This window comes from Haemaphysalis longicornis, unplaced genomic scaffold (genome assembly GCF_048455015.1).
Source record: "Haemaphysalis longicornis isolate Haplotype H1 unplaced genomic scaffold, Haemaphysalis longicornis Haplotype H1 scaffold_3, whole genome shotgun sequence".
Classification (NCBI taxonomy): domain Eukaryota; kingdom Metazoa; phylum Arthropoda; class Arachnida; order Ixodida; family Ixodidae; genus Haemaphysalis; species Haemaphysalis longicornis.
Window position 1 is genome coordinate 172,682,772 of NW_027526335.1, and position 72,089 is coordinate 172,754,860.

The window sequence follows — 72,089 nt, forward strand, 5'->3', positions numbered from 1 at the left end:
GACATGAGAAATTGAGTAAATTTTGGGGACGCTTACTGCATGAGCGCTATACAAGAAATAGTCACCTAAGCTGCTTGAAATTTTAAAACTAAATAAAAGTGTAGACTGGTTATACATTATATATCTTATATTTCCACCTCCAGCAACGCTGGTCTGTGAACGAAAGCTTCCTTGTGGGCCCTATGCCGTCCTGCCGAAAAAATAAAGCGTTTCCGAAGCGCTCCGATGAGACCTCTGGACACAGGGCGCGTGCTTGAAAGCGGAATTCCAATCTGTAAAAAGGATTAGCCTTCAATATTGTGAAAAAAGAACGGTTCTAGATGAGAGAAGACACGCATCGCATCGATTATGAAGAAGGAGTACAATAGCATACCTTTATCTCATGAGCCACGTATCGGTATACGTTTAGAACGTTCGTAGATGCATTTACTTAGTGCCCGAAAAATCGTCGCGTGGGTTCGTTCTTAGTTCGCGATTTGGGTCTTTGAAAATTGGACAATCGATTGGACGCACTTTCAGCCAAATTTGAACGCACTTTCAGCGAGGGTTTTGAAGCACTTTTGACGCAGTTTTGATGTGTGAAAGCTTTCGCGCTTCCTTAACTTTTATTTAGGAAGATAGGTAAAGTTTTTCCCGGTACGAACAAGCCTCTCAAAGCAGTGGTCTGTGGTTTATGGACCAGGTTTTAAACTAACTGCTGCACATCTAAATCTGAGGCAAAGTAATGGGTTGTTGCTTGGAGTGTGGGCTGTGACACTGTCAGTTTTGTAGAATTAAATGGTACTCCTAAGCTGAAATGTCTTTTGGTCTCTCAGAAGAAATCCTGAACACTTAACGTATCGGAATTCAAGTGCGGCCTCCCTGTCATGCGGCTTCTCTACGACAACAGCACAAATTGTGATATACGCTAGTGATGTTTCTGTAAAATACTTGGAATTTGTACGTTACTGTGCATTCTTTAGGTTTTTCACTCTCGCCGCGCTTGGATTCAATGAAAATTAATTTTTTGCATGCTTTTGATGGCGATCTCCCTGGGAAGTTGTACGAAAGGCCAAATAATTTTTGCCTCTGCAAAGAGGAGGGCTGGGCTTTGTTCAATTGCTTAACGATAAGTGTCGCGCGTTTCCCCTTCAAAGATTTTCAATACCCATGTTCAGTGACACTGTTACAACGGCGCCGTGAGACTGATTTGGCCTTTCTGTTGGTTTTAGTTGTCCTCACAACGACGGACCTTCGCGAGGTTTTATGAAAGGCGCTGCGGGGACGATGAATAATTTAAAAACATGGTTTTCCCTCAAATACCTTTTTCCGGCATCATAATGTAATTTAAGTAAACAGAACCGAGATATATGTTTCTACATCACACATATCAGCGTGCATGTAGTAGTAGAACTTACTGCGCCAAGACGTTCTTATGCTAAAGCTGTTTCGTCGTGCTGGTTTGAAAGGATTCAAAGAAAATACAGCACACCAGAGGCAGGAACGAGACTAGGGGCAGACAGAGCTCGTGTGTGCCAAGTCTTACTTCTGTTCCTGTCATTCTGGGCAACACTGCGAAAAAGACGTGGACGAAAGAAACGGACAGGTCAGCGCTCGTCCTGTCCGCTTCTTTCGTCCACGTCTTTTCCGCGCTGTTGCCCAGAATGACGCCATACCAACTTGCCCAGCTCACTACTCTGTTCTGTTCCTGTACTTGTTGCGCTGTACTCTGCAACGTTTTGTACCGTGGCGTTCCCAAACATAGTTATTCAAGCTGCATACCCGTAAACATGTGCTTCAGCAAAAACTGTACTATGCACTGCGGTCTGTGACGGAGATCGTACTCCACCAGAAATAATGCAGCATCATTTTTACCCTTGTCACAACTCTATACAGTTCTACATGGAATGCATTGCAGCAAACTGCCAATAGGCTCACACAACATTCGTTTACCCGGTGCTCAATATCTGCAAATCTATTATTTGTTTCCACTCCCATTTAAAAAAAAACCGGGTGTCAAATCGTAATGCGGAACTTCAGTGGTGTCACGTGAATTCTTTTTTCGCGAGGAGGGTGAAAGGTTCGTAGGGACACGGGTTTCCAAACGCTTCGCTGCACTGAGCACCCACGTGACATGCGTGATGTCGCTGCGCGTGCTATTATTTGGAGCTCCTGCTAAAACTCACTCACCCTTCTGGCTCTGTGCCCTCGACGTACAGCTCTGAGTACTGGCTCTGACGGCCTGCGTTTCGAGCCCGAGCAGTTCTATGGCAGATTTTTTTCATTGCATGTTTTTTTTGTACATTTCTTTCTGTTTTAAACCCAAATGTACGCGTCGGTTTTGTTAATAATGGTGATTTGGTATGTTTTAGGTCGCTTAAGTTTTGTGGCGCAGCCAATGATCACGTTGAATTACCGTTCTACATGGAGCGGAAGACGTGTCCCGTTTGTGCTCTGTGCAGCGAAGCTTTTGGTAATACGCCGCAGGCGCGGTGCCACGTGTGTGCACTTGTGTACTCGGTAGTTGCGCTACCGCGTCGGAGTTTTATTTTCATGCTCGCAATCACTATTCGTAATGTGATTTGTGAGGTGCTTTATTTTTGTTCCAACCACGAGACAATGCTTTTAGAGAAAAACGAATTCTTGACCGAGAGATTATGTCTCCTTTACAAAGACATGGGCTAGACCCAGTCTGCTAAACTTGAGAAGACGCGAAAAACGTTCCTTGGAGGTCTGCACGGAGCAGCGCATAGGCCGTGATACTGGTGGCACACAGATGGCCGCGCAAACTGGCAAATGCCACAAGTAAAAAAAACAGGAGTCGGAGACCGAACTGTCGCGTTGCGAAGTACGGCTGAGGCGACGTCGGCTGCCCTGCGTGGGAAAGGCGGAACCGGTTGCAGAAGTAGGCCAGCGGGCGAGCGCTCGCTGGCCATTCTAAATTCCGAAACCTCGCTCACAGCGGTGCTTGTGGTGTAGTGGTTATCACATCCGCCTAACACGCGGAAGGTCCCAGGTTCGATCCCTGGCAGGCACACATGTTTTGCTTTTGCTTTCAAGGGACGTGGAACGGCTTAATTATTTTAACTGCCCTGTGTTACCTGAAGTGTTAAGCCCCAACGGCCGTGTTCAGTTACCAGTTCCCCCTACCTCCTTACCATACTCCACACCCTGTTGAGGTGGCAGGGGCGATTTATATAACCTACCTTAACATTGTCCAAAAGCCACGAAATTTAGGTCGGACCACCCCCTTTTCCCAGCCGTACTTTTTTCTTCAGCTCCAAATGATAAATTAAATATAGCACACTCATAGCGTTTAGCTCAACAAGATGCCGGGTGTTTTTGACAGCGGGGGCACCCAGCCGCCATCCACTTTCTTAGTCCTTGGGATGTCCAATAACGAAACCTTAAGGAGTAAGCTCTTTTCGTGGAAGGCTCACAATACCGAGGACAAGTGTGGCGACATGTGCTACGCTGACTGTTAACGCTGGAACCGCTGCGGAACTAGGTCAGTGAGATTGTGCGTATTCCGCGAAGGCGGTTTCTCAAGCCGCAGCAGCTGCGTATATACGCCAAATAAGGAAGTGGATCGCCGCCTCTTTTATGAAAGTTTGAAAGTGTGTTTAAACTGCGAAAGGCACGTAATATTTCTTGGCGATTTAAACTGCGTCTGTTCGAGCGCTGATAGAGCAAAAAAACCGCCGACACATAATTTGAGTGCGATGATTTTAAATAGCCTAGTGCATGAGTTTGACCTGGAGGACGTCGCGTGTGTTCTGTCGAAGATGAATGCACCACAGTACACACATTTTCAACGTGAAAGTCACGCAAGATTGGACAGCGTTTACGTATCACTGGGTCTTGTGCCTCTGTGCGAGGCCTACAATGTGAAACCGCTGTCCTTCAGCGACCACAGCATGGTGACGTTTATAATAGGTCAGAAGCAAAGAAAAACTCGCTTTAGCTGGGATACCTGGAAATTCAATGTGAAACTACTGAATGATGAACCATTCACAACTGGTGTAAAGAAAAGATTAGAGCAGGCAATCGGAACAGAAAGTGGGTCACTTATCACTGTCAGGGAACAGCTAAAAAGTGACGTTAAGAGAAGTGCAATAGAAAGATCGTCCGTCATACGTCATAAAGAAAAGGAGGAGGAAACACAACTACACAGCCAGTTGCACTTCTTGCTAGGCATTGAGGCTTACCAGCCGGGAACTTTTACAAAAGAAATAAGACAAGTTAAAAATAAGTTGGAGGTCATTGACATCGAGAAGTACAAGGGTGCCATAGTGCGCGCACGCGCAGAGCGACTCTGGTTGGGCGAACCGCCAACCAAACGTTCCCTGAGTGACGAAAAGCGTTATGCGCAAAAGAATGAGATTAAAGCTATTCGATACAATAATGTGGTTTCTAGGGACTCTGAATGGAGATCGCGTTTTTTTTTAACATTATAAGGAACTGCTGGGAACTGAAAAGCAAGGCAGGAAAGATTACGAGCTAACTTTCTTGCCGTCAATGCCAAAGTTAGGGGATGATGACAGAGCAAGCACGGAGGCGCCGATCAGTTTGCAGGAGATAAATAACGCCATTAACGAATTATCCATAGGGAAGTCACCGGGGCCAGATGGATTGGGAACCGAGTTTGACAAGTTCTTCAAAGAAGATATAGCAGTAATTTGGTACAGGGTCATAACGGAAGCGTATCAATCCAAGAGAACACCGCCTTCGTTCCGGAATAGTCATATTGTGGTAATTCCTAAAACTGATGATCCTGAAAAGCTGTTGGCGGTAGAGTCGTATCGGCCAATCAGCTTAACGAATGTTGATTACAAAATATTCTTGAAGGTTTTGGCTAGAAGATTGCAAGGAGTCATAAAAACAATTGTTGGAACCCATGAAACATGTGGAATTCAGGTGCGATCTATTTTTACCAATATTCATGTCGCAAGAAGTGTATTAGAGTGTTGCGACGCTCTAGGGGGCCACGTGGCGATGATCCAAATTGATTTGCAGAAGGCCTTTGACTGTGTTGCGCATAACATTCTTTTCTCAGTGTTCGAACACGTTAACGTAGGATCCGTCATCCTCGAAGGTGTAAAGATGTCGTACACTCAGTGATCAGCTCGTGTTATTGTAAACAAAAAAGTGGGACGAAGTTTTGATATACTGTCGTCGGTGAAGCAGGGGTGCCCCTTGAGTCTCTTGTTGTTTGCGATTTATCTTGAACCCTCTTGTTTAAAGATTCTTCAAAATGAAAATATACACGGATTCCGTTTGCACTGCAGTGAAGTTAAAATTTTGTCATATGCCAATGACATCGCTGTTTTTTGTAGTGATAGGAAAAGTGTGAGGGAGATGGTGAACGATGTAAAGCGATTTTGCGAGTTGTCTGCCAGTGCAGTTAACTGGAACAAGTGCATAGGATTTTGGCACGGTGACTGGCAAAGTAGGCCAGTGATTTTCGAGAACATGCCTTGGACGATAACTCCGGCCAGCTATCTGGGCATCCCCCTTGAAAACTACCAGGATGCTAGAGAGTACTGGGACGGAGAAACTGATAGAGTTAGAGAGAAATTAACACAATTGGTGGGAAGGGATCTGTCAATGTTTGCCCGTGCATCAGTCTGTAATGTGTTTGCTGTTGCCAAGGTATGGTACGTCCTACAGGCGATTTGTATGTCAAGAAGGAACATACAAAAGCTGCACAGAGTGTTTGCGGTGTTTTTGTGGGGCTCAAGTTGGGAGCGCATGAGTCGAACTAATTTGTTTCGCTCGGTGAAAAGTGGTGGATTGGGACTGGCACATTTGTTTATCCGACAAATGTTTTCTAGGTTTATGTTTCTGAGAGATCAGAGAGATTGCTTTCTACGTACTGTGGTACAAGTCCGACTACGTGATGTCATTCCAGACTATGTAGTTTCAACTTCTGAAATGCGATGTGTAAGTGTGCGTGGGTTCTTGCGTGAAGTGGTGGATGCTTTTAGGATTTTAAGGGTTAGGTTTTCCTCGGAGTATTTGAGTAGTGTACCGCGGAAACGTTTGTACAAAGATATGATTGATGTATGTCTCCCTGTTCCGGTTTATCGTCAGTTATATGCAGTGGGTTCAGGAAAAGATGTTCTAAAAGGAGTGAAACGAATGCCAGTACGTTCATCTGTTAAATCTTTTTTCTTTAAACTTCATAGCGGCACGCTTCCCGTAAAACCCTGGCTGCAGGATAAAGGACTATATGTACACCCATGGACACTTAACTGTAGACTACGCCAAAAGCTGGAAACAATTGAGCACATCGTTCTGGAGTTGGGATGCGGTGTTTCACTGGTGATCCTCCAACGAACCCTAAAAAAAACTTACCATTAACGCCTTATGGCATTCGCTTTTTTCCCGTAAACAATGATGGAGGCGTGCCCTATGATATGTTCATGGCACTTAGTCTGCATTCTATGTCGAAAACTCGCATGGCGGTTGAAAATTCCGAAGAGGATGCTCGCACAGTGCGAGAGTACTTCATTGAAAGCGTTGCTTATATAAGAGAACTTTATCGAGTCATGCCGGAAGAGCCTGAGTGGTTACCCATTCTCATGTTCTAGCGCAATTTAAGATATTTTAAGCCACTCCCTTCAGCCGATTGGCGGCTGGAGCTAGTAATGTGTGTACTGAACAGTGCGTGTTGTGTTGTCGCCAAGCAAGCAGTCCAGAAAAAAGTGCTTGTGGTGTAGTGGTTATCAGGTCCGCCTAACACGCGGAAGGTCCCAGGTTCGATCCCTGGCAGGCACACTATTCGTTTTTTTCCGGTACTGATCCCAGTTGTCACTCATCTTGAAACAGTTCACGGGCGTGCCGCAAAAAGTTCAACTTTATGTACTCCGCTTTGAGGGACCCCTCTTGAAACGTGCTGTTTATCGTCTACCTTTGTAATGCGGCAGTTAAAACACGTTCAACGCGCTTGTTTTGTACGTGCCGAAAATTTTTTTACTTCTTTTCGAGGGCGGGGGAAGGTTTTTGTCGGCTCACACGACCTCTTCTTTTGTATATTTTTATTACGTGCAGGCAAATTGCGATGTGATATACTGTGTGGTCCCAAGCAAAGTAGAAATTTATATTGTAAGCGTCGTGCTTTGAGTCTGAACACGAACAGATATGATTTATTAATATCCGCATCGCTACGCTGAATGTGCGAGGACTTGCTGATAGAAGACGACAAATTTAAGCCTGTTATCTAATCCTCGAAAAAGAACTGAACATTGTAGCCGTACAGGAAGCGAAAGTTGAGTAAGAGGAGCAAACGCAGACTATGGTGCGGCAGTTTACTGCACACCACAACGTTTGTATCTGTCATGCAGTGGGCTTATCCGGTGGCTGCATGCTATTGATAAGGCAGAGTTTAGCTGCAGTCATTCAGAATGTGGGGGTTTGCTTTTAGAAACGGTTGATTGTGTGCGATGTTGCTATTATGTCGCGCTAATGGCGAGCAGTAGTCGTATATGCCCCAACAAGGGCTGAAGAAAGAAAAGCGTTTTTTGAAGGTCTACGCGTCTGGTTAGACACGGAGCGTCTTGTTCTTCTTCATATTTTAATTGTGTATGCTCGGCCCGGGATGAACAAAACAAAACACCTTTTCGTGATGCGCGTTTCCAGTTCTCCAAGAGACAGTCGAATATTTTTGTTTGGAAGATGTTGCCGATGTAATGGTAGTTTCGCAAGCGGTGAAGTTTATTCATTTTCAGGGCGGAAGTCATGCCCTGTTTAGATCGAGCGTAATTGTCGCTCGAGCTTTTCTCTAAGTGTCACGATTACTGTGTAGCGCCCGTGTCATTTAGCGACCAGTGCCTTGTTTCGTTCTACATTGGTGGATGGAAACAGGAAGTTAACAGATTTATTTGGGATTTGTTGAAAATGAATTGAAAATTACGGCAGGTTGAGGAATTTAGGAGTGCAGTAAATGAAAAAAATTAAAATAACTAGAATCGGACAGCACCAGCTGCTCCTTCAACTGGGAAATATTTCAGCGAGAAATAACAATGACTGCGTTAGAAAGCTCGAGCGAACCGAAGAGTATTGAATGGGAAAGAAAAATACTCATTTGAACCAACCTTGCTCTACTTATTAGCGAAGAATTTCAGTCACCAGGGGCGTGTAAAGAACAGAATAGAATCTAGGAAGTCCCAGCTCGAAGTGATCAATGAAGAAAAATATCACGGTGCTTTAGTAAGAGCGCGAGCTGAAAAGATGCTCTTCGACGAATCGCCTACCAAGCGAGCGCTTCGATTGGAAAAACGACAAGCTCTAAAGAAACAGATAGTTGAGGTTAAAAATTATAGAGGGATGTTGACTGAGCAGGCAAATATTGAGCACGCGTTTAAGGAATTTTACGAAACTCTATTTTCTGTTCATCCCATAGACATAAAAATATTTAAGGAAGAATTTTTTAATGCGATGCCTCGTTTGAGAGATGACGTAAGAGCCAACCGTGAAGCACCTATAACCATAAGCATGGTAAAGAAAGCTATTGATCACCTCAGGCCCCCAAAAAACACCAGGTACAGATAGTCTTGGAGAAGCTTTCTATCAGGTTTTTAGCACCAACTTTGTCCAGTGCTGTGTAATTTGTACGCCGAAGCATACGAGAATAATCTACTGCCGCCCTCCTTCCAACAATCACAAACTGTTCTTATACCAAAAACAAAAGATGTAGTAAAACTCAGGAGCATGGGAGCCTATCGTCCAATAAGCCTTTCAAAGATTCATTATAAAATACTAATACACATACACACACACACACACACACACACACACACACTAACGCTAAGGCACATGATTCATTTTTTTTTTCCGAAAGAGATCCGAGCTGTCGTTCAGACAGAAAACGTTTGTATGTTAAGTGTCTTGTCTTTTGAAGTTTTCTAAAATTTCCATGCATTAAAAAAAAAGTGGTGCTTGTGGTGTAGTGGTTATTAAATCCGCCTAACACGCGGAAGGTCCCAGGTTCGATCCCTGGCAGGCCCAAATTTTTTGCTTTTGCTTTCGAGGAATGTAGGACGGCTTAAATAAAGTTAACCGGCCTTGGATACCTGAAATGTTAAGCCCGCATGGTCGTGTTCCTTTACCACTTTCCTCTACCTCCTTATCATACTCCACTTCCCTATTGAGGTGGCGGGGGGATGGGTGGGTTACGATAACTGACCTTAACATTGTGCAACGCCACATAATATAGGTCGACCCACCCCCTGTTCCCAGGCGTACTTTGGTATTCACCGCCAAATGTTCTATTGAAATCTTGTACGGTCATAGCTTCTGCTCACACAAGGTGCCGGATGTTACTGACGACGAGGGCGCAGAGCCGCCTTCCACTTCCCTTAGTCCTTCGGACGTCCAATACAGAAATGTTAAGGGGTAAAGGCTTTCCGTCGAAGGTACACAATGCCGAGCACAAGTGTGGCTACATGTGCCACGCGGACTATTAATGCAGAACCGGTACGGAACTAGGTGAATGCGAGTGTGTGCATTGTGCAAAAGTGGTCTCTGAAGCCTACCAGCGGTGCTTGTGTAGTAGTGGTTATCACATCCGCCTAACACGCGGAAGGTCCCAGGTTCGATCCCTGGCAGGACCAAATTTTTTGCTTTTGCTTTCGAGGAATGTAGGACGGCTTAAATAAAGTTAACCGGCCTTGGATACCTGAAATGTTAAGCCCGCATGGTCGTGTTCCTTTACCACTTTCCTCTACCTCCTTATCATACTCCACTTCCCTATTGAGGTGGCGGGGGGATGGGTGGGTTACGATAACTGACCTTAACATTGTGCAACGCCACATAATATAGGTCGACCCACCCCCTGTTCCCAGGCGTACTTTGGTATTCACCGCCAAATGTTCTATTGAAATCTTGTACGGTCATAGCTTCTGCTCACACAAGGTGCCGGATGTTACTGACGGCGAGGGCGCATAGCCGCCTTCCACTTCCCTTAGTCCTTCGGACGTCCAATACAGAAATGTTAAGGGGTAAAGGCTTTCCGTCGAAGGTACACAATGCCGAGCACAAGTGTTGCTACATGTGCCACGCGGACTATTAATGCAGAACCAGTACGGAACTAGGTGAATGCGAGTGTGTGCATTGTGCAAAAGTGGTCTCTGAAGCCTACCAGCGGTGCTTGTGTAGTAGTGGTTATCACATCCGCCTAACACGCGGAAGGTCCCAGGTTCGATCCCTGGCAGGACCAAATTTTTTGCTTTTGCTTTCGAGGAATGTAGGACGGCTTAAATAAAGTTAACCGGCCTTGGATACCTGAAATGTTAAGCCCGCATGGTCGTGTTCCTTTACCACTTTCCTCTACCTCCTTATCATACTCCACTTCCCTATTGAGGTGGCGGGGGGATGGGTGGGTTACGATAACTGACTTTAACATTGTGCAACGCCACATAATATAGGTCGACCCACCCCCTGTTCCCAGGCGTACTTTGGTATTCACCGCCAAATGTTCTATTGAAATCTTGTACGGTCATAGCTTCTGCTCACACAAGGTGCCGGATGTTACTGACGGCGAGGGCGCATAGCCGCCTTCCACTTCCCTTAGTCCTTCGGACGTCCAATACAGAAATGTTAAGGGGTAAAGGCTTTCTGTCGAAGGTACACAATGCCGAGCACAAGTGTGGCTACATGTGCCACGCGGACTATTAATGCAGAACCGGAACGGAACTAGGTGAATGCGAGTGTGTGCATTGTGCAAAAGTGGTCTCTGAAGCCTACCAGCGGTGCTTGTGTAGTAGTGGTTATCACATCCGCCTAACACGCGGAAGGTCCCAGGTTCGATCCCTGGCAGGACCAAATTTTTTGCTTTTGCTTTCGAGGAATGTAGGACGGCTTAAATAAAGTTAACCGGCCTTGGATACCTGAAATGTTAAGCCCGCATGGTCGTGTTCCTTTACCACTTTCCTCTACCTCCTTATCATACTCCACTTCCCTATTGAGGTGGCGGGGGGATGGGTGGGTTACGATAACTGACTTTAACATTGTGCAACGCCACATAATATAGGTCGACCCACCCCCTGTTCCCAGGCGTACTTTGGTATTCACCGCCAAATGTTCTATTGAAATCTTGTACGGTCATAGCTTCTGCTCACACAAGGTGCCGGATGTTACTGACGACGAGGGCGAATAGCCGCCTTCCACTTCCCTTAGTCCTTCGGACGTCCAATACAGAAATGCTAAGGGGTAAAGGCTTTCCGTCGAAGGTACACAATGCCGAGCACAAGTGTGGCTACATGTGCCACGCGGACTATTGCAGAACCGGTACGGAACTAGGTGAATGCGAGTGTGTGCATTGTGCAAAAGTGGTCTCTGAAGCCTACCAGCGGTGCTTGTGTAGTAGTGGTTATCACATCCGCCTAACACGCGGAAGGTCCCAGGTTCGATCCCTGGCAGGACCAAATTTTTTGCTTTTGCTTTCGAGGAATGTAGGACGGCTTAAATAAAGTTAACCGGCCTTGGATACCTGAAATGTTAAGCCCGCATGGTCGTGTTCCTTTACCACTTTCCTCTACCTCCTTATCATACTCCACTTCCCTATTGAGGTGGCGTGGGGATGGGTGGGTTACGATAACTGACCTTAACATTGTGCAACGCCACATAATATATGTCGACCCACCCCCTGTTCCCAGGCGTACTTTGGTATTCACCGCCAAATGTTCTATTGAAATCTTGTACGGTCATAGCTTCTGCTCACACAAAGTGCCGGATGTTACTGACGGCGAGGGCGCATAGCCGCCTTCCACTTCCCTTAGTCCTTCGGACGTCCAATACAGAAATGTTAAGGGGTAAAGGCTTTCCGTCGAAGGTACACAATGCCGAGCACAAGTGTGGCTACATGTGCCACGCGGACTATTGCAGAACCGGTACGGAACTAGGTGAATGCGAGTGTGTGCATTGTGCAAAAGTGGTCTCTGAAGCCTACCAGCGGTGCTTGTGCAGTAGTGGTTATCACATCCGCCTAACACGCGGAAGGTCCCAGGTTCGATCCCTGGCAGGACCAAATTTTTTGCTTTTGCTTTCGAGGAATGTAGGACGGCTTAAATAAAGTTAACCGGCCTTGGATACCTGAAATGTTAAGCCCGCATGGTCGTGTTCCTTTACCACTTTCCTCTACCTCCTTATCATACTCCACTTCCCTATTGAGGTGGCGGGGGGATGGGTGGGTTACGATAACTGACCTTAACATTGTGCAACGCCACATAATATAGGTCGACCCACCCCCTGTTCCCAGGCGTACTTTGGTATTCACCGCCAAATGTTCTATTGAAATCTTGTACGGTCATAGCTTCTGCTCACACAAGGTGCCGGATGTTACTGACGACGAGGGCGCATAGCCGCCTTCCCCTTCCCTTAGTCCTTCGGACGTCCCATACAGAAATGTTAAGGGGTAAAGGCTTTCCGTCGAAGGTACACAATGCCGAGCACAAGTGTGGCTACATGTGCCACGCGGACTATTAATGCAGAACCGGTACGGAACTAGGTGAATGCGAGTGTGTGCATTGTGCAAAAGTGGTCTCTGAAGCCTACCAGCGGTGCTTGTGTAGTAGTGGTTATCACATCCGCCTAACACGCGGAAGGTCCCAGGTTCGATCCCTGGCAGGACCAAATTTTTTGCTTTTGCTTTCGAGGAATGTAGGACGGCTTAAATAAAGTAAACCGGCCTTGGATACCTGAAATGTTAAGCCCGCATGGTCGTGTTCCTTTACCACTTTCCTCTACCTCCTTATCATACTCCACTTCCCTATTGAGGTGGCGGGGGGATGGGTGGGTTACGATAACTGACCTTAGCATTGTGCAACACCACATAATATAGGTCGACCCACCCCCTGTTCCCAGGCGTACTTTCGTACTCACCGCCAAATGTTCTATTGAAATCTTGTACGGTCATAGCTTCTGCTCACACAAGGTGCCGGATGTTACTGACGGCGAGGGCGCATAGCCGCCTTCCACTTCCCTTAGTCCTTCGGACGTCCAATACAGAAATGTTAAGGGGTAAAGGCTTTCCGTCGAAGGTACACAATGCCGAGCACAAGTGTGGCTACATGTGCCACGCGGACTATTAATGCAGAACCGGTACGGAACTAGGTGAATGCGAGTGTGTGCATTGTGCAAAAGTGGTCTCTGAAGCCTACCAGCGGTGCTTGTGTAGTAGTGGTTATCACATCCGCCTAACACGCGGAAGGTCCCAGGTTCAATCCCTGGCTGGCCCAAATTTTTTGCTTTTGCTTTCGAGGAATGTACGACGGCTTAAATAAAGTTAACCGGCCTTGGATACCTGATATGTTAAGCCCGCATGGTCGTGTTCCTTTACCACTTTCCTCTACCTCCTTATCATACTCCACTTCCCTATTGAGGTGACGGGGGGATGGGTGGGTTACGATAACTGACCTTAACATTGTGCAACACCACATAATATAGGTCGACCCACCCCCTGTTCTCAGGCGTACTTTGGTACTCACCGCCAAATGTTCTATTGAAATCTTGTACGGTCATAGCTTCTGCTCACACAAGGTGCCGGATGTTACTGACGGCGAGGGCGCATAGCCGCCTTCCACTTCCCTTAGTCCTTCGGACGTCCAATACAGAAATGTTAAGGGGTAAAGGCTTTCCGTCGAAGGTACACAATGCCGAGCACAAGTGTGGCTACATGTGCCACGCGGACTATTAATGCAGAACCGGTACGGAACTAGGTGAATGCGAGTGTGTGCATTGTGCGAAAGTGGTCTCTGAAGCCTACCAGCGGTGCTTGTGTAGTAGTGGTTATCACATCCGCCTAACACGCGGAAGGTCCCAGGTTCAATCCCTGGCAGGCCCAAATTTTTTGCTTTTGCTTTCGAGGAATGTAGGACGGCTTAAATAAAGTTAACCGGCCTTGGATACCTGATATGTTAAGCCCGCATGGTCGTGTTCCTTTACCACTTTCCTCTACCTCCTTATCATACTCCACTTCCCTATTGAGGTGGCGGGGGGATGGGTGGGTTACGATAACTGACCTTAACATTGTGCAACACCACATAATATAGGTCGACCCACCCCCTGTTCCCAGGCGTACTTTGGTACTCACCGCCAAATGTTCTATTGAAATCTTGTACGGTCATAGCTTCTGCTCACACAAGGTGCCGGATGTTACTGACGGCGAGGGCGCATAGCCGCCTTCCACTTCTCTTAGTCCTTCGGACGTCCAATACAGAAATGTTAAGGGGTAAAGGCTTTCCGTCGAAGGTACACAATGCCGAGCACAAGTGTGGCTACATGTGCCACGCGGACTATTAATGCAGAACCGGTACGGAACTAGGTGAATGCGAGTGTGTGCATTGTGCAAAAGTGGTCTCTGAAGCCTACCAGCGGTGCTTGTGTAGTAGTGGTTATCACATCCGCCTAACACGTGGAAGGTCCCAGGTTCAATCCCTGGCAGGCCCAAATTTTTTGCTTTTGCTTTCGAGGAATGTACGACGGCTTAAATAAAGTTAACCGGCCTTGGATACCTGATATGTTAAGCCCGCATGGTCGTGTTCCTTTACCACTTTCCTCTACCTCCTTATCATACTCCACTTCCCTATTGAGGTGGCGGGGGGATGGGTGGGTTACGATAACTGACCTTAACATTGTGCAACACCACATAATATAGGTCGACCCACCCCTTTGGTACTCACCGCCAAATGTTCTATTGAAATCTTGTACGGTCATAGCTTCTGCTCACACAAGGTGCCGGATGTTACTGACGGCGAGGGCGCATAGCCGCCTTCCACTTCCCTTAGTCCTTCGGACGTCCAATACAGAAATGTTAAGGGGTAAAGGCTTTCCGTCGAAGGTACACAATGCCGAGCACAAGTGTGGCTACATGTGCCACGCGGACTATTAATGCAGAACCGGTACGGAACTAGGTGAATGCGAGTGTGTGCATTGTGCAAAAGTGGTCTCTGAAGTCTACCAGCGGTGCTTGTGTAGTAGTGGTTATCACATCCGCCTAACACGTGGAAGGTCCCAGGTTCAATCCCTGGCAGGCCCAAATTTTTTGCTTTTGCTTTCGAGGAATGTACGACGGCTTAAATAAAGTTAACCGGCCTTGGATACCTGATATGTTAAGCCCGCATGGTCGTGTTCCTTTACCACTTTCCTCTACCTCCTTATCATACTCCACTTCCCCATTGAGGTGGCGGGGGGATGGGTGGGTTACGATAACTGACCTTAACATTGTGCAACACCACATAATATAGGTCGACCCACCCCTTTGGTACTCACCGCCAAATGTTCTATTGAAATCTTGTACGGTCATAGCTTCTGCTCACACAAGGTGCCGGATGTTACTGACGGCGAGGGCGCATAGCCGCCTTCCACTTCCCTTAGTCCTTCGGACGTCCAATACAGAAATGTTAAGGGGTAAAGGCTTTCCGTCGAAGGTACACAATGCCGAGCACAAGTGTGGCTACATGTGCCACGCGGACTATTAATGCAGAACCGGTACGGAACTAGGTGAATGCGAGTGTGTGCATTGTGCAAAAGTGGTCTCTGAAGCCTACCAGCGGTGCTTGTGTAGTAGTGGTTATCACATCCGCCTAACACGTGGAAGGTCCCAGGTTCAATCCCTGGCAGGCCCAAATTTTTTGCTTTTGCTTTCGAGGAATGTACGACGGCTTAAATAAAGTTAACCGGCCTTGGATACCTGATATGTTAAGCCCGCATGGTCGTGTTCCTTTACCACTTTCCTCTACCTCCTTATCATACTCCACTTCCCTATTGAGGTGGCGGGGGGATGGGTGGGTTACGATAACTGACCTTAACATTGTGCAACACCACATAATATAGGTCGACCCACCCCTTTGGTACTCACCGCCAAATGTTCTATTGAAATCTTGTACGGTCATAGCTTCTGCTCACACAAGGTGCCGGATGTTACTGACGGCGAGGGCGCATAGCCGCCTTCCACTTCCCTTAGTCCTTCGGACGTCCAATACAGAAATGTTAAGGGGTAAAGGCTTTCCGTCGAAGGTACACAATGCCGAGCACAAGTGTGGCTACATGTGCCACGCGGACTATTAATGCAGAACCGGTACGGAACTAGGTGAATGCGAGTGTGTGCATTGTGCAAAAGTGGTCTCTGAAGCCTACCAGCGGTGCTTGTGTAGTAGTGGTTATCACATCCGCCTAACACGCGGAAGGTCCCAGGTTCATTTCCTGGCAAGCACACGGTTCATTTCTTTCAGCAATAGATCGGAGCTGTCATTCATCCAGAAAATGTTTATGGACATGCCGCAAAAACTTCGACATTACCACGGGTATTTTCAAAAATGTATTTTTGGCGCCCTTTACAACCCCGTTCCCTCAACAAATACTTCTGGTTCTGTGCCCTTGATTCTAAATTCCGAAACCGCGCTCCCAGCAGTGCTTGTACAATACCCTTTTTTGCGCACCGCGTGTCAAGTGCGCCTGGGTAGAGTTTTGCCCAAATTTTTGTTACTTCCTGTGTTCGTGACGGTGGCATGCATGGTTATCTACGTGAGGTTGTACTTGCTGCAAGATTTTTATTGTCACGGCTTTCTTTCAAGTATCTGGCTAGCATGCACAGAAAAAAGCTGTATAGAGACCTTCTTGACACGGCTTTGACAACTCCTTTGTTCACCTATACAGTACAGGGCCAGGACAAGAAGTATGTCAGCGTGCGGAAAAAAAGACTGCCCGCCATATATGAAGTCTTTTTTCTTTACATTACATGCGGGAGTGTTACCTGTTAAAACTTGGATGATATAAAAAGGTTTGTTTCTCCCCTGATGCCCTGACCACTTTGTAAAAACCAGAAACAGTAGAGCACGGATTCATAGACTGTTGCGACGGGGTGTTCTTGTGGAACGTTTCGCAGCGAACACTAAAAAAAAGATCTCCCGTTGTATAACCATGGAATCAGGTTCTGGGCCGTTGAAAACTACGGCGGCGTCCCGTAAGATTTTTGATTTTGCTCGCCCTGCATAGTATACGGAAGTATCGAATGGCAGTTCGCCTCAGTGACGTTGATGTGAGGGCGAGCACAGAGTTGTTCTGCCAAAGTGTACGGGACATCTCAGAAGTGTATAAAGCCCAAACGTTTTCCCCTGACTGGCCAAATATGTTGGAAAGTGTGGCATGGCTGCGGCCTTTTTAACAATCGCACACAAGCAAGTGACGTGCTGGTGTCTTTTCACAGTTTGTAATCTTTTTTTGTTCTTTTTTGGTATACTGAAGACAAGCAATAGACACAAAAAAGTGCTTGTGGTGTAGTGGTTGTAACAACCGCCTAACACGCGGAAGTTCCCAGGTTCGATTCCTGGCAGGCACACCATTCATTTTTTTCCGCAACTAATACGAGCTGTCATTCATCCAGAAAAAATTACGGACGTTCCACAGAAACTTCAAACTTACCACTGGTTTGTCCCAACAATGTATTTATGGCTCCCTTTACAATCCCCTTCCCTCGACACATACTTCCGTTTCAGCTGCCTTGACATTGAACATTTCAAGGAAGTCACTTCTAATGAAATACGATGCACCTGCTTAGGCTGTACGTTGTGATTGCTTTTTTTTTTAAATGCAGAGCGTTTCAGCGACTCACGATGTCACCCGCGTTGACGTGCATAGGCGGCCGTAGTCGTAGTCCGCACCCCTCCCCCTACACTATATAAAAAAAATACTATCCGGCGCCTGGTTTCGATCCCTCGACCCTGCGGGCGGAACGCAATGTACATGGTGCTCTACCCACTGCGCCACAAAGCCGACACAGAATGGGAGGCTACGAACGCGCCTTATATCATTGACTCATTCAAATTACTGCTGACGAGCGCTCTCTCGTCAGCAGTTGCCACAAGTGCAACAACATTAACGTAACGCAAACAACTTAACGTCGTGCGCCCCCGGAAATGCTCTGAATTTGATCGTGCCCCTCGCGAGGGGGATGTTTCACTGCGTCGCCATGCGAACAGTTTGCCATTATAGTTTCCGCCCGCTCCGGTCGGTGTCGCCACGGTTCAAACCACGGCAGGGCAGCTGCGCGGGCGTTCGTTGATTGGCGTGTGTTCCGGCGTGGTGGTTTGATTTGTGCTTGTTTCCTTCGAGGCGCTTGATGTGCCTTCGCTTATTTAAATTACGAACTAACATCTTTCTTACTCCGCCCATAGTAAATAAATACAACGGCTTAAAATACGCGGCTCCCGTAAATTCGAAGGCCTTTTTGTGTCCGATGTGTGGCGAGGCTTAACTCACATCACCTTCCTTACTTCTGAATTTCTCGAATTCCCCATTGTGGTACGGACAACTCTACGAAGCGGCAGATATCATACCACGGATGTTTCGAAAAATTGTTTACAAATAGGGACCTGCTGAATTAGGGGCAGTGTTTTTATTTTGGTAAAAGGGAAAAGAAAACGGGTGTGGGAGGAGCTTTGCGGGGAAATACAATCATGTAGGGTAACGCAAATGGAGTCATAAACTATAGCCAACCGAAAATCAATCTGAGTTGGTGAAACGTTAATTTTTACGAGGCGTGACTAAAAATTTATCAAACATATCAGAATATGGATAGAAAATACCAGATAATAAATTCAATGGCGCGTACACAAACGAGGAGGCATATGCGGTACTATTTGCAGTAGCAACTTTGATTTCATTGTATTTGCGCGGGGCCTCTATTGTCGGCAAGTACAAAGAAATAACCGGTTGACTAGAATAGCCAAAACTTCCAGTTCGCGATAGAACAATCAGTTGTCTGTAAAACAACGTATCAATAGCATGTCAGCTTCACGCTCTAGTTATGCATAAATAGTCATTTATTGCTATGGTGGTCGCAGAGTGACACGTAATAAAATAGAACAATGTTCGTCGTTTCAAAACAAACTGTATAGCCTTGTCATAAAGGCAAAACATGCCAGAGCACGTTGGTGCAACGTTCATGCAGAAGACCCTCTTAGAGCTGAATCCACATTACTTGGGCGGAGGTTGGCAGCATCTCCAGATACTCGGGACAGTTTTCTAGGTAGGTTAATCGGAAGCTGTGGACATTTCACCGCCACTCGTATAGATCAGACGCCCTTCCTGTAACGTTTTCTGTGCGTGTGCTAAAGCGTTTGCCTTTCATGCTGAAAAGTTTTCATTCCGTCGGCACTGACTTTTAGGGGGACAAGCCCACGTAAAAACCTCCAAAGGGGTCGTTCTCCCACTTCCTTTTTACGGAAGCCTAGGGTAAAACCCGGCTTTCTCGATCTTTCTGTTTATGCCAGGCGCCAGATTTTTCGCTGAATGTGCCATTTAAGGCTTTCCTCCTAAAATTACTTCAAGGGGGTCATAAGGACTCTTTCCGTTAAAATGTACGTTTCTGTTTGCGCCACCCTGTAGGTGAACTGACGCTGGCAATGTTCTTCCGGAGGCTCCCATAACTGTTTCAGCACAAAGTTCGGCTGAGCGGTCGGTAGCGGGGAGCTGTGTTCAGTTACGGCCGTTCACCTGTTTGATAGAGATCGGCACTTTAATTTCACATCCCAGTGCACTCAAGATACCGGAGTCAAGTTTCCCAGCGCAGAGAGGAATGTTGAAACTTGAATGCTGGAAGAACCAACCGGCCGATGTCGTTAGGAATCACCGCGCACGGAAATTAGCAAAGCTTAGGGTGCACCCTTCCTACGAAGCCCGTAGACGTCCTGGCCAAATTACTCTCTCCAGCAATCCATAGGTCATCAAGTTACCTATTCAATCATAGCTTCCACTTGCATTTTCGAAACAGACGACGTCCGACGTCATGTAATAAACATCCCATTGTCATCGTTCAAACTAGCACTCTTTGAATTCACCCGGGGACCAATTACTACGGGAGGCCCTCCAACGAACCCCTACGAGGTAATAAAACCAGCCTGGCTACTTAAAATATACAGGAATATTATTATAAATCTTTGTTAAAATTGTCCAGGACGTTGTTGTAACTACATTGTACTTAAATATTCTTGAATAAAGTAACACATGGTTGCAATGCTGACTGCTGATCTCTGTGTAACAATTTTACCATATGTTGAGGTTTTACGGCAGTATAGTCGCGCAATATTCATGAATATTAAAAAAATGAACAAAATGGCCATACAGCGCCATAATATTACCACATAACTGTTGAAGGATCCCCCTTCGAGCGTAAAGGGTTCGCGAGCCCGAACCTGCCCGACGAAGTAACGCCGATCCGCATGAGAACAAATCACCGGTTTATTCCGGGAAAACCAAAACAGGAAAAAACAAACAAGGCAGTTTGGGAGGCAACAAAAAGAGAGCACAGCAAGCAAGCGCCGAAAGCGCGTAAAGAAAACATTGCGGTGGTTGAAACCCTGCTTGTCCAGAAAGGTACAGCATGGTGCTGTACACTCACGACGACGTCTTCAGTCACTTGTGCCGACGTCGGGTGAACAGCGTCCGCCTCGGACGCTGGTTGCTCCTCGCGGTCCGGGCGTCATGGTCGTGGCTCGCCGCCGCCCGCGGCCGCAGCTGCTCTCGCGTGTCCCTCGGTGCGCACTGTCCAGCTGCTCCTGTGAGCGCCGCTTTTAAGCCACTCTGTTGGTTTTGCGCATGCTCCGGGTTCTGTTGCACTACACGTGTCCGTTGCGGCTCACTGTTCATCGCACACGCGCGCACGGGCACCATGACGCACTGACGCCACTATCAGTGTTCGTCCGGCACTCACTGCAGTGTAATCACCCTCCGCGGGCGCACGTAGGGGCTGCGTCCCTACACTGTAAAAATACATACTGACAGACAATCACCACTAGCTGGTACTACGTACAGCAAAAGCTGTTGGCGTACAGCTAAGGAGCAGCAATGACTCTCGAAAGTGAGCAAAAAGAAATTAAGAAAGCAGTTATATGATATTGTTTTAAAAAGTGCAGCAAAATGTGCACTGCCTTTATGTAGGTTGAGAATTTGCCGGAAAGAAGGTGTGTTTACATTTTGAAGCAAACGTGCCTAATTCGTGTGAAGAGAAAACTTATTGACCCGCCCAAACCTGCCCTGTTGAGCAAAACCGTTCCTGCCCTCACTGTGGGAGCCAGCGCGTATTCGCAACCACGATTCCATTTTGCGCACCGCTGTTGGTATCGTTGTTTCAGTTACGACGAAACCTTGTTCATGCATTGATGTTGCGTACTTGGGAGAGAAGTTTCTATTTTAAGGTTCAGAAGTTCCCTATTTCTGGCATGGCTTTTTAAAAATTGCATGCAAATTTTTCTGCACTCTCTTTTTGCAGCTGATAGATCTTCACGTGGATTCCTGATTGGTTTTGGCTGTTAGACTTTACGTAGCATTCCGTTTCCGTACGCGGACGTCATTCGAAGAGTCGGAGTTTCAGCGTGAACTAAATTACTGCGCATCACCGATCAGTAGCATCTGACTATGCATTTCCCGTTTCGCGCTGAAATGCGTGCTTGCTATGCATGCTACACCTCTAAGTTAAAACTGCCCGTATGAAAAAGAAAAACACATTGTTGGGTAAATCATATAATTTTAACGCATCGCCGGAACTTCTGGCGTCCTCTCTTGTTGGCAGCACGAGGTCTAAGGCGCACCCGAAATATGCTTTTAAATTGAGCAGGAATTCATGCGGACAAGCTTTAGCCTTCGGCCGCCCCCGATTCACACTGTACCAGCTCTTTCTAATGGGACATTTTTCTTCTATGCTCCCTCCTATTTTATGAACTGGATTGGAAGCGGTCTTGGATGCTTGTGGCATGCACGAAAACGAGTATTTGAACATCTAACGAAGTGTTAAGGGAACTTTTTAAAAGGAAACACCGTAATAATGATGCGGGGTGTGTTTTAGTGGCATTACTTTTCCTCTTACTCCATGACTCCTGCATCCATTAACGATTCCCTTTTTCCCTTTTCGCCAGATTACAGCCAAAAATTCCCCGAGAAAGGGGAAATTCTCCGCACAGGGCATCACGGTGTTCACATACGCACTAACAACAGTAAAAACGGAATTCCATAAGAATTCGTCACTCTTTTTGAATATACAAATTTCAGGCATCCTCACTGCATTATGGGTTATTTTCATTTAGCGGAGAAAAAATAATGCACTCCTAAGTCTAACGACGACGATAATTAAACGCGAAGCTTTGCTGTGATGGTTTCCTTGGTTGGCCAATGCCACCCAGCGATTATGTGCTGCTCTTGAGGTATGCACCGCTCTTCTATATCAACCGCAGCAACCCTTCGGTATGCACTCCTTGGGCTTAACGTTTGGGCTTCGGGTCTACGAAGTGAATTGTTACCTGCTGCTTGGCATAGAATGAATGAATTTTCGAGTGGGTGCTGGTTCAAGGAGTTATACATCAAAATGTTACGTGAGGCCTAACCTATTAAGCCTCAATATGCGACGTTAGGTCTAACGTCCAGCGGCTAACAGCCTTACAGCATGCAGAGCAACGTCACTCTCATCGAACGTAGAGCTGTGGGTAACGGCAGTCGACGTTCACCTCAGAACATGGCGTTATGCCTTTACACATCGCACTGTCGTACGCCTGCGTCGCCCCCTCCTTCTGCTGCTCATCAAACTTTAGTGGAGGTGATCTGACGGAGCTGTCGCGAAGCTTCGCAGGAAAGCGTTTTCATTTTTCTACACTTCACTCGTGATTATCATCGTCGTCAGAGAAAGTTGGCTATGCTGCAGTGCGTTTTCGTGCATGAAAATCATCAGTGGGAGGCTGTCAGCTTTGGTTAAAAGTTTTTTCTTGTAATTTGGGTTTATTGCCCAGATAATGGATAGCAGCAAAGCAGCACTGAGAGGTGGCAAGGCCAGCAACAGGATCGGTAGACCAGCCGACGGAATATCCCGCACGCTTCACTAGCTTAACGCCGATGACGATACCGTTCTGCTGGCTCATCCCCTTCCCTCGTACTCATCTGCACAATCAGAGTGGACAGTCCTCTTGAGTGGAAGTACACCAGTTCTGTCCAGATCACCAACACCAATTACGAGACCAGATGTGACTGTAGCGCTTACCGCATAGCTAGCCTGTTCTGGGATCAGATGTGGTCGGGATGACGCCTATTACAGTGCTCGCGCGTTGGCTTCACGCCCTTATATGTCCTTCGCACGGTTTTATTTAAAATGGCTGGTTCCAACCATATGTGAAAATTGTGTGTGATGGACATCGCCTGGACGCGCTGCAAACAAAATGTTTCTCTTTTGGCTGGGAAGAAGCAAATATTTTACATTTGCGTGGAATTTTTCAGCATGTAATCACTACAGCGTACAAATCCCAAAATGCGCCAATCTCTACGCCATGGTATAATTCGAATGTTGACTTCAAGGCATTCCTGCACTGGTAGTTACGCCGACACCTGTGAAGCTCAACAGAATCGACAGCTGCGAGAGTTGGTATCCGTCCATCCTAAACAGCGCTTAACAACACAACGACGAGGACGAGGGGACACAAGAAGGCGCTGACTCGAAACTAAATGTTTAATTGGTAGAAAACACACATATATACAATCATACACCACACGTGTCTCTAAACGTCATCACTACACAGCAGTGCGCCAACAATCTTATCGTAGCCCATCCCCCCTCATCACCACCTAAAAGAAACAGAACCTAAGGCATCGTCTTTCACAGGAAGGCAAATTCGTTATCGTACAGTGTCACAGAAGCATGGCTAATGCACTTCCCTTCACTTTTTCTTATGTGAAACGCTTCCACCAACTCTCTTGTTAACTCGTCATTGTGGCGCCAAAGAAAACACGCGACCTGATACACTGGGTTGCATTTTTCTTGACTGTTTTCCTCGTGTGCCTTCCAGTGCCGAGTGATGTGTGCAAATGCATTATTATTGAGTTGTTTTTTCAGAGTTGCTTTTTCAGCCCCGAAAAAACTTGAAAAAATATGTAAAATGGTGCAAAATAAGTTGTCAGCGCAGAAAGCTGGCAGCGGGTGCACTGTGAAACATGTGATACATTTTGTTTCCTGCTCGACGGGCATCGTATACGCCTTGCCGTTTTCATGTAGTAATGTGTACATTGTGTGCATCAATGTACGGCTCATGGAGCACCGTAGTTCACTCAAGAATAATTCATTCGCACATATCACTCGGCACTGTAAGCAGATGAGGAAAACAGTCAAGAAAAATTCAAACCCAGTGTATAAGGACACTTGCATTCTTTGGCGCCACAACGGCGAGCTGGCATGAGAGTTGGTGGAAGCGTTTCATTTAAAAAAAAAGTCAGAGGAAGTGCATTATCCATGCTTCTGTTACACTATACGATAAGGAATTTGCTTTCCTGTGAAAGACGATGCCTTAGGATTTTTTTTTTGGTGGGGGGGGGGAGATGGGGGAGTGGGCTACGATAAGATTGTTGGCGCACCGCTGTGGAGTGATGACCTTTAAAGACACGTGTGGTGTATGATTGTATATATGCTTGTTTTCTTCCGATTAATAATTTAGTTCATAGTGCCTTCTTGGGTCCCCTCTTCCTCGTCGTTGTGTTGTTAAGCAGTGTTTAGGATGAACCTGTAAACCTGTAAGACGTCAAGTGGGCTGTTTCCTTCACGTGACGCTGAACGAAGCATGTTGCTTCTTTTACGTTGACATGGCAAGTAACAGCGCTTGAAGATACTGGCCCCTAGTCTCTCGCTAGCAATGAACAGCACCACACTAAAATTAACACCACAGATGATTTGGTCATTCGCCGAAAAAGAAGCACAATATACGCTCCAGAAATAGCCCATTTGAGATGCCATTGCTTTTTTTCTACTGCAATGAAAGACGCATGCATATCTTGTCTTTTGCGAGCTCCCACTTCTGTGACTCACTGTAAAAAGTTACCAACATTCTCGCTATGGATGCGACGAAACTAATTTTCAATAAAAGCTTACTAATGCTTTTTCTCGCACCATAAAAACAAGATTTTTACGTGTCATCGCTGTTTAATATTTTTTAAGTATAAAATTTTAAATACCAGCAAGTCACCCTGCTCCTCATACAAAAAAATTATGCTTTCCATGTATGGAAGTCACGTTCTTGTGGCTTTCCATGTTTATCGTGTTAGCAAGGTATCTGTATTTTACTGTAGTAAGTTCACTAAGAAAAGATCCCGGAACATATCTGCCAGGAAAAAGTTTATTTCACGCCCACAGTTATAGTTACTGTGGTAATTTCCAGTGGTTCAAATGCAGCTCGCGACGGTTTTCTAAATGCTAAGTGGACGCAGTATGGTTTATCAGTAGAACTCTCGTCTACGGACAAACGCTCAGTTGCCTCCGTGTACTCGGCCTCCACCCAATCGTACGCCTTTTCCGAATCCACGTGCTATGCCGTAGCCTGGGCCGTACACCGGCGCACCCGCGATGAACAACCCGCCACCATTACGCACACCATAGCCGTGGTCAAACTGGGCGGTTGCCATGCAGCAGAGGGCGGCCAGAATCGCTAGGGCTACGAGAATGGTCTTTGCGCTGAGCGAAATCATGGTCGAAATAAATCTGCGTCCGGAAGGAAAAACACAAGATGAAGCAAGGAAGAACAGACGCCAACCACTTGTCATGAAGGCTTGCAAAATAATGGAAATGTTCAATGCAGAATTCGAGGAATCACCGCGCTGCAAACAGAGCGGGCTGACACCGCACTCATGAAAGCGAGCGTTTATTTGGCAGTTTCTTTGAGGATGTGTTCGTTGTCCCGAAACAAAAATAGCGCATTATGCTGAAAATACATCAAGCTTCTACCGAATGTTCAGCCCCAAAAGTAATACGTGTGGACTGTAATAAAAATAGAGGGACCCGATGACAACCACACGAAGTCTGTTAACATGAGCTTCTTCAGCTTCGTCAACGTAATTAAAATATCCAAGCAGCCGTTATTTACTGAACACTTTTTCTCTTGTCAACTATGTCCACTATTCTTCTTCTGTCCGAACGAAAATAAAATTGTGCTTTTTTAAGACTGCTAGACGGCCGTTGTGCACCTTGTTACGATATGTACACCGCTTTAGGTCAGCCAATTGAATTCCGGATGTCCTGCTTCCACCATGATCGTGCACACTTGTAGCTTTCTGTTACCATAGGTAGAAAAACTTTCGAGATTTTTTAGGCATCTGTCGAGCTTACAGATATATTATATTGTGGCTGTTCGGAAGAATTGATATTTTTTCAGCCACTTTTAGAGGGAGACAATAAAGCTGGATGATTTTTTGTTCTTTTAAACAAAATATCACACTGTTCAATGCTATGTCAGATCTTGTTCGACGACACACTATACGTTGTTAAAGTACAGATACATAAAACCTTCAAATTGCCGTTTTTGTTTCTCTCACATTTTTACGTCACAAAAGATGCCGGAACACGAACTCGAGAATGAACACCTATGAAGTCATCTCAGACGTTTTTAATCAAGGTAGGTGCTGCCTCCTAGTAGAAGTACCCGAAACTATTTGCACCCTTTCTCAGCGCGGGGCTGAGGACTGGTGACATCGTTTTTGCTGATATTCAGCCGGTCGCCTGATGCCTAGATGTTTAGAACATTTTAGTCACTGTACTGCTAACGTGAAAAACCAACTTGCGCTTTCTCCCGCTCGAGCATTACGAAAAACAACTATTAATTTCACGCGTGAGCGTCCACGACCTAACATTAAAGTTTCGCGTGGCAGATGTACACGTAAATACCTTGGCGCTAAATGGTGACACAGCAGCCATGACAATGATGTTAGCAGTGGAGCTGGCACGAGGAATTATATAAACGCAACTGAGCTGTCCTAAGTTGAGGTAAAAATAGCCGAAATAACTAAAAAACGATAACATAAACATTAAGAAAAAAATTCAACAAACAATGACGATAGAAACTAGTAAAAGAATGCTGACGCGAGGTATACGGGCTCGCACCTGTGATTTACTCTATTATTTTGCAGGGAAACTATCTGCCAGAAAAATTCTTGAGCTTATTGAAATTACTCTGATCACAAAAAGTGGTATAAATAACAGTGCATAAAGGCTTCAAGACATGTTGGAAGCATGTTTTTGTGCAGGTAATTGTTAACTAACAAGAATCCCGAGTGAATATTCCGAGGGACCCCGTTTGTAGGCTTGTTCGGTGGCTACGACCGCTTAAGAATGACGCAGGCAGTCAGAGATAATTGGCGCAGTTTTAGGGGCGAAGCCTCTTAGGGGCTCGGGCTGTGGGCGTCTCCTGTAGTCATCGTCGTTTCATGTAATCGCGGCGCTAAAACACCGGGACGCTCCTTTTCCAGCAGCTTGAGATAGAGCGTTTCATCTACGTGGGCAATAACGCTTACTGAAACAACACATCAGGACACTCGTTTACCAATGCCTCACGCTAAAACGGTTCGCGCTTCACAGACACCAGACCTTTACAGTAAAGCTTCATATCTCTACCCCCCAACGTTTTCATCTCCGTGGCCAAAAATGCCAAGGCGCCAAGAATACTTATACACTGCATGCTTCGCCCCTCCCCAGGTTTCAATTTAGTGAAGATGCCCGGTTTTTTCTTTTGAAAGCCACTTATCTTCTTTTTACAGTGCGAAACTACACGATAGACCCGTCCCTTTGGGTGTACATAAATTTGTGAATGCAATTAGCGTGTTTCGGTACCAGAATGCTCACAGCAGATATAACGGGCATCCCACGGACAAAGCCACTCATTTAACGTATTGAATGTAGACAGGAGAGAGAGAGAGAGAGAGAGAGAGAGAGAGAGAGAGAGAGAAAACGTTTATTGAAACAGCAGGGACGGGGTAGGGGAGAAAAAGAGTTAAGAGCTGTGGGCGGCCATCCTATCCCGGTAGGCCATGTGCCGCGGCTGCCATCTTCGCCCGTGAGACCAGGGCCGATAAATAATTTTTCACAATCGGATGCACCACCTGTGGATCAAATGGTCACACCAAAATAATGTCATGTCGTGTTCTAACCACGAAACAGCACTTGCATTGAACGGACCTTCTCGAGATTATTCTGGAATTGTGCGACTAGCAGCAAGAAATGATCCGTTAGAGCTACTGACCTATTAACCTGTGTATCAGGGTATGACAGGGGCCACGGGCTTTAGAGCCTGGTGATACTCCAACTATTGAAAACGGTATAACAATAATAATATTTTGCTAGCGATGTTTTATACTTATTTTCTGCTACCATAATGTGATTTAAGTGATCATGTGAGAACTTACAACGTTCCCAGTAAGAGACGCGCTGAAAATCATCGGTTTGAACATTTTTGCAAATGGCAAATAATACCCTGACGCCAGCTGTACATGCAAGATAATGAATTTTTTTTCTGTGTCAAGAAGGGTGTTTTCGTTTCTGCCTTGCTTCCATTGATAAAAGTTGGTGTGTCCTTAATTTTATGCACGTGAGTACGAGTAATAAATTTCTCTTTCTTCGACACAGTTTACGGAGTAAAGTCAGAAAGAGTGAAGCAAAATCACCGTCCTCGGATTAGGGGAGAAATACGGCAGTAACCCAGCAAATGTCTTACTTTGCAGGCCTACTGCTCTGCTTATGTATGTCGCTACTCAGACTCACACTTTCTGAAGCCTACACCCTGGCAGCCTCGTACAGTGGTATCTTGATGATGTGAAAGGGAGTACTCATTTGTCAGTTTAGATCAGGTGTTTTTTTTTTTATCATTCAAAGTGAATACGGTAGCAATTTCCAGTACCCAGCGAGGTATTTCTAACGTCTGCAGTTGCCCTTGTTTTGTTTTTCAGCATAACCGATGTTTTTCCTTTGCGGATTCTCGCGCGGCCATAATTGCAGTGGGTTGGGCGTCCAAGCTTCCGCATACGCCATGTGGTAAACTTCCTCGCTGGAACGCAGTTCGCGGTTGAATTCCATCTGCAGTGGAGAACCGACTATTCTGGCAACAACGACGTGTGTGTCTCAAAACAGCTGGTAAGATGTGTCATGCGGCGTGCTTCCTTTTTCTTGTTTCGACCTTCGTGCCTGGGACAGGGGATACACTTATCGTAAGGGGTAAGGCAGCGTTTGATTTTGCATTCACTTCACGCATAAGCGCAAAACCGAAAAATCCCGTCGGAAGCGAGGCCCACATTTTGCATGACGTGAATAAATTCTCATGCGAGAAGTTCAGCTCCAGGCAAGAGCCTTCGTGCAATGCACGTACACCATTGTAGGTTTAGGGCATAACTGCGTAGTCAATAAATCAGTAAGCCTACAATGTCCGATCTCTACCCTCTCTATAACGTTCTGTACATTCCTGCCGTAAAGACAGTTTCCCTGTCCTCGTTGTATTTTATGCGCCCTTCATGTCGGTTGCCTGTGCTTCATCCACCCGCACTGCGGACTACTAAAGAGAGAATAGTGTATTCTCCAAACAAATGAACCACAAGCAACCCATTAGGTTGTGCTATGCTGTAGGACCAGCATCCCAATTTTAGACACCTGGCTGGCGTGTAAACTGATTTAATGTTTCAGTGGTTTGGGAATCCCGAAGGTTCCAGTGAAGCAGAAATTAAAGTCTGAAAGCAAGTTGGGCCACATCGGTAGCTCGCGTATCGCGAATGCAAATATACCACTCACAGCAGCAGCTGGGACTTATAACTGCAGGAAGCAAGGTTGCCAGGTCCGACAATTTGTTGTCAAACTTGCGACTTTTCGAGACTCGTGGCGACGAAAATTCAGTGTGGCGACTTGGCCACTTTCTGGCTACATTAAACATTGGTGATTTTATTCCGGGGCCCTTGCGGCAGCCCACTTTCCAGAAAGGAGGCCCTATAGGATTTTTCATTGCATTTCAGTCGTTGAGACAAACTTAACAAACAGCACAGAACAAACTTTTAGGCAAATGACTGTTAGCTGGCAAAGTCTAGAATAGGTCTCAGCAGTTCATCCACTCAAACACACCACCGTATACCGCTACGTAACGGAAGAAATCGAAATTTGCCTTGCTCTTTGTAATATCCTGCACCTGACGTCGAATGAACAGTGTCCAATCCTTCAAGCAACGCCATCGGTTTAAAGTGTAATGCTTCAGTAGTTCACGGGGAGGTCATGGAGACTTGCGGCAAGCGTTTATGACGTTGCATAATAGCAATGGGAATGTAATGAGGCAGCGAAAGGGGTAAAATACGATGTGCAGCGAACGCCCATTCCAACACATTCTTATTCTTTAATGGTTAACCTGAACCTGAACATATTAACTTTTTTGTAGACAGTAGTCAACCGCTGTTGCTTTCTCACACCACCGCAAACGAATAAAATTTGTAATACGGTTTTCTATGTCTCAGAATTAATGCATCTTTTCCCCAAAGTTAATAAAAACATCAGGGCCCTTCCACTCTGTGGAGAAGGATGACCTGCGAAGCAGGACGCTGTCCACAGAGTGCACGAAAACAAAACACGTTTGTTTGTAATTTGCAATTGAGCATGCTTCCTAGCCAGTTAGATGAATGAAACAAGGAAGGAACCGAGGTTTATTCTAGCGGAAAAAAAGGTGTTTGTTTTGCTGCCGCATCATGGGCATCTTACTGTTTGTATAGCACACCAAGCCAGTCTGCTGGACCACTGGCAGGCAGGTTGCATTGGGCCGTCTGACGTCAACATTTAAACCTTCTTCCCGTACAACGGACATGTCATCAGTGCAGGCATAAAACCTATGGTTGCGGATGCACCCCCCCCCCCCACCCCTCTCCATTCAGAACATGTGCACGCATAAACCGGAAATCGGTTACGTGCGCGTGCTTAACAGTGAACGACACCGTCGAAAAAGTCGCTCTAAATGCCCTTTCAGCTGAACAAGTAAAATTGGCTGACGCGAGCGATCGAAGCGGGCAAGTCGCTGTTTATCCAGGAGGAATTCGCAGCTAGTCGACGAGCTTGAACCAGAGGCGGCAATGGCCGCGGCAACGGCTTTCCGTTCTTTCCGCGCCCATTCGCGCTTCTGTTCGGGTCGACGCTTCTTCAATTCATGCTCTCCCTTCAAGCGAGTGACATGTGTCCGTCCCATAGCGCATTAGAAATTGATGGCCTCGAGCTTTATTCAAGCTGTCCGTTTCCATCGACCGTCGTAGGCATCGCACTACCTGTGTAACACGCTAACCCAGACCCAAACAGCTAGATCACGGAGGACAGCTGACAGGCCGCATTGAGCCATAAGACTTTACCTTTAAATCTCCCACCGGCCGAACAGCCATGTCATTGGTAGCGGCACGAAACCCATCTGCGCGTGCACGCCCACCTCCTTCCATCCCTGACCCGTGCACTCGTAAATCGGCAGCCGGTGATGGGCGCGTACCTAGGCGCGGAAAATAGCAGTCAAAATGTCGCTTGGAATGGCTTTCAAGCTGAAGAATTACGATCTCACGCTGCCGTTCCAAACAGGCAAGTTTCTTTTCAACCGGAAGGAATTCGCAGCGACCCGGCGAGGTGTAACTTTATGCGGTAATGCATGGCTGCGGCTACATGGTCGGTGGCACCGGTGGCTATGCCGGCGGCTTTCGGCCGTGTTTCGCCCATTCGTGCTTCTGTTCACTTTCCGCAATCACCTGATAACGGCGCTACCGCCGTTGTGAGTCGATTGCGCATTTTGGGAAAGCGGCATCAGTTGTTGCGAGGAGAGAAACAGTTGTGAAAGAGGGGTCGGACGTGGCGAGGAGGAGCCTCGCAGCGGAGCCCAGTAAAGCGGCTTCACCGGAACGAAAATGGGGGGGGGGGGGGCGGGAATTAGACATAAACTTTAGCGCAGTAAACGTACTTACGGACATCGCCTTGCTGAAGATGGCGCCTTTCCTAGCCCCTTTTAAAACATTCACTTGATTGATTGTAGGGTTTAACGCGCCGACGCAACGCAGGCGATGAGGCGCGCCGTAGTGGAGGGCTCCGGATTAATTTTGACCACCTGGGGATCTTTATCGTGCGCCGAAATCTCGTACACACGGGCGTTTTTGCTTTTCGCTTCCATCAGAAAAGCGGCCGCCGCGGCCGGGAATCGAACCCGCGACCTCGTGCTCAGCAGCGTAACGCCTTAGCCACTGAGCCACCGCGGCGGGTAAAACATTCACTTTAAGGCGAAGACTTTTTTGGCTACCTTCGTCAATTTCCCGGCAACGTTTCCTTCTGAGAACCTGACAACTCTGCTAGGAAGTATCAGAGGCATGGAACCAGGTATCAATAACTCCCTTAACTTCCTCGCTACGATTTGCGACATCAAAAATTTGCAATGGTAAAACGCGCGATGGGTGCAGCTTGCGTAAGCGTTTTGTAAGAGCGTTTTTAACTAACGTCATCTTACTTCAAGTACTGAAGGGGAATTATGTAGGTTTAAAAAAGTCTATGCGGAAAGTTTCGCTCATACTTGGAATTTCACAAGGCACAAATCTCAGCTTGCAAACACTATAACCCGCTCTAACCATCCTATTCCCAGTCACAACACTGATATACTCCACGACTACCGCCAGAGCTGCCGCTATCCCCCCCCCCCCCCCCCTCATCTCTTTCTACACACTTGCGATGCCTGACTATGTCGCAGACTCCAGACGCAAACGTATTTCAACACTGATATATAACCTCCATAACTTACAAACCTGCCATACTCCCAATACGACGCACAGTCTTCCTCAAAGTTTCGTGGGCTAAGCCGGAAACGCGCAGGCTGCGAAAAATTTGATGCACAAGCTTACGTCCCGAGCGAGGCTGAAATTTTTATGCAGGAAAGCTAGAGAAAATACCTTTCTTTCTTACTGCCTTAATATATGTTTGTCACATTTAAAGGTAGAGCTGATTATTTGAATTCTTTGTAGTCGAGAAGGGTTAGGATTTGCACACAAAATTTTCACAATGGGTGTGCCATCTCGTATAGGCCTGCGCCGACCACCCTTCCCCTACCCCGACCATTGGGAGTGCGGGCTGACCAGCCCTGAGCTCCAGACTCAGGAACGACTGATCTCTCGAGCTAGAGCCGCAGCGGTCCTTCGCGGCTTTCTGAACTAAGAACCGGCCACCCACCTTCATTTTAGCTCAGTTTTATTGGATCAAATAAATTTTTCTACAACAACAACAGCACAGGCGGAAGGCTTTGTTTCAGTTTGGATTCGGCAGAAATGTTTGAACTGCATGTTGCTCAAAGGGAGAGGGTGTCGACCTACTTACCCCTAGCACATATACACGAACCAACTATTAGTGGAATCAGAGATTGGTAGAGTAGCTGGTTTGAAACGAGACAACGGTCGGCCCTTATGTGTGCGTAAGTTTGCTAGAACTGCTCGCAGGCTGCGGTGCCTCACGGGAAAGCTTCGCCTTCGGTAGCATACGAGGTTGCGGCTTGACGACCCACTTTGCCTGTGTGCCGCCATTCCAAGATGGCGTCAAAGCCATTTGTTAATGGTTGCCAGCGTACGAAGTGAAAGTGAAAGCAAATAGAACAGACTTTCAGGAAGATGGCGCCCATCAAACAAAATTGAGAATAGGGGCTAGGACCGTCCTGTGCACTTTTTGATGCGCTCTTGTGAACGTCGCGAAGGTGAGCGTTAAAGGAAAGAGGGAAACACCAGATTTAGTTTTCTATTTCTAAGGAATAAATACTTCGCTCGACTTCGAAATGCAGTCGAGAAAGGTGCGGAAAGTGGGAGCTTTCGATTAAGACAGAAAGTTGTTCTACCGTCCGCGCACCTTGAACAGCGCTTTAAAAGCTGAGAGCAGAAGTATAATTTTTCACCTACAATTGGGGCATTTCTTTAAAGGATGGTGACATGTTTAAAGCAGAAAGAACTAGAATAAACATCGCCCTCTCTTCTCATGGGGTCTAAAAGATAGGCGGTGTAAGTGCCTACCGACGATTATGCTTGACTTCACGCTTCCAAGTCCCCAATGCATGTGCAAAGTTGTATCGTTCGTCGTGTATCGTTCGTCAATTGACGTCGTAAATATTCCCCATTTCAGCGTAGCAGTATTAATGTTAATTTGCGTAGAACGCAACGCCCTTCAAAATAAACGAGACCCAATACACTCCCAGACGAAAGTGCCTCATTCTCGCAGCCGATACCATCTCCCAGTGCCGCAGCAGTCGAGGACGCTCTCACTTGCATGCCTTCTCCAGTTCCTACGGCTGAGCCTCACCGCCGGTATCCTTTGGCAGGCGTTAAGTTGTTTGAGCCTAAGATTTCCAGGACGACGCATTCTCAAACGCTTTTTTTTGCAGTGGCCGTGAGCGAACCGATATAATGCGGCTGGCCGACAAGCGCTGGCTGTTGAAGTATTCCCGCCAGTTAGACGTCGCTTTGGCGCAAAGTTGCCGTCGTGTCCAGCCGCGTCCCGACCAAACGGTACTGGATACAAAGTTGCGATAACATTTAAATAGGTTCTCGGCACACCTTTTGCAAATGACCCCGAAAGGGGCCGTTCTCGGGCAACGGGCCTTGCAGGCGTCCCTGCGGGTATTTCGTCGCGTGTTCTTCACTTGCGCGACTTTTTCAGATAACGTGACAAAGAAAACAAAGAGTATACGCACAGGCATTAACGTGAGGCGTATTAGCGCTTTCGTCAGCCTGCATTGTTGCTTTTTCGATAGGTTGACTTTCAGTATGAAGTTAGCTTTGCCTCAAGCACTCCTTTTCAAGCGTGTTCAGTGTGAGTGAGTTGTCGTGCTCGCCATCGTAGAGCAACGTTGGCCAGACCTTTTGCTTCTACAAATCACGTTGCTTAAGGAAATTTGGTTGATATTTAGCTTCTTCGCTAACTGGAGATGATGACGCAATAATTGTTTAATTGCTGTTTTGCTCATAGGGACCTCGCAAAAGAAAGAGGCCGCTGTGAGCGCAATAACTTACCTTATTAAGCTGTGTGTAGAGCACGCTAGGGCATCTACATAGGAGGGGAGATTTCTTGGCCAGTTATCACCCGCGGCCGGCAGAATACCGGGCCAACGGTCTACAGGGAGTGGCATACATAAACAATGTAAAGAAAGACACAAAGAAAAGCACCGCTAAAACTGGGTAAAGAAAGACGGCGGTGATGACTGTATCCGTTCTTCCCTACCTCTTTTATCATCTAAAGTCTTATTGGCTGGTAAAAATATCAATGACTAACGATTTTCATCTGTGCTACTTAAACTGTTCTTTCGTCCCGGCCTTTGCTATAATGACGTTACCTTAGATGCGTTCTTGGTGTTTCTTCAGCGCCTGTGCTTGACTCGTGATGACCCTGGCTGTTGGTATCGCGGGAGCGCGCCGGAATTTACGTATATTTAAGGTTACGAACAGGGGCTGTGATAAGAATTTTAGATTTCACAATAGAAATGATGCCCCCTACTACCAGGATCGAGAAAACGGCGCTTTTGCTTGCAAGACAAATATCAGCGCAATGTGCCTATACCTTATTTGCCATCGTAGCTTGGATTAGCTCACCACAGTGGCGCCTACCACAACCGTGATTGCTTCCAACACATTGCGAGGAGCATACCCGGAATGTCACGTAAAGCGTATGGCGCTGTACGCGTTTCTTGTTCATGCTAGCGAGAGTGATGAAACCAACCAGATGCTCACGACGCCAAAGATTTGCTCTCCGAGGAAGAGGCGTTGGACTTCTTGTAATGGGGACACAAAAAATCATGCAACTCCGTCTAACGACGACGATGGTTAAACGTGAAGCTTTCTCGTGACGTATTCTTTGGTTGTCGTCTGAGTTTTCCTACCGCCTTGACCATGTCTAAATGGAGCGATCGGATATTAAATAGCAAAAACCGGAGCAGGGCTAGTTGGTTGAACATACTGAACAATTTGAGGCGCTAAGCAACGGGAAAGATTGGAAGCACGTAGACACAGACAAGGCGCAACTTCCAATTGAACTTTATTCGTGAAATCCCTAGGTTATATACACTGTTTTGATGTCATGAAAACGTCACACCGACAACGTGTGCAAACCTATGTTTATGTAAGAACTAAAGTTCTTTGAGTTCTGCAAATTGGCGAATGTTTGCCCCAGGATGACGCAAAGGAAGCGGCAATCGTGTTTCAAGAAGCACGGTGAATTTTACACAGAATGCTAAGGAGAGTATTGGTTTGGGCGAGTTCGTACCCAGCGGCGTATTGAAGCGCAGCAAAGACGAGGACAGGAACACAGACGACGACACACAGGGGTGTGTGTCGTCGTCGGTGTTCCTGTCCTCGTCTTTGCTGCGCTTAAATACGCCGACACAGAACGCACCATGTGAGTTGTCTATGAGATTTCCATGAGTTGCAGCAAGTCTTATATTGGCCAAACGGGCAGATGTTTCAACGACAGAGAGCGCTAGCACTGTTGGGCAGTAAAAAACAACGCTGGTGGCCACATGGCTGAGCACTGCAAAAGGTGAACTCTGCAAGGTACAAACTGCAGTCCGCTCTGCAAACGGGCAACGTTTTTAAAATGGTTCAGAGATAAGCAAGACAGAGAGATTGCGGAGCCGTACTTCATTCATAAGGCGGGAACCAAGTGCATCAGTACACCGTCGTCGCATTATCACTCAAAGAATTCGAGTTCTTAGATGCACCCGTGTAGGTTTGTACGCGTTGTTGGTGTGACGTTTTCGTGATGTCAAAACGGTGTATTTACCCTAGGGTTTTTCACTATTAAAATTTAGTTGGAAGTGGTGCCTTGTCTGTGTCTACGAGTTTTTCCAGGTCCTCGTTGTTTAGCGCCTAAAATTATTCAGTATTCAGCAATCGGATAGACGCCGGCTTCATAACGCCAGGAACCGAGGTTCGATTCCGTCCACCGGAAGCATTTTTTTTTCTTTTCTTCACCCACGATAATTCACCCTTGTTGGAGAAAGTTGGCTTTCCTGCAGGGCGTTTTTGCATTACAGACGCATCAGTGAGAACACTGAAGCTTCTCTTTAAAATAGAACTTTGGCATTGAAAAACGCCCGTTGGAGGAAACTCCGGCTCATATGGACATCCGCTTTGGAATGGAGCTGAAGTTGCAGTGCCGGTTCTTACAATTACCCCCAATTAAATTATTCAGCAGTTACTTTCTTCTCGAAATTTTTTTTTAAGATTTTTTCCCTTCTAGTCTGTTGTGCTTTCCCTTTGCGCTAAAGAATGAAGATTTGCCGTATATTGATTCATCTTTTCAACACGGAGTGATACCAAGGAATGGTTTCGGCGGCACTGGCCAATATACTGACGGCGCAAATTGTTAGTGGATAAAAAGTGTTTCGAAACTATTTTAGGGTAATGTTTGAACAATTGTGGGAGCCAAAGGCGCTGGTTCTCCTCACGCTTAGTCGCAAAAAAAAAATCAGTTGCGTACTGCCTAAACCACTGAACCAGATTTTTTGGCAGTTATTCAATGGTAATGCATTTTTACCTAGGAACGCAATGATATAGAAAGTCAGATCTTGAGCCCTTTTTGGCGGTTTGACTTTTTGTATCAGAGATGCCGCTGCATAAGAATGCATGCTTGTCACTATTAAAGACAAAATATGTTTTGAAACATAGAAACAGTTTTAATCTGGGAAACGTTGTGGAACCAGTCGAGACTTCTGCTTTAAAAAGCAACTATTGCGTGTTTTTCGGAAAATTTTAGGCCAGAAATAGATCTACCGTAAGTGCAGACTTGTTTACGAAATTTCAAGCAGCTGCATTTCTAGATATTTTGGACGGCACCGCAGTGCGGTCGCAATGGTCGCACTTGCTACCAGATTATTGGGTGTTTGTAACATGATATCGGATGTGTTCTTTTTCCAGCAGTGGTACGATCAGGCGACGTTCGAAAGCGCCTTATTTCACTGGAAATGCGACCAAAAAGTTTCTACAGCATGCAGTTTACAAACCGTTTTAAACTTCCCTTTCCTGCTATATCTAGCCTAATGCCGGTTCTTTTACTGCGAAAAAAATATACGATTTGTATCGCAACGTACCTTAAGGTTTTCATTTAAGGAAGTGGTAAGTGCCGCTTTCCCTAAACGCATGCTACAGTTTGTAATGCATGACCATGTGGCGCATCCGGGTCAACTATCAAGGAAAGCTTTTATGACGATTGGAAAGGGTTACACACTGGCGGAGAAAAAATAGGTGTTCCGAAAAGTCGTTTGCTTATGAGTTTTTATTGACAGTGCATGTCCAGGAGCTTAGTGGTGAGGATGTCAGTTCACTGGTACGAGGTAGAGCTTGGACCGCGCTGTCCGGAAAAAAGGTGGACCACGGGGCATTTTGCGTTTTGGCTTTCCCATTTTCTCCCGTATTCACTCAGGCGATCAAAATCCAATTCCTCACGGAATCGTCTAGTTCGTATCACAGATCACTTCAACCGCGGAACCCGCCGAATCCACCTCCAAAGCCACGTCCTCCGCCAAATCCACGTCCTCCACCGAAGCCACGTCCTCCACCGAAGCCACGTCCTCCACCAAATCCACGTCCTCCGCCGAAGCCACGTCCTCCGCCGAAGCCACGTCCTCCACCGAAGCCTCCGAACTGAGCCGAGGCGAGGGTGAAGACCAGGGCGAGGACCACGAAGGCCACGAGCAGTGTCCGGCAGCTCAGCATGATAAATGGATTGCTGCAAACAAACGATGTATGTCTCAGCTCGAATACAATACCACCGCGAATTAACCCGGCACCACAACATCCTATAGCAGCACGAACTTCGTTATTACTTCCCGTAATCACGAAAAATGATGATAGCAAACAACAAACATCCAGTGATTGACGTGTAAGTGGTGTTGGTAATTCTTTGTTCCTATTTTGTCCCACGACAACAATTCAGATACATGCAGCGAAGATTTCAGTATTTCTGAACTGCTGTTGCGTTTTTACTCTCATCTCCACTTAGTAAGGATCAGCGCGTATACATCGTCGTGAAAAAGGTGCATGCATTTCCCGTCTAATGTATTTGATTACTCTGTGGCGCAGAAAGAGCTTCCTGTATATTTCACTACTAAAGCCTTCAAGTGGTGACTAAATTGCAGCCGCGGAGGTTTGGAACACTTCAATTGCGCACTACATTTAGGAGTTTCACAGCAGCAGTAAGATAACCACGCCGCATTTCATGACATTGAAACATATTTATTAAGCAAATGGCACCTTTAAACATCATAACGTTCATTGTTTGGAACAGCGTCTACTGTGCCATCGCAATGTGAATACAAATTGTTAATAACCTTGGCAGCGGGACGCTGATCTGCGATACACCGTCGCTATCGCTTCGGTCCAACTAAGCAAGAAATATCTTCCAGGCTTCAGCAACAATTTCGCATTTCTGAATTAGGTGTCCTGTAAATGATTACTAGCCACAATAGTTTCAGTGAGACACGCGCTGCTGACACGCGAAAACATAAAAGAGAATCCAATACATTCTAATGGCACTCGAGTTGCTTTGATGTAAAGGCCACGATGAAAACGGCAACGGTTACACGGCGGAGCAGTGGAGGATACCGGAACGTCGCGTGTATCCATGGCAAGAATTTTAAGCACAGTTTATGACCGCGAGAAAAATGGTGTAACTTCGTTTTTTTTATATTTACAAGTAGCTGATCCGAAAACAGGAAATAAGTTTTGGTTCATAGTGATTCGTCTTGACGTTTCGTCTGCACGGTGATACAAAGAACGGCTATTAATTGTATCCAAACTTACTCCGATGGGAAAAAGTAATGCATTGTATTGGTATGCATTTTATGAGAAATACCGCTTTTGTGTACTGGAGCTATAACAGACGGCGTTTCTTTTTCGAATTTGATATATAATCTTTTTGTAATCTTGAGGCTACAAAACATAGACGTACAATTGGTTTGAGCTTCGTCTTTATATATCTGCATCTTCATTGAATTTCTGATATTATCACGCCGTCGTTCTAATAACGCATTTCGTGTTCGAAGGAGTACAACTCCGACCACATATTACCTGTCCATTTTCTCCCGGGAATAATGTAGGGCGTTTTTTTCTTGCCGCATACCAATGCCATAGATCGCCATATATTTCTTTCATAGGTAGCTTAAAAATCAATACTTCACAGCAAATATTAAAATAGTAAAATAAAGATATATATGGAGTAAAACATACTTTTTACCTTCACATTTTTCTAAACTATCTGGAGAAGGTAGGGAAAAGTAATATATGAAAATGTCTAACTTCAGTGTAGAGAGGCCACCTAATAGACGACCAAAAGTATTTTTTCATTTAATGATTCCTAAAAATGAATATTCAGCGTTCAACGGTAGCTACATGGTTGTGAAAAGCTGACTGGGGCAGTCAGTTTTTAGTAAACTGCAGTTCCAACAGGGAAAGGAAGTTTATGAGTCTAGAGTTCTGGAAAACATTTTAAATAATTGACGCGCTTGAAGCTGTACAAATTTCTTTGTTATAATAACCCACACGAAATCTAAGTCGTATAGAAAGTATTAAATTCTACGTCAATCCTGACAGCCTGGTAGAGGGTATTGAGGTACGTCAGCGTATCATAACGTAGCGAGAAGAGTCTACCCATTTGACGGACTTAGTGTTCTCTCTTAATCACAGCGCTCACCACTGAGCGCTCACCACAGCGCTCACCACTGAGTTGTCATCGACATGATAAAGTGTCTAGAGTTAATACAGTCGAAGAGCTTATTATTCGGAATATTTTTGCAGAATAGACACACGTACGGACTCAAAGCAAATAGTTTTGAAGGGATAAGAAGCATTTGAATACTAAATGTATTGATCAACTCATGGAAATACTGCATGAGTAAGAATTACGCTTTCAAGTTTTTTTCGCGCAGCTAGTCTGGCGCTATTTTTGTACGATGTCAATCAGGACTGGGCTAAATTGAACCTCATACCTAATTTTGTTTGAGACACCCGACTAGAAAGAAATTCATCCAGCAGGTGTACGGTACGAATATCTCCATTCAAGCTTGTGTTTTGCGTTTGTTCTCTTCGAATTTGCACTGCAAACACGTGCTGGGCTCTAAGCACTGTAAAGTTAGCGCGGCAAAAAACTTTATTCCTATTTCTGAGCAAATAATAACGAGTATCATACTAATGCGGCGAAGCTATCTTGATTTCTAGATTAGAGGTAAATGTGGAAAGCTTCTCCCAAAGAAAAGAATGATAGGTCAGCATCAGTACCTTGTTTGGGTGTTGACGTGCGTGTCTAGGAGGCTTGGAATTGACGGTTGTAACTTTCGCCAGCAAAGGCGGCCGGTTTATATAGTCTTCCCCACTGGCATTGAAGCCCTCTGATAGAGTGTGCGTCGATTAAACGCCTCGAGGAGGTTTTCCGGGGGTGGCCAATGCGCGCGGAGATCGCGCACCGAGCGGCGGCAGGGTCGTCGGTAGTGCGAGCGACAGCCGCTGCGACGGCAATTACCCGCTGCCTTTCGCTTCCCTGGGGCATTAGCCGTGCTCCCTGAATGTTTATGTTATTATTGTATTATTGTTTTTGTTTCTTGTTTTTTGTCTGGTGACCCAAGAACCGGACGCTCCACGTGCGGACGTCCGATTCATGGCCGTTCCCAGTTCCTGACTGCACGCGCGCTTGCACGCTAGCGGACGCTCGGAAAAAGCCGCGCGTCGACCGAAGAAAAAAAACGTAAGAGTGCACGAAGCAAAGAGATAACATCCACCCCGAAGAGGCAAAACGCCGCAAGTAGCTGCCACTTTCACATTTTTTGCTTCTTGTACTCTCCATCTGTGTTTATCCTCGGTTTGATGACGTAATTTCGGAGTACACTCACGGTTGGTTTCTCCGCCGGTGCCGGACGTTGCAGAGCTGTTTGTTTTGGTTCGTAGTTTTTTTGTTTGAAGAGACGTGCTCATTGATGGCACCGAGCGGTAGTGGGGTCGAGGCCGTGACCGCCGATGCATTCTGAGGCCTTCGACTGCCTCTAAGGTGGAATCCTCGAAGCGGCCTCCGGAAGGGCTCGTGCATAAGGCGCCCAGGAGCCACGGAACGCAGGGCGCCTTTATGGTGGCCTTGCCGAGACGTGCTATTTGACACCGTTTACGGCTCTTGTAATTCGGTGCGGTCTCGACTGCTTAAGAGGCACTTTCTCGCGGGCTTAAGTGCGCAGGTGTCTCTATGTATGTGTTCCTTTTTGGGCGTACCTGTTGTTAGTGTGGTTGCCATGGGCGGAAAAATAACATTCGCTAATCGCTACCCGTTACGGCCTCCGTCTGGCATATTGCTACATTGTATAACATACGTGCTGAATGATGTCGCCTCTGCTATTTAGTTACCTGGATTCCTCTCTCTCAAGCCCGACCGGTATCCGTGCGCACGGAAAAAAACTTGCTGTTAAAATAACGTGATGCAAAGATATTTGCATATGACAAATAGAGGTGCTTCCAATTTGAGAATCACCTGCATTTATTACTTTCGACATTCAGAATGTAAATCAGAATGTAAAAATCAGAATGTAAATGTGCCAGTTCTAGCAGCATATTGTCGCGAAGCGGAGGTTTGTTGATGTTTTCTGTTTGTTTTGAGTTCTGTTCCCGCTGCCGGGGCTCTTCCTACCAAGTGTTTTGGGTGAAAGCGCTTCGGACGTGGCTGGGCCCTGGCTCTTTTTTCTGAGAAACGGCTCTGGTGCGTGTGTCGGCCCGTCGGCCGACAAGGAGACGACGGCCATTGAGGGGGCGAGCTGTCGTCTCGGCTTGTGTTACCGCGCGCACTGGCGTCTCCGACCACCCATTGCGCGCCTACGCGGGCCGTTATGTTCTCCGACCCTCGGTCTCGTTCAAACGGCCGCCTGCGTTTTCTCCTTTTCGAGTTCGTATACCTTTACTTTATTCTCACCAGTAATTCTTTTGCCAGAAACGGGCGCCTTCGAGTTTGAACTTTGTGTCTTCTGTGTGTGATTTTTTTTCCTTTTCACTTTGGCGGGGACATGTCTGATTGGTGCTTACAAGCGTCTTCCTGATTGGCTGCGGGTGTGTCTTAGACTTTTTCCCTTGCGTCCGCACTCTACAGGATGCACTTTTTCCCCCAATACGTCCCCCACCGGACCGCGTTGAAGCAAATATAACGCGGCGTCTCCGGCTATTGAGAGCGGAGGGCGGCCTGCACCAGGACTCACTTCAGAAACTCTGCCGCTCGTCGTCCTGCCCTCCCGCCGGGAGACCGCGATCCAGTCATCCATGTGCCGCTAAGTACTCTTAATCTTTTGACTGTCTTTCTCATTTATGTAATTAGTGTATTCGTTTTAATTCCTATGTGCTAAATGTCACCAATGTCATCACTAAATTAAACCAGTTAACTTTAAAACTTCTTCGACGCCTCGACTTCTTCATTCCGATCGGCATGCTACCGTAGCGGGCAGTATGTGACCAAAATACGCCGTTACAATATGTTGTTATGAAATGGGGCTCGTGATAGCGCGTTGAGGGGCTCATTATAGGAGATAAATACGGTCTGGACTCAATTACCAGTAAGTTATGGACCACTTCCAAGACAAAATCGAAGGAGCGGAATATTGTTACTTCCATTGAGTACAGGGAGTGCCTTCTTGGGAAAATAAAAATATTCATACATAATCTAGGAGCACTGCTTGACTAGTTCCTATATTTTTTGTTAGAGTCACTGGCCGGATAAGATCGTTCGTTGTGTCAAGGTTTAGTCATGTGCTTAGTGGGTATATCGTTTTCTAAAGGAATGAAGGGTTCATTGCCTGGTATAAACTCCAGGTTAATTGTAATAAATTTATTGAGCTTATTTAACTGAGCTCTGTTTTCTCCTCCGGACCATTCCTGCAGACGCCTTTTGCTCTATTTGTATACACTACATGAGTCGAGCCATCATGGGATTCAGCGACGCATGCCCAAGCTCATCCATAAACAACACCATTCGTTGCCGCTGGAGCGCTCCAATTAACCGGGCAATATCGAGACGCTGCTGCTTCAGATCACGGCATGCTGTGTATGCTAGTTGCGCGCGGATGCTCCTGGTGTACTACGATTTGCTGGATGGTCGCCTACGTTTTGGAGCACCCTCTTCCACAGTTTATGTATGCTCTCGCCTGTTCCCTTGATCCACTAAGCCTTGTCTCCGTTCCTCCTCTGGTCTCGAGCTGTACGTGATCGAGGCCTTTAGCGTGCAGATGGAGCTGTGCAGCGAGAATGTAGCCATGAACCTCTAAATTATTTAAAATTATTAGTCAGATTAGCCCAGTTACGGCGTCAAGCATTTGACACTCCTGTCCACTTTTGTGGGTGCCATAGTGCGTTGAAATTGATCGGAGCCATCGTTAAAGTCAGGTGCAAGGCGGGAGGTTTAATTGATTGATTGTAGGGTTTAACGCGCCGGCGCAACGCAGGCGATGAGGCGCGCCGTAGTGGAGGGCTCCGGATTAATTTTGACCACCTGGGGATCTTTAACGTGCGCCGAAATCTCGAACACTCGGGCGTTTTTTGCTTTTTGCCTCCACCAGAAAAGGTCCACCGCGGCCGGGAATCGAACCCGCCTACTCGTGCAAAGCGGGAGGTTTAAAGTCACTGCGTTTCGGTGCTGGCATTTACTTTGGCTGACACTTTTGTGTGGACAACGAGCCGATAATAATGACAGAAAACGACAGTGCGTGCGACGGGTTTTGCGGCGTTCACTAAAGGATTTCTGACACTCTCCAAAATTCTTACATGTCTACTTGGCCTTCAGTGACCCCGGCATTGACACGAGCGGCATACCAACCCAAAGAAAGCCAGAAGTCAACCAAACCATGTCAACTGTGAAAAGGAGATGATTAATCATTACAAAGGTCCAAAATACTTCTTAATTATTGATAGTAAAAACCAGTAAGGCAAGGTAGGGTGAGAATATGGTGGATTTAGTTGAATTAATGTGAATTATGAGCGAGTAAGGTGCAATAGTGGTTGACTAGGGATTGGTAGTAATGATTACTGACGTAGATTTTTTTTTTGTTTGGATGAGGGCCTCAAAACCACGCATAGTACACACGATGCTGACAGCTCGTTGTTTATTTATTTATTTATTTATTTATTTACTTATTTACAAGTACCCTCAGGGCCGAAGCATTAGAGAGGGGAGTGGTAAGTACAAAGAAGAAGAAGAAGAATAATCAATCAATCAATAATAATCAATCATGTTTATTTACGTGCCCAGGAACAGCCAGAGGCCTGAGTGCTGGCGCACGGATAGTTACAGAAAAACAAAATACAAGAAACATATTGCAAGAAACAAACAAGCGACAAGACACACACAAATTGAAGTTGTTGAAATGACAGAAACAAAGCACAGGCGGAGCCTGGGTACAGGTAAAAAAGAAAAAAAGAATATGCCTTTGTGGATCAGCTTATTGTAAAGACCACACAACAAGCAGAGAACAGAGTTTGACAGTAAAACGACAAAAACGATGACAAGAGTATAGCGACAAATGATAAGACAAGCATGAATAAGTAAACAGTTTCGAAAATAAGCAACTATCAATTGATTAAACAGAACTGCAGAGAAACCAAATTCCAGCAAGAAAGAAAAAAAAGAAAAACACACGTCAGAGATATCATAGATGTTTAACACACTGTATTCAACAGCGCAGTACGGTAACTTGTAAAGGAACTTTGAAAGATGTCAACGTGTTCAGAGAAGCGGTTGTAACACTTCTGTATTCTGCGCATAGGAGAATGATTGGAGTTGCGCGCAGCGGTCAAGAAAGGGCGATGCGACCTGGTGGGCCTATGTGGAACACTAAACTCTAAACAGTTAAGCAGGTTTATTATATAATAGTAATATATTATATATTATTATATAATAAATATTAATACAATATAAGTATATATTATAATAATATTTTATATTAATATATTATATATAATAATAAATATATTATAAATTTATAATAATAATGATTTTAATAATAATCAATCAATCAATCAATCAATCAATCATGTTTATTTACGTGCCCAGGAACAGCCAGAGGCCTGAGTGCTGGCGCACGGGTAGTTTCATGAAAACAAAATACAAGAAACATATAGCAAGAAACAAACAAGCGACAAGACACACAAATTGACGTAGTGAAAATGACAAATACAGCACAGGCGGAGCCTGGGTACAGGTGAAAAATAATAAAAGAAGATGCCTATGTTGCTCTGCCTGTCGTAAAGGCCACACGACAGGCAGAGCAACAAAGTTTGACAGTAATACAACAAAAACAACGGAGTGTAGAGACAAATGATAATATGAACAAATGACAGTAAACAGTTTCAAAAATAGGCAACTATCAGTTGGATAGACACAACCGCAGAGAAACCAAATTCCAGAAAAAAAAGAGCGACAGACATATCATAGGTGTTTAACATACTGTATTCAACAGCGCTGTACGGTAAATTGTAAAGGATTTCTGAAAGATGTCAAGGCGTTCAAAGAAGTGGTTGTAACAATTCTGTATTCTGCGCACAGGAGAATGATTGGAGTTGCGCGCAGCGGTCAAGAACGGGCGATGCGACCTGGTGGGCTTTTGTGGTACACTAAAATCTAAACAGTTAAGCAGGTCTGCGCAAGAAAGGTCGCCATGAACAATTTTGTGAAGAAATGTAAGGTCTGCACGCATACGTCTGCAGTTCAAGGAAGGGATGGAAGGGACTATGGGTAAGTCAGAATCAGGATGAAAACTCTGATTGTGATGACGGTGCTTAAATATGGATAAAAACTTCTTCTGCACACGTTCTATTAATTCACTACTAGATTTGGAGATGCCGTTCCAGGCAACAGAAGCATATTCTAACTGTGGTATACATATTGCATTGTATAGCATTAGAAATGGATCTGGAGAAGAGAATTCCTTTGTAATCCGACACACATTTCCAAGGCTTCGGAGTGCTCGCCGGGTGATGAGCCTAATATGAGGAGAAAAAGAGAGGGTACTGTCGAAAAGCACCCCTAGGTCCCTAATCTCATCAACCCTTTGCAGAGGAGCTCCCTCAATACTGTAGGAAAACAGCAGACGGTGGGTTTTCCGGCTGTAGGTGACAACCTTTGTTTTAGTGGGGTTTAAAATTAGGCAGTTTTTCCTGCACCAGACCGATAATTCCGACACATCCCTCTGCAAGGCACAGCAGTCCTGAACACCGCTAATGTGCCTAAATAGTTTGACATCATCAGCATAGAGAAGAAAAGAAGAGTTTGTTAACACTGTTGAAACATCATTGATAAAGACAGAAAACAATAATGGACCCAGCACGGAACCCTGGGGTACACCACTTGTTGCAGGGTAAACACTAGACTTTTTGTAGTTAACATCTACATAAAAGGACCGGTCAAGGAGATAGTTGGACAACAAGGCAACAAGGCTTGCGTCTACACCGGACTTAGCAAGCTTGTTAATTAATAACTGATGGTTCACCACATCAAACGCCTTACTGAGGTCAAAATAAATAACGTCCAACTGGCCGTTTTCACAAACTGCAGCCGAAGCCTGTGTCATAAAGCTTGCAAGATTTGTGACCGTCGATCGACCAGAGAAAAAGCCGTGCTGATTTGGTATCACAACGTTCTTGACGCAGGCAGCAAGAACTTTGTGCAGAGCTGACTCAAAGAGTTTTGAGGCGACACAAAGGAGTGAGATCGGGCGATAGTTAGAAACGGCTGACTTATCACCAGACTTAAATATTGGAAAAATTCGAGCGATCTTCCATGCACAAGGAAATTTACCTAAAAGTAAGCAGTTATTATAAATGGAAGTTAAGACAGGCACAAAAATGTTGCCGTAAGCCTTCATGAGGGCTGCTGGAATTCCATCTGCACCACAGGAAAATGATGGTTTCATCCGTTGAAGGCTATCATTGACAATTTTTTCATCGAACCTAAGTGTGTTAAAATTAGAGTTATTAAACGATAGGCGTTCGTCGTTGCCATCTGGCAGTTGAAAGACAGAATGAAAGTACTGAGCAAAACTGGTGGCAACATCCTCAACCTCTTCACCATCGGAATTAAGCAGGCTAACGTGTTCTTTAGACGCCTTAGAACGGCCGCGTACATACCTCCAGAATTCAGCCGGTTTCTGAGACGCAGCAGCCTCTAACGATTCTATATAGAGCTGGTGGTCACGCCGGTAGAGGATTTTACAAAGTGAGCGATACCGACTAAACTCCGTTTTCCACTTGTCAAGCCCAGAACGCTTGGCCTTTTTGTGGGCATAATAATAATAATAATAATAATAATAATAACGGTGAGCAGTGAAAAATAAATGTACATTTCAAGTTGGCTCAAAAGGATTTACACAGTGCTAGTCCAAAAAATACAACAGGGGTAATTGGCAAAAAAAAACGTTATACAAGGCTACGGGTTTCAATTTCACCGGTGATAGCAGACCTGAATTTATTAACACTATCTTAGCAGCTGTTGTGGTGGGAAGGCGGTGCCAGTCTGTTCAAATCCGTGGAAGAAATGAAGCAGCCTAAAAACGAGAGTGACACGAGGGGAGAGCAACTTTGTGCGCATGGTCAAGTCGTTCAGACACGTAAGCGGGGGCATGAATTAATTCTGTTTTCAAGAGGGGATGATGGTAAATTTTCTGGAAGAGACACAGACGAGAAAGTTTTCTACGTAGCGCGAAGGATTGTAAATTAAGTGTTGATTTCATAGAACTCATTCTGGCAGCTCTAGTGTAGCTTCAACGAATGAAACGGGCAGAATTGTTTTGAACCATTTCCAGTTTATGAATAAAAAAAGCGGGTTCAGAATCCCAGATTAAGTTGGCATATTCAAGCTTTGACTTTATAAGCCTTTTGTAGAGAAGAAATTTTATGGATTATGGGACTTGGGAAAACTTACGTCTTATAAATATTGTCGCGAAGCCGAGGTCTGTTGATGTTGTGTGGTTTTTTTGTAGTTCTGTTGCCGCCTCCGGCGCTCTTCCTCCCAAGTGTGTTGTGTGAAAGCGCTTCGGACGCGGCTGAGCCCTAGAAACGGCTCCGACGCGTGTGTTTGCCCGTTGGCTGACCGGCTGGAGACGCGGCTATTGCGAGGGTTAGGTTACCCCGCCGAAGTGGCGTCTCCGACCCCCCGTTGCGTCTCTGCGGGCCGCTCTGTTCTCCGAACCCCGGTCTCGTTCAAACGGCCGCCTGTCTTTTCCCCTTTCGAGTTTGTATGCACTACTTTATTCTCAACAGTAATTCTTTTGCCAGAAACGGGCGCCTTCGAGTTTGAACTTTGTGTCTTCAGTGATTGGTTCCTTTTTCCTTTCAAAAATGTAGCTGGTTGGAGCTAAGAAGCGTCTCCCCGATTGGCTTCAGGAAGCCTTGTTCCATTGCGTCCGCACGCTCCACACACAAGACACAAGTTAGCCTGAATGGGAGTTTCTTGGCTGGAATACGTCTTTTAAACTCCTCACGACACGCGGCCTGCTCCCACGTGTGGTAGTATGATGGTGGAAAAACTGCCAGTTTACACAGGGGGCCACAAGCCGTCGTAAATAAGCGCATTTACCACGGTTGTACCTCTTCACAAAACGCAGTATCTGGCTGTGATTACTGCGTTTGTCCTAATGGGGTATAAAAACTCCTACGCCTCCTCCATTTCCTTCTCCTCCTTCTTCACCCCTTCCTCCTCTACGCGTCCTTACAAAATGGCTGCCAGTTGGTGTCGTGTGTCGTGTGAGCTCCAGCATCCCCGAAAATTTATTGCCAGTGTGAACTTCGGGCCGCACGAACGGACGTGAATTAATTCCCAACAACCGAAGCTCGTTGCGAACATTGTGGAACCAGCCTGGACTGATGTGCGACGGACTGCAACGTCGCCTCCGTGTCACCGACCTTCGAGCCGTCGAATACGCCAGCGAGCCGACGCGAGGCCTAAATGCAGTGATCGCTGAGAGTGGCTCGTTAAAAACAACGCGGTTGTGCCTCTGCGAGGTGGTTGAAGGTAAGATTTTCACGTTTTTTATTGTACGCAACATTTTGGGAGACTTGTGCCCCTTCTAGCGTCAAATAAACTCAACGTGTTTCCCGCGCCACTGCACGGGCGATTCTCCGCCACTAGAGGTGAGCGTTGTGCGTGAAAGACGGCACCATGCCCGGAACGTCACTGGGAAGGCGGAACGGTGTGAAAGCAATGCGTATTTGCGCGGGTCTCGAGCAGAACACTCACTCATTCACACTCGCAAGCAGAATGAAAACTGTCCGAACTCTGGACGGCTGTTAGGTATTTTTGTTAGGCTGTGTCGGTGGCTTACTGGCAGGCGATGGTGAAGTTGGCCGGTCAAACGTCGCAGGGCGGCCGCTTTTCTTGAGAAGTAGGTGTGGTGCTAGCCGCGCCTGCTACGAGGAGGGTGACTGCCGCGTGCCACCTGCGATTAGTTGCTTTCACTGGAAAGGGAGAAGTTCGGGGCACCGTGGGAGCTCTCCGTACGCTAGGCGCGTGTAACTATAACCAGCAAACGCCATTCGAGTGAGCATTCTGTAGAGTCGACAGACGACTGCTTATTATTTTTTTTTTTGAAGGGGGAAGGCGCAGGCGTCACACCGACCGAAATTTTTTCTTAACTTTCCGTGAGGGGAGAGAGGGGCAGTGCGGGGGCTAAAACCTGAAGCTCGTTCCCAGAACACTACACGCAAGGAAAAGAGGGAAAGGAAGCATTTTGAGAAGTTGGTCGCCACAAGGGTCGCGCACCTTTTTGAACAGCAGAACACTTCGTTTTGACGAACTACGGTCAAACCCGGCTATAACGAACCCGGATAGAGCGAATTATGCTGTATATCGAACAAAAATAATTCAGTTACGGAAATACATGGGAAACATATTCCTTATAACGAAGTTCACATCCGATATATCGTACTCTGCGCGCCTAGAATGGCCGCCGAAATGCATGGTCTCGGAGCGGCGATTGAGATGTGGATTCGCCGCGACCACGGAGCAAGAGTTGCGACTGAGACATTGCGCCTCGCACGGAGCGACGTGACGCCAGACTCTTTACGTGACTGTTTCCGACGTGCGGGACTCATGACGGAAACGCGCAGTCAGTGAGTCCGGACCAAGACAGCAGCATCGGTGAACTGTGGGAAGAGCTCCCCCACTTTTCCGATGATGTCGCGAGTGAAAGCCGTCCGAAGCTTATAATGAAGCGCTTTCGGCACTCGATGTGTCCGCCAATGCTTCTTAGATTTTGTAGGACGCGGACTGGAACTGGTGCAAACAATGTTTCGTGTACAGAAATCTAGCTAGTTGAAGCCGCCAAAACGAAAGTGAAAAGAAAAACCACCGCTTTTTTCTTTGCAAAGTATGCAGGTCAGGCTGAGAGTAGCTTTATTACTTGAAATAAATGGATTATTTTGGGTATGGTAAAGGCTACTTTACTGTGTTCGTTTCTGCATGCGGGGATGGTGGAGTTTCGGATGGGGGGGGGGGGGGGGCTTCCACGAATTGCGAACTTGTAACGATAAGTTCGTTATAGGCGGGTTTGGCTATATCGAACTATTGGATATATCGAACTAATCACGGTGCATATTGCAATTCGCTATAAACGGGTTTGACTGTAGTGAGCGCAGGTGTCTCGGACAGAAGTGCAATTTTGCGTAGCTTTAAACAAACATTCAGACATTAAGGAAAGTTGGACACAAGAGTGACAAGTTCAGCTTCTTTACAGTGCCGTTTCTTTTTTTTTCAGGTCAGATGCCCAAAATGCTTATGTATTTGTTACCGCAGATTTAAAGCGTTTTGCTATCCCTCTAATGAATGTGCTGCTGTGGCTTTCAGAGGAACGTGCCAGGGGGTGCGGCAACGTCAGCGTTTGGGAGGCAGGTGCAAGCAAACAGCGCACCGACGACATGCTGACCTCATTGTTTGCAAATGGCTTAAATTTTTTTCGTTGAAGAGTGTTGTAGTAGATAAAGTTCTTACCAAGATACCTTGTGTTCTCTGTGTAGGTGTTTTGTTGATTCAGTGTTTTATTGTCTTATTAACGTGTTCACACGTATATCGTATTCATGTTTTTTATGCAATAAATTGACTGTGCAGAAAACAAAGTTTTCACGTTTCGCCATTCAACGTTTGAAGCGGAAAAAGACTAGAAATTACGTGATCCCCAACGAAAAATAAAAATGCGGCCTGTGCCCTTATTTAGAACTCCCAAATGCAGTAATAAATTCCACTGCAGCGAATATACATGAAGCGCACAAAAACACAAAACAAACCTCGAATGCAGGTCAACACTGCTCCGAATGCGCCCCCTGAAAACTCCCAGTTGGAGGAAACAATACACTCCCAATGGTACCCCTGGAAACTCCCATTGTAGTGGCAGTAAAATGAAACTCCCATATGCTACTGAAAAAACTGCCGAAATAATGGGAGTAAGGCGAAACTCCCATTGGAAGGAGTTTTGAAAACTCCGAATTGGTACTGAGTTATGCAACAAGCCATTTACTCCCATTCTGGCTTATTTGTGTTCTGTGTGCAGGATGCACTTTTTCCCCCAATACATCCCCCACCAGACCGCTTGAAGCGAATATAACGCGGCTTCTCCGGCTATTGAGGGCGGTGGGCGACCTGCACCAGGACTCACTTCAGAAACTCCGCCGCTCATCGTCGTGCCCTTCTGCCGGGAGACCGTCGGCGATGTCCCGCTAAGTACTCTTGATCTATTGACTGCTTTCTCATTTATGTAACAAGTGTATTCGTTCTAATTCTTATGTGCTAAATGTCATCAATGTTACCCGTAAATTAATTCAGTTAACTTTAAAACTTCTTCAACGCCTTGACTGCTTCACTCCGATCGGCATGCTACCGTAGCGGTAGATATGAGACCAAATTACGCCGTTACAATATAAAGCCCAAAGTACGGTTGGTTAGCGGTAATGTGATCGGTGTGCATATCCCACTTGAAATTATTGGTGATATGGACTTCTAGATATTTATATGACGCGACTGGTTCTAATGGTATCCCTTTATACAAAGTACATAGGAGTTACCGTTGAAGTACGAGTTATTATCATTGCCTTGCATTTATAAAGTTGAGTTCTATTCGCCAGTTATCACACCATGTAAGTATATTATGTATGTCGGCCTGCAGGGTAGTTACATCGGCGCCATTTTTAATTTCACGAAATACAGTCATCAGCAAACAGATTAATAGCGGATGAGACACAATTAGGAAGGTCGTTAATATATATATAAAATAATAACGGGCCCAGAACCGAACCCTGTGGGACTCCAAGTGTTACTATTGCAGGGGAAGAGTTGAAAAAATTATTAGCTGATACAAATTGGTGCCGGTGAATAACAAAACATTCTATCCATTCGAGTAAACCACTGTCGAGGTTTAGGCTACGGAGCTTTAAAATTATTAATCGGTGACATACCTTGTCAAATTCCTTCGACAATTCCAAAAATATGCAATCTGCGGATTAACGCGCATGAAGAATAACATGAATTTTCTGGGTGGATGATAAGAGTTGCGTTTTACAGGAATGCTGCTGACGAAAGCCATGTTGAGCGGGGTGAAAGAAAGAATTGGATTCGAGAAATCGGACAAGGTTACACTAAATGATGTGTTCGAAAATTTTACAAGGGATGCTGGTGAGCGATATCGGACGATAGTTGCTAGGTGACGCAATGCTACCGGATTTAGCCATCTTCCACTCAAAAGGCAATAATCCTGATTCTAATCATTGTTGAAAGAGCTTAGCGAGGAATATCGAAGAGTACTGGCATGTGCTTTTTAAAAACTTCACATTGATTTCGTCAATGACAGCAGAAGAATACATTTTCAAAGAATTAATTATGTGACAATGCCTGCTGGGTCTATGTAGAGGGGCAGCGTAGGGGATTATTCGTAAACGGGAATATCTTGAAGTTGATAGGCATCAGCAAAAGTAGTGTGAGAGAAATTGTTTATGAAAGTTAAATTTAAGAGTCTAGGACAATCCTCGGCTGCACCCGTGTTGCCGCCACAATCTATTAGCGAGATCGCTTTGCTGTCACGAGGATTTATACAATTCCAAAACTCTCTAGGGTTTTACAGCAACATAGAGGGCAACGTGTTTGGTAAGAAGTTAACTTTGGCGGTCTTAACAGCAGGAATGCGTGGCTTAGATGCATCATCATACGCCAGCCATCGCTCATTGGTTGGGGATAAAATTTTGCTGAACGGTAAGGACGTTTTTTTTTCGGTTAGCTAACCTTTTGATATTCCGGTTGTACCAGGGAGCATTGGGATATGAAAATATTTTTGCTTAGGGAATATATTTGTTTGTTAGTTCGTGCACCTTTCCTTTAAACATATCCCAGTTGTCTTGAACGAAGCGTGCTTCAAAGCCAGCGATAAAGATATCAAGAAATGAGCAAAGGCTGGCGTTAATTGCATCAACGTCAGCTGCGCGGTAGTCACTAATAAACTTAGTGGTATTTTTGTGGGGTTTAACATTGCCACTAACAGTAAAGTTCAAGAAACAATGGTCTATAAGGCCAGGAATGTGTCATGTCTGAAGAAAGGTCAGGGGCAGTGGTTAACACTCCATCAGAATGTTGCAAGCAGTCGCGGATGTCCTGGTAGGCTCAGTGTCAATTTGAGAGAAATTGAATATTGAGCACATATGAAAGAGGTTCTTGGCCTGTGAAGGACACGATGGGGGAATGGCTACAGTGCTTGCCCATTGGGAAAATTAATATTTCCCAGAAGCAAAACTACAGAAGTCGGAAAGTGGGTGATGACCGTATTAATTACGTCATGTAGCTCGTCAGTAAACGCGGCGGGGGCACCGGGGGGCCTATAACATACTCCAAATATTATTTTCCTATTGCCAGTTTCAATGAGTACCCAATTTGTTTCGAGAGACGAGTAAATGTGTATGGGTGATGACGTGATGTTACTTCTTACGGCGGTAAGTGTTCCCTCTCCATGCCTTTGCGTGCGGTCACATCTATATAACATGTAACTACTAGGTTGATCGAAGATCTCAGTATCAAGAATATTACGGTTCAGCCAGGTTTCCGTTACAACTAAGATATCAGGATCGCATGATATGTAGCATATAGGACTTAAAAATTTTACTTTGCCGTTATTGCGCTCGAAAAAATGGCAGCATCTCCACTCCGTGGATGAAGGCGAGGGTGCGGAGTACGGGGACTCGAAATCACATCCAAGTTGCGCCCCGACCGTCATTCGATTTGAGCCGTGAGTTGCACCTCGATTATGCGCTAAATAAAACTGCAACTCACGGCTGAAATCGAATTTCGCTTGATTTTCGCTTGATGGAGGTGTGCTCACGGATGGACGCGGACGGAAATTGGAAGGCCCTAAGGTACTCCGCACCATTACAGTCGAGGGAGCAAGCCGTCTGACTCTAGGGTACTAACTCACGGTAGTAGCCCAATGGGTAAGACGACTGACACTAACTCTGTCTGGTCTACTAGGCGCAGACTCAAATCCTGCCGGTGCCTGTGTGATGTTTTCCGATTGTAGATGCTATGCTTACGGACCTGGCGGACATTGTGCGGTCATAATGTACTCCGCAACTAAAAGACCCCGATGTCGGTTGCATACAAGCAGTTTGAGAATCCCGTCACACCCTGTCGCGCGCTTAGCAGTCCGGCCGTTTAATGTGCATGCCGTACCGTGTGTACACTTTCAACCTGCAGACGGCGCAAAGCTTCGTGTGACGACTTGAAATGCATCGGGGGCAGACGACGATCGTGAATCGATCGCGTGACCGCGCGACACCTTGAAAGCCGATAAGGGCAGCCGAACGGGGCGATTTCCGTGCAACCATCGATGATATCACCACCTAGACAAATATAAAAGGGAGTTGCTGGATTAGTTTTCGAAGGTCGCACGCCAATATAGGTCAAAGTGCGAGCCGCCCCCATAAAAGTAGAGATACAGAAAAAGTAGTAAAAATGTTTGGGTGACGAGTAGGGTGTGTTACATGGTAGGGGAGTTTGTAAAAACTTTTTCCCCAGTGAACTAATCCTCTGTTCGCGCTCAAACTTCACACGAAGGTCGCATTTTGTGGTATATTTTGTTTGACACCAAGAACATGAACGGCACTTACGTGCTTATTTAAAAAAAAAACAAGCAAAAACTATTTTCGGCAGTTGGAATGCTGGGGGCCATCTTGGCGGCCTTGACCGCTCTTGCAGTGTGGCGTCAGCTTGGGTATCCGGAAAAAAAAAAATATCAGTAGATTAGCTCGGGTAGGCCGGGATATACGTAGCGTGAGCTAAGGTTCAGCTGGTTATTCTTAGGTTTCCTGGTTGTCTAGAATTATCCTGCTGGTTATCCTGCTTACTGCTGCTAAAATGATTTCCAGTCTATTTCAATCCAATCCAATTTATTCCAATCCAATCCAGTGGCGGCGGTGACGGCTCCGGTCCGCCAGCTGTGCGCCGTGAGGCGTCACTGCTCCCCGCGCATGCGCAGTACGGCTCTCCAGGAGCCACGCGAAACTGGTCAAGCTCGGCCAGGGTAGCTCACGCTACAAAACATCAAACGCCTGTTCGCGGGGCATCGCGCGCTTTCTTGTGGATGCCTGAGGTGTCGCCACACTACAACTGTGGTTAAGATCGCCAAGATATTCCCCAGCTTATGAACACACGAAAATTGTTGTCGCTTGGTTTTTTTAAATAAGCAGGTAAGTGCCGCTCCTGTTCTTTGTGTTAAAAAGTATACCACAAAATGCGACTTTCGTGCAAAGTTTTAGAGCGAACATAGGATTAATTCGCTGAGGAAAAATTAAAAAACAACGCTTATTCACCGATATAACACCGTGTACAATAGTCGTTACTTCGTTTAGTGTGGCAGCCCATCGCTCACCAACGATTGCTGTTAGAACTGCTTCAAGTGTTATTTCAAAGTTATTTCAAACGCGACATAAAGTACCTGAGAATTTTATTTGTGAGACACCGCGCAGGAGGTGCCGCGCTTATACTTTTGTCGCTGATACTAAAACGTCAAAGTCCTTGCTTGTCGAAACAGGAAATAACCGTGTTGGTGTGCCGGATAATGCCTTTCGTAATACAAGTGAATTTTAGTGATAGTCGCATAAAAACAACCGGAACGCAAATAAATGTTGAGTCATATGAATACGGTGTTGCGCTGGCTTGGCTGTTTTTAATTCTTGTTTCGGCGGTCAGATGTTGCCAGGGTGCACCGCGGCTCGTAAAACACTGGCAGTGCCTTTGCTTGTTTTCTTTTCACCTTGTACACTTGTTAATATGACTTCCTTTTTTTTCTGCCTTCTGTGTCTTCATTTCCTCTTTAAATTTTCCCGCCGTCCGTGTTCTCTTGCCTTTTCTCTTCTGCCTTCTCCCCTCTCTTTTTCCTTCATTTCTTCGTTTTTTCTTCCTTGGCTTATCAGCTGTGTTCTATTTCCCTCCGCTTCTTACTTTTGTGGTTTTCGTTTTCCCTTATTGCTTTCTTATTCCCTACTTTCGTACCTTTCATGTTTCTTTTCTTCCGAAGCAATGTTAAAACATTTCTCGTTCGACGCAGAAAAAGCAACTTTCCCTTTATGCGCTCCGCAAAAGCGGCCTAAGGTGTACGTACTGTTAGATGATGTTTTTTCACAGCAAATGTCTGTTTCCGGATCATAAATGAACGCAGCGTTATTCATCATCCAAGGATGTTTTGCGCTTATCGCACGGTAATGATGAAGCTGACGCGGTAGCTGTGTCGCCGTTTACTAAGCAATTACTTCGATCACGGCTTGTTCATTGACACGAAACTGGCCTTCTTGGGTGCTATCATTTCAGCGATTGTGTTCAGCTGTGAAAGTTTAGCTTAAAGCGACAATAGCCTTTAGGAGGGACGGGGCAGCTTCAGCCTGCCGCAGCGATGCTCTGCAGCTTTGACACAGCATAAACTGAAGGAGGAGCCTCTGAGAAGCGCGTGAGTGAGCAAGTGTTCCCGCCCATTCCAACTGTTGCAACACTGCGGGTGCACCGCAAAAATATAACAACCAAGGTATTTTGCACAATGGTGCACTTCAGCTGTCGCCTTCAAACGTGTATGAATGTCAAATGATTAAAGCATAAGTCAGTGGTGCTACAAATCTGTGAGTGCTTCAGAGAGACTGCGAGTGTGATGCGCCATCTGCCACCAGGCGGGACACACAAAGCTACAAGAAGGCCTTGAGCGAAGGAGCGACTAAGAGTGCCGCCCTTCATACCGCCGCACTATGTGCTATCCCTCTGTGACACCAGTTTGCCTTCTACCAAAGCCTTTTGTTTTCACATTGCTTTGTCTCCTAATGCTAACCTACATAAGAGATTGTGCTGGTCTTTAATGGGTTATCAACCGGTGAGGCGGCAGCCTGGCAGCCTTAAAACAAACCGCCCTCTTCCTTTACTCACTGCATTCCGCGAAGTTGCGCTCTACTTCGTTTTAAGAACTGAGAGCTGCGTGCACTCTACCGCATCCATGATTGTTATCGAATTCATGGCTACTAAGAAGTGCGAAGAGAGCAGCCACTGTTTTTTTATTGCATTAAGTATTCACAAACGCGTGATCAAAGATTTGCTCGATTCGTCTGCGTTCTCAGTCAGGTCACAGCGCGTACTTAAATTTACCCTTAGGTTGGAGAGCACGCCGTATACGTTGAAGGCGGAGATGTTACGTGAGCGTCTATCGCTTATAAACGGTTGTGTAAACGAACACAGATCGAGAGTCCCGTTGCTGAATAAAAAAGCAACAATGTTACGGGGAAATGTGCCTAATATTATTACTTACAGATTCGCTAGCTACTCATGCTGTAATAATACTTCAGCCTTGTTCAGTTCAGGCCACCCTTCAGTTCAAGGCCAGCCTTGTCTTTATCTGCTTCCTTGCAAGTTTGGCCTCGATAAGAGATCTGCTCATTCCTGGGCTGTCTCTGTTGTACTAAGGTGTGAAGACGAGCTAGTTGGCTAGGATTATGGTGAAACACCAGCGCACAGAAACTGAACGGAAGAAATGGGACGTCGGTTGCGTACCACGTTATTCACCGCTTTACGCTCACGCGCTGCAGATGAAGCCACCAAGCCTTAGAATACATCGGCCAGAGGGAACAAGCGTGAAATGTTTTCCTGCGAACGCCGTGCTCAACTAAATGCTGTATTGAAGAAACCAGTTTTCTCAAGTCCTTAAATTCATATCCACGGTCATTTGACGACATAAACGGTGTTCCAGAGTGCATCGGCAGGCTGTGGTGTGAAGCCAAAATAACCACGTTCGTACGAAGCGACGCGTCGAGGAGCTGTACCTAACAATTGATTGATTGATTGTGGTGTTGAACGCGCTGATGCTACACGTGGCGAATGAGGTGCGGCGTAGTGGCTGGCTCGGAATTTTTTGTAGCACCCGGGGATCATTAACGTGCGCCGAAATTTAGACACACGGGTGTTTTTATTTTCGCCTACACCAGAAAAGCAGCCACCCCGGCAGACATTTGACGCTCATCCTTGTGCTCTGCAGTGCAACGGGTTAGCCGGTGAGCTATCGCGGAAAAGAAAACTGAAAAATACCAAACCCCATTTTTAAGAGAAAGATGGTTGAAACGCGAAGCTTCTTTTCATGCGGCCTGAGTCAAAGTCAAAGTCCAAAATACAAACTGTTTCGACCATGCCAGAATGACGTGATCACATAGACGTTGGCTTCATAACGCAAGGGATTACAGGGAAGCGTTTTCTAAGCGCTTGATGTGCCTTCCCTTATACTCATCATCGTTTTCTGAAGCCATTGTGCAAACTTAGTTTTCCTGCAGTGCGCTTCTGTTTTCGACGCCATCAGGGAGGCACAAAACGTTTCGCTTTAAAAAAACTGCTCATATCCCTTTGATGTAGCGGGCGTGGGAAGTCAGCGGCAGCCGCAGTCTTGTCAGAGTCAGGCCCAATTGCGTTTTTGCTCACTAGGTGCGCAAAAGGTTTTACTTCGAGCTGCGAAACAGCAGTTTCTAGTGTTAGGACCCACATTACGCGACACGTTCCAACTTAAATGACGCACTTCAGGTGCTTAGACAAACTTGAAGACGAGATAACCATGTCACAAAGATATAAAACAGCAGCGTTTACATTTCAGAGCGCCGGGAACGATATCGATCACGTTCGAGTCGTGCAGGGGCTCAGGGATGCCCAAAAAGCAGCAAGTTTAATTGGCGCAGCCCACACGGGCTGGCCAACGTGGTCTTTTTTTGTCTGATGCGTGGAATTTGCCTATACCCCAACTAATCACTGAAGACTTGAAGAATATTCGGCGCTTTGTAAGCAAGCTGGAGCATCACCAACGTGCGGCATTCGGTAGAGGCCTTTTTGTGTGATTTTGATCAGTGTGTGACATTGCACACCAAATTGCACGAATTCGTACTTTTCGGCCCTGATGAGCTTATGCTTTAGCGCTAAAAAAGCGCAATGGTCTCACTAATGACTTTCCGTCAGGAAGAGAAAACCTACGGTCAGGATTGCGGCCGAGAAAACGAGACCAGTTGGATTCAACACGATGCTTGACGATCGATGTCACCCGTGGTGGGCTATTGTTAGCGTGAAAAAATGACAGTTAGCTATTGGTAGTGTGAAAAAAAAAACGTGTTTGGCTAACGACTCGAAGCACCGTATACAGGTGAGCACTGGTTGCGGTTGCGAGAGTGCGCAGAAAAATTTATACTTTTAACCAAGGTGTCGCAGTTCCCAGCACACATTCTAAACCAAAAGTGGCTTCGTAAACAGCAGTGGTATTGACTGTAGTATGTTGATGTAAGACCTCCGATTCCTCAATGACCTAATGGGCTCAACGCGAGGTCGCGTACTGTAGGTAGCCCCGAACAAATCACAATCGAATGTACGGCAATCGCACATTGCAGATCTTTATAGATAAAATTCTGCATCATATAGTACGCGATGCCCAAAGCGCATTCACATAAAACTTTTTCTATCAGAAAAGGTCTGGGCCTTCAGTGGACCTAAATGGTTTTGCTATGATGACGCAGGCAGAAATGGGTACTGGTGCGCCGTGCCGTGAGCACGCCTCAAGATGATGAAGAAAGATGTACTTGCCTTCGGGCCCGGGGATAAAATGCCTCGCATAAATAATCTCTGCCTCGTCATCGTTCCCTAAGGTTCGTGTCAGCTTTGCCAAGAGTTTGACACAGCATGCGAGGACATGCTAATCCTGACTCTGCAGCACCTCCCGCCTCGACAAATGCAGCGTTTCTCTGAAGGGGCGTAAATCTCGCTGGCTCGCTCGGCACCCTCGGCACCTCTTAGCCGTGCCCAATTCCCCAAAAACGTGTCCCCAGCGTCTGACCCGCCGGCTACCGTTCATAGGTGCTTCGTGGCGCAAAACACCAATTAAAGGCGTTCATTCGTTCCACACTGCCTTACGCAATCTAAGACATACCCAACTTGCGTTAATTAGGAAAAAATTGGCACAGACCTTAATTTAGAACTATTGACACAAACATTTTTCGAATTAAAAGCAAAAAAAAAAACAAGCTGGATTACGGGGACATGGGCCGTTACCCTAGGAACCGAACACTGTACGGCAAAGCCTCGGGGATTTCTTTTTAGTCATTGCCTGACTCTGACAATGTACATTACAATTAAGCAGTATAAAATCACCCACATAGGAAAAGTGAGGCTTCTAGTCAATACATGACTTTCAATACACGACAAGTGCCGCTAGGGACAGTAAGAATGTGCAGTGATGAATAACTCGCAGGAGGTACTGGCCGATTGGCTACCACAAATATAGCAGCTGACCATGACGTCATTTTAAGCCACGAATACCGATGGGAGGGCCCTCTTTATTAGCTGCTCAAAAGAATGTCCCGAGTGCGCCTTAAAACCGAATCTGTAGATGGCACTCAGCGCTTCCACTTTTGTATCGTATACGAAACCTGCTGACGTGACCCGTACAGGGGCGCGCGCTATTCCAGAAGGCTCGAGGAAGCTCGGTCTTGAGTTTTCAGCTGCTCGAGTTAGCAAAGTAGTGATAGTAGAGCATCCGATAAACCTCGAGCGCCACCGGCGCAATAGCGCGGAGCAAGTTTGGCATTGTCAGCGCGCACATTTGAGGCCGATCACGTTGAAGAAGCACGAATTGTGCGAACATCCACGTGCAGCGGCGTCTAGAATCAAGTTGCAATATTGTCACGAATCCAAAGATGACACAGTTGGCTTGAAGGAAAAGCAAGTTTATTGGAACGAACCTGTGCTCCCCTAACAACTCAAAAAACAGAGGCGGTGAAGCAGCAGTCAACACAGTGACGTGCGCAGGCGAGTGCTGGTTAATGGAATACCGCGGCGTCTGCTCTCGGGTCATTTATCTCTCGGCGCGAGCGTTTCTCGAACTATCGAATCGCATCCACAACATGTAGATCAACGAAGATTATTCTAGGCCGGTGACGTTAGTTCGAAGTACCCTCCCTATTAAAGTAGATAACACGTGCGGCATTAAGAAGGGAACACGCGCTCCACTTGGCCCACGTATAACACAAATAACACAGACGGGTGCAGCCGGTCGGCAAAAACAACACATAAATAAACAAACGCACTGCATGGTTCGCGGCAATATGCACTCCATTGCGTAAACCAGATAAGCCCGCTAAAACTCCGGCCTTGCCCCTGCCCCGCTCCGCCCTCTAAAAGCGGCTCGGGAGACTTCGATTCATTCGGTGTTCTCTTCCTCCACTGCATTGTGCTGGCTACATGGTTTGAGGGTGACTCCGCTGCAGCTTGGCGCAAGCCCAAACAAAGTAAGCGAAGGAGTTGACTGTAGTGAAAGGAGCGCGCCCTTCTCCCAACTCTGTCAAGCGTGACCGGCTTTGTTTACGCGCTGGCGGCGGACGCAGCATCAGAAATCACCCCAAAGTAGCTTGTCATGAGCGTGTTTGAACATCGACGAGCATGTTTTCGATGTCGAAGCCGTGTCATCTGTCGTCGATTGTGTGTTTTTTATTGTAATGAAGTGGGAAAATCTTGTGTTTGCAGCTCCTCTGGTTCGGACTAGAGCAAACTGTTCTTTTCGACCGAACACCCCTGCGGCTGTGGCAGCATTTCACCGATGGTGTTCCTGCGGACATCGTTCGTTCATTATTTATTACTAGGTTTTAAGTGCAATGCACTTCTTAAGCGACCCTGGACCTGCGTCCACCGGCGATGTCCGCATCACATACCCACGTGGGGGATTGGCCAGGAATCTCCTCGTCTTCCTTGGCAAGGGGGGGAGATGGGCGCGCGCTGCCTGGCCGCTGACATGGCACATACCCACGTGGGGGATTGGCCAAGAATCGGGCGTGAGAAGGGCTAATGCACCTGCTTAAAGGAGTACTGACACGAAATTTCAAAGCTGAGATCCGCTCTAGCAATCCAGTACGACGACAACACAAATAGGTGTCTGTGAATAAATGCATCTTTCTTTCTTTGTAGTTGTGTGTGTCTGTGTGTGATCTCTTTTTCGCGAACATTACCGAACCGCGCAAATTCAACTCGTGCATTCGCACTTTCACATTCTTCCCCTCGGGGAAATGCGGGGAATTTTTTCTTACTGGAACATCAACTGCAGGTGACTTCGTGGCTGCGAGGCTACCCAATAGACGAAGTGGATGCCATCGCAGCCATGGTTGGTTGGGGCTTCGGTCGCTACGCCGCGCCCAAGGATGGGCTGGGTGTGTTTGATTGACATGAGAACCCGGAGGAAACACGGGATTTATATTGCACAGCAGAGTTGAACTCTTCACGCCCGCGCTGGTGGCTGATGCGGTATGTTTCATGATCACGGTCGCTGTAGCAGGCATATATCTATCCCGACAGAATTTTTCTTGAGCGGGGAAAGAATTTCGAGCTCGTTTTCGTTCATCTAAAGTACTGTGCATTGTCTGTGCAGTCATGTGGCAACCGACACCTCCTTTGCGACTATTTTGAGGGGCTTTTGCTCCATGTCTGCTGAGGAGCAAGTGTTGTGTGCGCTGCGACTTTACGCGACGGGCACCTTCAAGGGAGCGTTGGTAGCGACCGCACCAGCGACCGCACGAGCGGCCGCCACCAGTCAACAGTCTACCTGTATGTGCGCGATAAAATTAGTGCAGACATGTTTTCCCCTTGTTTTAGGTGGTCCGCCGGACATGGCTTCCATAGATTCTACCATGCGTCTATCCGTCCGCAGCCGGAGCGTACGTTACTGTTATCGTCTGCTCGCAAAACTTTCGAACGGGCCATTTCATGAACCAGCGTTTCATTTATCGTGAGCGTGGCAGGCAATTTTGCTTGAGGCATCGCGCGTCACACCATTCGTGCGAAAACGTTACTAGCAGGATACCATATAGTCAACAGCGTGTATCTGTTATCGGAGGCGATATCTACGCATTTCAACATGTTTCGCCCATCGTCTTCGTCGTCTGGCAGGAACCAGAGCATGCAAAGCTTGTGAAGGGGAGGTTTGAGATCGAAAGTATCAGCCTGACGCCAGGAAGAGGTTGAGCGAGAGCAGAGACAGGATGAAGGGAGAGAGCGGAGTGAGGGGATTGGACTGAATAAAAAAACCAGCGACTACAGAGAGCTTCGTTGAACCAGAGGTGTAAAGAGCAAAGCAAAATAAAGGAAACAAATCTGAGAAGTTGTGGTTGTGGCTATTCATTTCTTCGTAGCACATGCCCACTTGGGAGCACATGACCGCAATTGCGAGCTTTGAGGAGCTAATATTTTTCGTTTTGAAAATTCGCATAACTGTGAATTGGAAAAGTTTTAGAATAGTGCGCGCCGCGTTGCACGTGAACCAGACGACAAGTAAGGAGTACAAATGCACACAAGCCACGCAGAACCCGATAAAGGAAGACTGTGGTGTGTGCCAGTCTTCTGTCTTCTTGCTGACGTAGTTCACTACAAAACGTAAGAGAAGAAACTGACCCAAACAGTATGTAGCAGAGAAGAAGCCGGTCGAAGAAATGTTAACATTCATGCCAAAACACGAAGAAATTCAAGCGAGAAAAATACGGAATTGCAATGTATCAGTTTTTAATAAGTATCGCAAGTACAATATATTAGTTGTTAATAAGTATCGTCAAGCTTTCGCCTTCAAATCACGTAAGCAGACGTACGTGCCGCTAGGAAATTTTGTACCGAAAAGTGGACGGACGGCTTCGATAACACCGAGCAGCAATTACTTTGGATGTGGCGGGTTTCTATATGCCGCTGCCGTTTTGTTTTTTGCCAGTCTGGCTTCGTCACGTGATTGCATTGTCTGAGACCGACGGCAGTAATAGGCAGAAACTGCTTCTTCGGACGACAAATTTCAAACGATCAGCCCATGAGAACACCTAAAATTTTAAAAAATGAACACTGTAGTGAAATACAGATTACTCAAACAAAACCGCGCCCAAGTGAAGTAGCTGGATTTGCTTGCCCCAGCAGCCACCAGTGCCGCAGTTGAGCGAGAGAACGCACTGAATAATGCGCCACGACCTAGTCGCGCATCGTTGGAGCGCGGTGCTCTGGACCTGTTACATCACCTCAATAACCAGCAAATAGCATGAATCGCATTTTTAAAGCGCTTGAACTCCGCCTCCAAATATTATCGTCACGTTACGGGGTCGTCGCTACAGCTCGTGTCTTTCGGGTTCTGCTCAATCTCGGGCCTTCCGGAATAGCACCCTAGGCCACCAAAACGTGACTCGTCGGTACGTGCGCAGATATGAAGCCGCCCCTCCTGCTCAGTACACCAACGCATCTCAAAGACGATCGAGCATTCTTAGCCCCATTTGTTCACTTGCTGTCGCTGTCTAGTGGTGAGGTTTTGACCGAGCTCCACCACTTCATTTGTGGTGGCATGTTCTCTTCCTTGTCACATGATTTCTCATGTTCGCCCCACTTATGTAAGTGCTACAGACTGGACGGGACAGTCCCACTCGACCCAGTGGCGGTGTCAAAGAAGTTTAATAACGGTGGCCGACCACGCAATGAGGCATGAAGGCAACGAATCAAGCAAGTGCCTTTTGCTTGGGGAATGTGGTGGGAGATTTCACCCCTTTTCACGCTGAGTTGGCCGCTGCTTTGGCACCCTTCGCCTTGCTCCGCGTCTTAATCCTCCTAATTCACTATTATCCATAGAATTCCACCCTAATACTCCTTGATCTGTCGTGATCTACGTTATTCTTTGTCAATACACCTTGATACATCTTAAACACCCTTACTTCAAATGAAGCCACCTTAATACCACCTTACCAGTCGTTATGCCAATCGCGAATCCATCGTTAATACAACCTAATTCATCTGAATACCCAATATTCCACCTCATTTAATTTTAGTACAACCTAACTGATGCTCATCCATCCTAATACTACTTCTATTTATCTTACTAAATACTGCTACAGATAACTAATCAATCATTATTGGCTGACGTCATTATTATATTTCACTTGCGCACGGCTGGCATGCTTAGGTTCGCTTCTGGCCGATCTAGGGGTTTTGTATCTTTCGTGCCGATGCCGTGCTCATTCGAGGACCACGGCATCGGCACGGCATTGTTTAGGGCCAGCGGCAAACATCTTCTGATCTATTGAACAAGTGAAACAGTGCTCTACCTCCGGTGGACGTTCTTCAGCGTATCAGTTTGACCGGGTTTGCACCTGCTTCAGCGGTCGTTTCTATGTGTGCGGTTGATGAGTAATCAATATCGTTCTATATAGCAGGAGTAGTCGAAATCTTTGTACTATGTTTTTTGTATTGAGTGTTCCTTATTATGACACTTATTTTGCTTGATGGCAAAATAGACAAACTCTGTAGGTTTACGCTCGGAATGCGCTCGTTTGTAGCAAAAAAAGCCGCCAAGAAACAAAATACTCAAGTGTGTTTCACTGGACCCCGAAAGGATCACAAATAAGGGAAATTCCCACATAAATTCCCAGCCGGAATGTTTTCCGAGAGGAGTGGACCTAACAAAGAGCCTTGTTAAAAGTGAGCTGTATAAGGTCGCGATAGGTCGAAGTGCCTAGCCTGCACACTAAACTTTTTTACACCCTTTTAGCCAAGAAAGGGTGTAGCAAGGGTAAAAAAAGGGTGTTGGGAGGCCTTTACACCCTTTTTCTTGAATCTCAACACCCTTTTCCTAGCTCTACACCCTCTTTGTGTGAAAAAAAGGGTGTTGATCAACTTCAACACCCTTGGTTTTTCTTAGGGTGTTGAAAGGGTGTGGAAAAGGTGTTCAGCTGTTCATTGAATACGGCCATGTTCGGATGCATAATAGCACTATAAAGAACAAGACATCCCCTCATATACTCCTCTACTCGCAAGAAGTTTTCAAACGCAAAAAAAATAATTGCTAGTATGCAATGATCGTTCGTTTCCATATGCGGTGCACCTCATTCCCCAAGTTTACCTTTGGCACGTGAAACACAAATTTGAACCTTCAAAATTAAAAAAGACTATAGTCGTGCGGCGAAAAGGGTGTTTACCGACTGCAACACGTTTGGCTTTCTGAAGGGTGTTGAAACAGTGTGAAATAGGTGTTCAGTTGCAAAGAAAGAACAACGAAGCTTGGAGTCGACCTAGTTTCTTCTGGTGTTGCTAAGTTTTGTTATGTTTGCTTTTGCTAAGCTTTGCAATGTTCTTGATAAGCTAGGATGACCGCTGAGGGGTGAGGCCAAGTTTAACAGGATTTTACAAGGCTGTTCCAGTCTGCCCCCTGCCCCTCCCCCCCCCCCACTGCCAGGGGATCCAAGGGGAAACAAGCTAGGTCGGCCCCCAGCTATGCTGTTTCTCCAGCTTTGCACCACTACTGCAAGCTTCGCCAATTTTTTTTTTGCCTTTTAGAATAAAAAAAACTAGTACCTTTGAAATGGTATAGTAAGAGGTGCGCATGCACATGCGCCCCTTGTCCTCACACTCTAACAAGCTCGAAAGCAGCGGCTTCACTGTTATAATACCCTATCTGCGGTGGTGCACCATTTACGGGTGCAGCAACTCTTTTTCTTTGTATTTTTTGCTAACGCCCCAGAAAATAGCTCAAGCTCAAAGAGCTCCACTGGTAATAGACTATGCCAGTTCATATTGCTTTAAACATGGTGAGGTACAAAACACCCACCGCTTATAGAAAATGTTCAGTCCATCCATGTAAACAGGTACAAAAGGCCTCCAAAGTTGGAGGTCTCTTAACATTTTTTCTTAGTTGGCAGTCTTTTCTTACACCCTTTTTCTTATATCTGTTTCTTTACGCCCTTTTTCTTAGTTTCGAACACCCTAATTTGTAGCTTTACGCCCTTCTGGGAAAAAGGGTGTTGAAATAGTGAACACCCTTTTTGAAGGGTGTTGAGGTGGCGGAGAAGATTTGTTTGGTATTTAATAAAATTCTATAAGTTATGAAACACAAAAACCACGTCGTAATTAAAAAGCTTTTGGAAATCTGCACGTTGATTTGTGTAGTCTCATAGTAAAATCCATACTTCAAAAATTAGCGCTAAAATATCCGTATTTTGCGACAAGCCCACCGATTCGATTGGGTTTTTTTCCTCTGCTGCATATAAAGTCAAGAACAGCACATGTACTACTAAGTAAGTATGGTCTCCCTGTACCGCTTGCATCCCGTTGGTTTTCTTGCTGAATTCCTTTGTGTGCCAACTGTAACTTGTGCGTATTGGCTGCTTGTGTTGAATGCTGCGCGCTTCGCCGGTTCACATTGCTACTGCGCTTGCCGGATGCTCAACACCCTTTTTTTAGGGTGTTGAGCATCCTCAACGCCCTTTTTTCATCCGTACACCCTTTTTTTGCCAAAACACCTTTTAAGGGTGTTAGCCATGGGACAAGATTTTTACACCCTTTTCGGCCAAAAAGGGTGTAAAAAAGTTTAGTGTGTGTGCTAAGTGAAAACTGGAGAGCTGTTTGCAATAACTTCCCTGCAAATCGGGTTGGGATAAGGCAGAAAGAGTCAAACTTTTTCGACAAAGGTGGCGTTCCCTGTGTAGAAGCTTTTAATGCCTTCTCGAATAAATTTACGTCTGCATTTGCTTATACGGCGTCTATTCGGCGTCCTTATAATCATATGATCCGAAATTTGTCATAGCGACGTTTGTGAAGGCCAGAAGCACCCTAAGCGTTATTTTTTTCCTGCCTTGATGGCGTAGCTCCTGCAGTAATTATGCCTTATGAGTATGTGTTTAGGGAGGGAAGACAGGGGTAGGGGAAATTTGTGCTTGAACCCAAGTAGGTCGGAAAAGGTACAGGAGAGGCAAGGGGGTGAGGGGGGCGTTGTGAAAAGAAATCAGGTCATCAATCATACACCCTCGCGCCTGGACGCGTGCTAGTGAATGACATCGCCAGTCATCGGAGATGTGTCCTCCCGGACTAATTTTATGTGTAGCATTCTGGGCCGAGTGCCCGCATGGCCAGTGCCTTGCGACGCCCGACGAAATTCGGAAAAACAAAAAGAGCTATAAAAATTTCTCCAAAATGTATTGTCAAAGTCAAAAATGTGCATCTTACAATCTGTTTTTAAAAACAAAGCATAAACCAAAAACGACGTAAGAGAACGTGGGAAATACGAACTGAAATACAGAAAAGGCGCCAATGGTGTAGTCCCCTGGATTTGCACAACAATGCAGAAATGGCGGGATTAACACATTTAATAGTTATAATAGCCTGAATGGAGAGGATTGGTCAAAGAGAATTTTGAAAAAAGAAATGAAAAGTAAACAAATAACTGGCGACATCAAGCAGCATGCATATTATATATCTATTCCGAAAGCGAACGCTAAGCTAAGCAAGCGTGAAAAGAACGAAGAAAACAATAATGGAAATTCGCGCAAACTGACCACCCCAGCCCTACGCATTGCATCTTCGGAAAAATGCATAATTGGTGTAGTAAAATGGCAAATCCGGTGTAATGGTGTAAATTTACATCATTGACCAAAATAAACAAAAGAAAACTGCTAATATTAACCGAACGTGTTTGGCTTCTCACAGACAAATCTGGCTGTAAACCCACAACGCAGAAAAGCAGCGTAAGAATGGTTCGGATTAGTTCAGAATTTCCAGAATTTCTGCAGATTTACTAAGCGTAAGAAGAGGTATTTCAATTACATTAGAAGCTTCCTCAGGCATCATTAAAAAGCACGATGTAAAGTAAATGATCGCCGGTGTCCCCCTTGAACTCGTAGTGGCTGCCCTTGAGTAAAATATTTCAGAGAAATTAGTGTCATCTACTCCACTAAATAGTCGAAGATATCCTTGTACCTGAAGAGGCTTCAAAACATTTTGTTTTCTTAAAGTAAGTTTTCCATGCTGCTGGAGAGTAATAACATCTGTTCTGTACGCTCTGCTGCATTTAATGAACCAATGCGACAGGTGGCCGTTAACTGCGCTGCAACTCTCGTCCTTTCGTGTTAGCGGCACGCAGCGCTTTCTATGCTAACGCTGGTACGAAAGCTTGAAAGCTTAAAAGCAAAGAGGGATCCTTCAAGAGTTTTCTCAAAATGTTTTTGAAATCTCAGATGCCTTTTGAACTTAGTCTAAAGCTGCATCCAGTGCTTGTATTATGGGGTCACGAAGTGTCTCAGCAAACAATAACCACTTTATGCCCACCAGAAAACCTATAAACTTGGTCAAAAAATTTGTCTGTCTCACGGTCGAGTTGTTAGTTGCGCTCTCAAATGACGTCTTTCGAGCAACGTAGATGCTATTGGACAATTTCTATCTGGTTCCAAAAGCAAACACGTTCTACAGCGTCTTTAAAAAAGTCGAGATAAAGCAGCCCTAAAGCTGCAAGTCGTTGCTTCTGCGGTGAGTAAATCGTGCCATTCCGTTCTATGGTGGCGATAAATGCAGTGTTGGCAGTGGTGCCAGGCACGGAGGAAGAAAGAAAGCATTTATCGGGAGTGTTTCAGAGTCCCTTAGATTTCTGTTGAGCAACAGTGTGAGGCCGCTAATCTTTGCCGTTTGCCGTGGCCGGGAACAAACCCACTCGTCGCAGCCAACTCGTTATAGGAAAACTGGTCCTAGGGGAACTAGTCAAAGCGGGCATCTGGTTCTAGGTGATTTCGTATTGGTGAAAGTTTTAGCTTCGACATTCTTGTTCTTGGAAATTTCGTCTGGCCGTTCCCTTTTCGGCGGATGTCGAAAAGGGAGGGATGGTAGGGGTGAGTTGTGTGGCTTCAACCTGATAATTGTTTTAGTTTTACCTCTTCCTAGTTCTTGGGTTGGCCTTTCCTTTTGTTTGTTTGCAGGAAGTGGTTGAAAATGGCTCTTCGGGTTTAACACAAGTTTCGCTTTCCTTTTCTTATTTTTGTCCCTCTTGCAGGAAATATTTGCCACACTTTGATGGAGGGGGGTAGACTATTTGGTTCAATATTCAGTTTCGCTGCTTTTGTTATTTTACCCTTTTTTCGCGTAAGACATTTTTCTTAATTTTTAAGCAATCTGCTGAAGGTTCTTCGGACAGCATGGCCGGGTCTAGCAAAAACACAACTTCAGCGTTTGAAGCACTAGTTAGTGTAGGTTCAGGAAGTGGTACATTCGTGTTTAGGAATGGGAGAGCGCACTACCAAAGTGTGGTGGGATATGTGGTGGAGGTTTAGGAACAGAGGTCCAGAGCCTTCGAACAGCTAACAGCCCCATGTCCTGTTTAAAGAGAGAGTTTAAGCAGAAAAATGATAATAGCGCTTGCTAATAAATTGAATTACTGCAACTGTGTATGTATAGATCATTGTAATAACAATAATAATGAAACGAAAGCTACCAAAATATGCTATTGATGACATTGATCGTTGGTCAGAAGAACTAAGAACAAAAGAAATCAAAATATTAAAGTCAGAAAATGCAGAACCAAGTCGCAAACATCTACTCAATACAGCGCCGTCTCCGGATTGCCTAAAAATAAAACTGTAAAATTATAAAAACGAAAATGAACAAACAAAAACTAACATTGTGACCTCCGCAATTATCTCAACAAACCACAGAAGAAGCAACGAAATACGCCGTCTGGTATTGCGTGTTCCTCCAAGGACAACATGGAAACGTAAGGTTGGTGAATCGAAGGAACGGTGCGGAAGAATGTTCGCGCAAAAGTAGAGAATTATATGAATTCCTGCATTTTTTTTTCACTTGAATATCGTTGACCAAAAACGTAAACTGTGACGAAATCGGTAAGTGTCCAATTGCCCTAGGTTACGAGTTTCGCTAGTGCGAGATGGCCTACGACGAGTTGGGTTTTCGTAGACGAGTTTTCATTTTTGCCACAGCATGCAATAAATTTATTTGCGGTTGTTACAAAGAAAAGTCT

At 45.9% G+C, this 72,089-nt stretch overlaps 1 long non-coding RNA gene and 3 other non-coding genes across 4 annotated transcripts; 3 read left to right on the top strand and 1 right to left on the bottom strand.

Moving 5' to 3' along the window:
* The first annotated feature begins 2,943 nt into the window (after window positions 1–2,943).
* Trnav-aac (transfer RNA valine (anticodon AAC)) lies at window positions 2,944–3,016 on the top strand. Its single transcript has one exon. It is a non-coding gene; the product is annotated as a tRNA-Val (tRNA).
* A 3,670-nt stretch (window positions 3,017–6,686) lies between these two features.
* Window positions 6,687–6,759, top strand: Trnav-aac (transfer RNA valine (anticodon AAC)). Its single transcript has one exon. It is a non-coding gene; the product is annotated as a tRNA-Val (tRNA).
* Window positions 6,760–8,914: 2,155 nt separating this feature from the next.
* Window positions 8,915–8,988, top strand: Trnav-aac (transfer RNA valine (anticodon AAC)). The gene has a single exon. It is a non-coding gene; the product is annotated as a tRNA-Val (tRNA).
* Window positions 8,989–38,026: 29,038 nt separating this feature from the next.
* Window positions 38,027–41,353, bottom strand: LOC144173550 (uncharacterized). Its single transcript, XR_013323313.1, has 2 exons — window positions 41,044–41,353; window positions 38,027–38,497 (listed from the first exon to the last, which is right to left on the bottom strand). It is a non-coding gene; the product is annotated as an uncharacterized LOC144173550 (long non-coding RNA).
* Window positions 41,354–72,089: the final 30,736 nt, after the last annotated feature.